Genomic DNA, 72,089 nt, shown 5'->3' with positions numbered 1-72,089 from the left:
TTAGCATTATATTAATGATTTTGCACCAAAGGATGTGTCCCAAATTTGGCTGTAGCAAGGCATCCAAACATTCAGCTGGGTCTGATGTTACTGAGAAGGTCACAGAATTTATAATTTTTTAGGCTGCCAGGTTCAGTGCGACAAATTGTGGTTGCTTTAAGGATTAATTGCCAAGCAGCAAGAAGAATTAAAGAATGAGTTCTCAGAAGCTGTGCAGAACTGGGATGTTCTGTGCAGTTTTGGGGGAACTGGCTGAGGTCACACATCCAGCCTGCAGCAGCAGCCAGGGTGTTTTGTTGGGCAGCTCCTTCCAGCATTTCTGCCTCGTGGAGAATGGAGGAGGACACACAAATGGTGAAAGAGAGGGAGGAGTGCTAGGAATGCCCACACACTAAAACAGGAGTATCTCCATTTAAGGTGAAGTTAAATTGCTTCCTTTACTCTGAAGCTGGATTCAGTTTGATGAGAATTTGGAAAGAATGACCAGTAATTCAACAATTAACACGGCCTGCATTTTGCATTAACAGGCTGCCAATAAGGCAAGGCACCTTGGTAGCTTAGAGCTTGCTTGTTCTGATGAACTTTTCTCTTTTTTACAAACATTAACTCACTCCTGGCATGCTCTGCTCTTGCTGCCATGGCACAGATCAGATGAAGGTGGAAGAGATTTAGCATATCAGGTTCCACAGAAGATCAGAGGAGTGCAGGCAGCAGCAAAGTGCTTCCCAAATGCTACAAACCAGGGAAAATATAGAAAAAAAAAACCCTAATCTGTTCAGTTCCCCAGAACCAGGGTCCTACTGGGGACAAGGAGCTTCTATGGCACCAGGCAAGTGAGCAGGAGCTGCAATGGTCACTTGGTCACTCTGTGAGATGGTTCCATGCCATCATCAAGGCTGTTCCAAGCAGCTTCTGCCTCATGGAGCTGGTGACTGCACAATAACCCATCTACAGGCCTGATCTATAAATTATTCTCATTATGTGCTGAAAGCAGCTGTGTTTTTTATGCACATCTCAGTTCTGCTCAACAGGAGCAAAGGTTACTGTGGGTGCTCACAATGAGATCAGTAAATCAGAGAGATCAGTAAATCATAGCCTCACATGCAGCAGGTTGGGGATGCTGAAGCAGAGTTTATTCCCTTTGATTTCTCTTTTTTACCCATGAAAACCTCAATAAAATATCCTTCTGTCATCCCATCTGGGTCCAAGTCCAATTTCACAGCTTCAGCAGTTGCACAGCCTTCATGGAAGAAGCAGGAGTCTCTCCTGAAACTTTAGATAATTTGTGACCTTTTGGAAGCTCTGAAGCAAACCAGAACACCAGGATGGAAATCTATCATTGCAGTTATTAATAACTCTGAAAAAAAAAATTGTGCTGAAGAAAAATGACAACACCTGTTCTTACCTTCCAGGTGCTTGGAACAACGTTGCTGCTGAGCTTCAGGGATGATGGGGAGAAACTTTCTGCCTGATGCAGTTAGATACAGAGTCTCCAGGGATTGCAAAAGCTGCACAGAAACATGAAAGGGAGAGGAAATAAATAATTTTTAAGGAAATAAAATCAGACAGGCCACCTTTATCAAACAAGAGAGGATACATGTAAGCCCAGTTGGTTTTTTACACAGAATATTATAGGTGGAAGTGATTTTTCAGCCAAGTAATAATCTTGTTTAGGAGACAGAAATCAACGTTATGTACAACCTATGGACCTTTTTTTTATGGATTTTGATGTGTAGGAGGGCAGCTGGTACTGGGAAGGGCACTGCAGCACCCAAAGGAATCCATCAGGCCTTCTCAAAAGTTGCAAAGTCAAGCCAATCAGGCTGATTATAAAGAAAGGAATTTTAACATCTATTTTTATTCTGTTCACCTATGACAGCAGACATGAAAACAGTCTCTGACCTGTAAAGTTTCTAGCGAGTGTGAATGAAATCCTTCAGCTGAGAGCCCTTTGTGAAGAGGAAACCTTACAGTCTCATCAGCCTGGTGGGAATTTGGCATCCTACTCCCCTGAACAATATGAAAAATCTCAACCTGAGACCCACTCAGATATAAATCTACCAGCACCCAAATATTTCCCATGATGGAAAGCCCTGGAGATCCCAGCATGGACAACAGCAGAAGACACAGAAGGACCATCACCATAACCAGTCAAAGCCATGAGCACAAAAGTTAATTAATCCAGTGCTTTAATCAAGAGAAGCTTTACACCACAAAGGATGTGCAGAGAAAGGCTGTGAGCTTTCCTTCTGCAGAGGGAAAGCAGCTCTGGAATTAAATAGATAGGCTCAGGCTCCTTGCACAGTAAATCTCTCCTAAATCCTTTCACCCCACTCCAGGGGTGGGAGTGGGAGGTGCAGGACAGGGGAGGGTTAGCCAAGACTTCCCCTGCTCCTGAGGGAACTGGGATTGCTACAGCTGCTAAAACGAGGAGCAGGATTTATGCTGCATGTTTGGAATAGCACTCATGTTAAGCAATGTATACTTCTTAAATTCTATGTTTTTTCTACTCTAGTGCATACGGCACGGCTATACCATTTCTGGAGTAAGGAAAAAAACCAAAACTCACTTTAGCTGTTTTAGATAAATTCACAAAATTTCTGCACCGTGTCCCACTGAATTTACAGTGTTAGTTGTGTCTGAGGTTTCTGGCTGATCTCTTGTTTACCCTTTTGATAACAATGCCAGGCACTTCCTAAAGCTGCACTCCATCCAGCAAGGAGTCGATGGGAATTTGCTGATTTACACCAGCTGTGACTTCATGCAGGCATTTAGTGGAAATATTACGTGTTTCTTGTAGTGGAAAAAATAATCTCAGTGCTCAACATGTTTCATTATTCAGTATACTGTCTGTATATAGAAAAACCTGATGTCCTGTTGCTCTTTACACTTTGAAGAAAGTACAGGTGACTTAAGGGGCAAAAAGTTCCTCAGTCCCTCCAAGAAAAATCGTGGGAGTCAGCTAGTATGTTCTTCCTAGAAATGTTTTTAAAATAATGCATTAAGTGATACAGAATCCATAGGTGAATTTAAGTTATGAAGTTATAGCTGTCTTTATATAATTCAGGTTATTTATACCAAGTTTAATATAGCCACAGTTTCAATCACTGTTATTTTAACGTATTTATTTAAAAATTAAAGAATGTCTTAGGTTGCCTGCCAGCTGTATCACAGCCACATCAGTTATCGTGCAAGAGATCAGTCATTCAAATTCAGTGCATGACAAAGTGTAGGAAAAAGAAATATTCCCACAAATGCAAACACCAGGAGGAAAGTGCTTTATATGTTGTGAGCCACAGAGTCAGTTGGCTGTTTTAGCTGAGACACTCACTGGTCTCCCCAAGTTTATAAATAGCATCATGGAGGGTGTGTTCCATGTTCTAAACCACCCCGAGAACACAATTTAAATATTCCACAATTCACATGTTCATTTACACATCCTGAGAGATTATAACACTAACGTTCAGATTTCGGAAGCCTGTAAAATCCCATACTGTCTCGATGGGAACAATTATGGTGAAAGCTAAGCATGAGCCAAAAAACCTGACTCCCAAAGTCCTGGGTGACAGCAGAAGTGCCAGAGCTCCACCATGCACCAGAGCAGGAGGTGCCACCTCGCTCACCCAACTCCTTCAGGAAGGGCTCCTGGGTAAAAACTCGGTTCCTGTGACAGATCAGCTTGGTTTTAGTGCCATGCTGCTGGGCAGTTGCCTTTCAGGCTGATCAGGGAGACAGGAATAAATAGTGAGGGAGAATAAGGAGCCACAATCCTATTAGCCAGGCGGGAGGTGATGTCAAAGGCAAGTTTCAATTACGGCGGGATTATTAACGGCGATGGTGTCAGCCTGACACAAACACACTCAGCCCGGCCCCAGACATGCAAATGCTCTCAGTCTGCCTCTAGACATGCTAATTTCAGCTGAGGAGTCGCTGTAAGGAGGTGTTGGGCACACCATGCACAGAGCAGATGGTGGCAAAGCCAACGTGGCTTCCCTGGCTCAGCAGCCCCGAGGGCTGAGCCAGGAGCTGACCAGCCCTCTGCAGCCTGGGAATGGTCATAAATGCATAAATGCATAAATCAGGGCAGGAGTCACAAGGTTGTGGTCAGTCTAAAACTGCACAGAATCACAGGCTGGTTTGGGTTGGGTTGGGAGAGACCTTAAAGTCCATCCCATCCCACCCCTGCCATGGCAGGGACACCTTCCACCGTCCCAGGTGCTCCCAGCCCTGTCCAGCCTGGCCTTGGGCACTGCAGGGATCCAGGGGCAGCCACAGCTGCTCTGGGCACCCTGTGCCTGCCCACCCTCCCAGGGAGGAAATTTCAGTCACCAAACACAAGTTTGGACTGAAGGAATACAGAAAGCTGAGAACATTGCCTGCTATACACTGATATAAGCCATGGGTATCTGTTTCTCTCATTGCTCCTGGGAGGTTATTTATCCTCCATTTGACAAAATTTAATCAAAACACTGACTAAATCACCATCAACCAAACACCTAAATACTCTAAGAAGACTTCATGATTCTCCTTTTTGGCCAATCTCTAAGAATTGCATTTCTCCTGTACAGGACTTGAACACAGAAGTCTGTAATTCTTGGTGTTTTCCATAAATAATGATCACAAAAAACCAACCAACCAACCAACCAACCAACCAAACAAACAAATCCCAACAACAAAACCAACAAAAAAAATAACAACCAAAAAACCCAACCAACCAAACAAAAACAACAAAAAAACCCAACCAAAATAACCTCAAAATCCAGAGCATTAGGGGCTCTTTGAGAAATACTGTGTATTTGAAAGATGCAAATTTATGCAGAGTAATAAGGTGCCATTTATTTGTAATGTGTAATTATATAGGAAACCAGTCCAAGGCCTAACAAACTTACATAACCAGCTTTGGTAAATTGGTGTTGAAAAGGAGACTTGTGAGATTGAGACAACATAAAAATAAAAGAAAAAGGTTGAGATCATTCAACTGAAAAATGTCATTTAGATCCTGTGTAAAATGTAGGAACTGTATGAGTCAGGAAGACAGAAAAGAAATCTACACCTAACTAGCAAAGCTCAGTGGAACAACAATCTAAACTCAGTGTAAATATTGCAATGATAAAAATAAAAGCCACACTTCTGACAGTTTAATTTCTATCCTTTGTGGATCCTGCGTAGGGGGATGTTATTCTGCCATTTTCAGTTCCATCTCTCCCAACAACACTGTGCATTCAGCTGCCGGTCCTAAGATTGCAGGAAAACCTAGAGAATTCTCTTTTTAAGTAATGTCTTTAATTCAGTCAATGTTATGGGTTGGAGAGATAGAATTGATAGCTGATTCTTTCTTGTTTTGTCAATAAATGATGCAGCTTTTGTTTCTGAAGGCATATTCTTTTTAATAAAAAAATCTAATAACACAGAGGTGTTCTAGATGATGTCATCTATTTGTAGGGAGTTTTAATCTTTGTATTCTTATGCAATACTAATAAAAAAGACACCAAAAAACTGTTCCCAGGTTCCATTTTCTCTTTAAGAAACAACCTAAGACAAAGTGAATCCTTTTTTTCTTACACAATTCCTCATGAATGTCAACTCCTCAGAGCAGACAAAGAGGATTCTTTCCAGTTCTTTCTAAACAGAGTTCTCTTTGTTTCAGGGATGGCTCCATTTTACTATTTATATCTTTTTTAGAGTTCTAAACAAATATCAGCACGCCACATAAATTAAGAAGATTAAATGGGGGCAGCACTAAAAAAAGCAAGCCAGGCTTAACCCCAGTGTAAAGGAAGAATTAAGCACAATGACATCAAACAGGAGCAGGAAACTTGGAGAAGCAGTAGGTGATTACTGCCTCTTAATTTATGAGGGGGATTAGAGTGTAAAGGCTTGAGGAGGCACACAGAGTGGCAAAGGTGCTTTTCTCTGCAGGCTGGTTATGCAATGTGGGACAAGGGCATCCTCTGCCTGCCCATCCCACTGCAAACACCCAGCCCAGACCATGGCAAGCCTAAAAACTTCTGCTTCTCTAAAACTCTAAACTATATATATTATATTAAAAACTAAAAGAATAGAAGAAAGGCAGCTAAGAATAGAAAAGGAATGAATAACAAAGGTTTGTCTCTGACTGAGACAGTCTGGACAGCTGGACTGAGATTGGCCATGAATTAGAAACAACCACATGAGACCAATCCCAGACCCACCTGCTGCATCCCACAGCAGCAAACAATCACTGTTTGCATTTTGTTCCTGAGGCCTCTCAGCTTCTCAGGAGGAAAAATCCTAAGGAAAGGACTTTTCAGAAAACATGTGGGTGACAGGCTGATGCTGGCCAGGCTGATGCTGGTGTTAGGAAAATTATTCCACAAACACCAGAGGTTTATGTCCAAAAAGGAGACAGTGGAGTCCTCTCTGGCTTTATTTGAATAAAGGGAGAGGCCATGGGGCATTCCCCTGGGATCTCTCGAATTTTTGGAGGACACAGCCTCCTTTTTATCCCAGTTTCCCAGCTGCATTTCCCTTCTCTCTTTCCCCATTTCTGAGGTACTTGAGAAGTTCAGACTCCCCAATACGCCTGATACCAGAGATTCCCCTCTAATGCATAACCCTCCCTTTTAATTTTTAATTCTTGCTGAATTTAAGGGTCTTTCTTCCCCATTCTTTCTTTCATCTTTCACACCAGAGCACCAGGAATTTGGGATTATCATACAGAGCTTTCTAGAGCCAAGGGTTTTGAAAGAGCCCACCATGAAGCCCCAGCTCTATCACTAAGACATATGCACATCTTTTATTAAATCTGTTTTTTTTAATTATAAAATACTCACTTTTGAGGCAAAAGTTGTCTCTTGAAACTTTCAGATCTAGTAGGTCCTGAACTAAACCTTCTGCTAGCACAAGGTTCTAAAGGTAGAAGGTGCAACATTCTGGCATCTCTGTGGCTGAAGTTGTCTCCAAACTAAACTTTCTCCCATGAGAAAATGAAAAGTGTCTCACAAATCCTTTGCCTTGATCAAAAAATGATGGTAGCTGCTTTACTTCTCTTCTGGCAGTGTGTTATATTGTATTAAAACCACATTTTTACCTATTAATTATTTTATTTTGTTTTCCTTTCTTTTGGATTGTCCTTATTGAAGCTTCTGGGAGCGCTTCAAGAAACAAAGGAAAATTGATTTTTCCATTTATTCATGTAATCCTCCAGTTTTCAACAACACATTCAGACCAGTAACTGAAATGTTTTGTTTGACCACACCAAATTCATGCATTCTGATAAACTCCTGCACATATCTTACTCTTGTCTCAGCATGCCTGGAACAGTAGATGTAAAAATATCCTTGAAAGAGGGGAAAGTCACAGCAAGAGGCAAAAAAAGGGGGAAGACAGAAGTGACATATTAGAAATGAAAAACGCTACTAAAAAGAAATATATCTTCTTTTGGCACAAATAAGAGGCTTCATTTTCATCGCCATAGTCAAGTCAGATTACTTTTCAGAGTTATGCAAACCTCAAAGTTTTGCCTGGAGGAGATCCTGGGAGAGAATTTGAGGAAGGCTCATTTCAATTCCTGCTATTTGATCCACAAAGGAGAAACACTGCTGGCATTAGCTCAGCACACCCTGGGATGCTCTTGGGCTGGGAAAGATGAGAATTGCTGCTGGGGAAGAGGCAAGGGGTGCCCACACAGGGCTCCCAGTGAGCCCAGACAGCACCAGCCTCCACCAGCAGGGTTCAGAAGCCACTGTGAAGTTAGCTGGCTATTTACATCACTGTTGCTGTCATTTTCTGTGGTTTTTTGGGTTTTTTTTATTGTTCCATCTCTTGTTACTAATCAGGATGCTATAACGCATTTGATAATGAACATTATCAGTTTAACACAGCAAACCCCCCCAGTTTCTGTGCAAAAAGGTAGAAGTGACCTTTCCTTTCCTAAGCCCCCATTCCAGTGCCAGCAGGACAGGAGTGTGGCTGCAGTGTTCTGTTTGTTTGACCTCCCAGCAGCTGACTGTGGGACAGGGGAGGATGGAACAGACGCTTTTGGCGCTTGCATACCTGGATCGTGCTGCAGCTTGCCAGGAAAGGAACAAAACCTGAGCCTGCAGGGACATCCTGTAGTAATGGCCCATGAATCCAAACAGAGCAATCCCTCACCTGTCAGACTGAAAGAATTTAGACAACATTTTGAAGAGTTTCTCTGCTTGTCTGTCACATCATGAGCACAAATCTGCCACTCTGCAGTCTCCTAAACCAAGAGAGCTGAGAGCAGCCCCTGCACCCTGAGGATTTGGGTTTGCTCCTGTTTGTACAACAACTTTTTGTATTGCTCCTTAAGCAAAGCAGATTTCCCCAGAGCACAGTCCCCTGAAACATTTTCTCCTCCCTGACAGGGCAGATCTTTATCTTGTCACTCCTTGAGAACAGTTTGCAGAGCCTAAAGAGGCAAAGGAATTGTTTAATCTGCAGGGTTCTAAGAGGAGGGACACATGTTGGAATGCAAGCCTCGTTGAGTTCCTCAGAGAGAGAGAGATGAATGCAGGGATTGAATTAGAGCCTTTAGAGAAATTAAGATGTATTGAGCCATGTAGATGTGAAGTAGAAGTGTAGGTTTAAGTTTTAAGTATGTAGAAATATATTTAAGTGCCTTAAGAAATGGTGTTAACTAGTAAAGGCCCTAAGCCTAGTTTAAAGTTCAGTAACTTAGCTCCAGACACCCTAAATTAATTTTTATTGTGCTTTTACAATTATTATTCTTTTCTGATTTGCCTTTGCTGTGGTGCACAGCACCAGCTGGAGCATTGCCCATGGTCACATCATCCCAGGAGCAGCAGGACAAGAATAACGTCCCATTTCTGCTGGGACATTTAATTTGCCTTGGCCAGCTGAAAGATCAGCCCTGGGACTGAGAATTCCAAGGATTCCATGTTTTGCAGGATGTAGACACACAGCTCTGCACACCTTTCTGCCCATGTCCCAGAATGGGACACAGACATTAACTCTGCCTTTTCTTTCTTACACTGAAATATCAATATAGACCTAAAAAAGCCATTTTCTCAAGTCAAAGGAAAACTTCAAATGATTAAACATTTGATCTGTTTTTTAAACCTATCAAAATCCCAGGGTTTGTGAATGCCTCCTCAGCCTCAGATCATCTCTTTAGGCTTTTTTAATTTTGGATTTTTTGACATTATTCAAATAAAGGGAGGTTTGTTTTTGATTTTTTTTTTCCTGAGAAAACAGAGGAAAACCAGTAGAAGCCCAATGGTGTGTGTTCAGCGTTCTGTGAAAAGCAAAACTGTAACAATTACATCCTGGGATAACTTATTAATTACCCTGCAATTATTATTCAATTATTATTCAATCCATCTTACCCAGTTCAGCACTGAAAGGATGGGTTTGCTCCTGATTGTCACTGAGAGCTCAATAAAGGTAAAGCCTGATATTTTCTGGGTCATGCTTTCTGAAAAGATCTTCTAAAGAGAATGTTGAAAAGTCTCAGCATGAGAGCCAGAACCCCATTTGCCTTCCTTTTCTACAGGGCTGAAAAAAAACCCTAAAGAGCACCAGTGGGTTATTTAAAGACCAAAGGAAACAGATCTAAGTAGATAGAGGAAACAGGCTGAAATGTTTAAAACAGGGGAGATTGAGATTGGATATTAGAAAAAATCTCTTCATGGGAAGGGCTGTCCAGCCCTGGCACAGCTGGAATCAGCATCTGTGGAGGGATTTAAAAGCCACGGAGATGTGGCCCTTGGGGACATGGATTTGGGGTGGCCTTGGCAGTGCTGGGGGACTGGGTGCACTCAGAGATCCTACAGATATTTCCTGCTCTTTCCACCAGGTGTTTGTTTGTCTGGAAAGATCCAGGTCAGCTTGAGCCAGCTCGGGGCAGGGATCTATCTTTGTACATCCCAGGAAATTTGCTGTTGGGGACCATGACTGCACGGTGTGTTTGTGGGCAGATATGACCCAGCACCACGCCTACCCCAGCTGTTTTTTCCCTCAGAATTTCTCCCACCCCTGCCATGGTTACACAGCCTCCAGTTTGCTCAGATCAGGGGAAGGAGAGGCCGGGTAAAATACGGCTCAGCTACGCGCTGGATCCTGCAGGCAGCGTCCAGGGAAAGCCTTCTGACAAAACCAACACTCTCTGTGGTCTGAGACCTCCACAGCTCCTAGCTGGCCTCCAGAGCCCTGCTGGGATGGGTTTTATAGGGATGCAGTGACATTAACAGCCAGCACTGTACGTAACCATGGCATTTTCCTGAGCTGTTACAGATGGAGATGAATAAAATCAAACCTTCTCCCAGCACTGAACCCCCTTGGTGGGCACAGCGCTCCCTCAGTGTGGGGCTGTTTATTCTAATTTACTGTGCTCTTGGCCGTGTTCAGGAGGCTCAGGACACCCAGGGAGAAGGGGCTGTTTTCCTTTAATTTCTCCCAAAGCCTTGGGCTGCAGCAGAAGCTCCCCTGCCTGGCCAAGTGTGCTGCTCCTCATGGCAGCTCATCAGCTGGGAAGGTGTCAACCATGCTACAGCCCAGCAGCGAGTTTATAAAGAAATGCAGAGGGAATAAGAAATTAAAAGACCTAATCTGGAAGAAATGTGTGTATTACTCCTGTTACTGAAACGCTGGAGGCAGGCCAAAACAGGATAATGTGATCCCTAGAAAATGTTGAATAACTGTAGAAGCTGGATCTATTTAAACTTCCAAAGGTGACCTGCCACTATTTTGACCCTAATATAGAGTGAAATGTGAAAAAAAAAATGATACTAGAAGATTTTTTAAAGTAAAGCATATTAAACAAAGACAGACTGAAAGACTGGAAGCTGAAGCCACATAAATTCAAAGTGGAAAATGGGTGATGACTTTTCCTCGGTAGCAGTCAGTCACTGCAAGAACTTCTCATGCATGGTTTCCCCATCACTTAAAATTTTTAAACAAAAGTGGATGTCTTTCTAAAACATATCCTTTTGTGGAATAATGCAGTCTGCCCTGGATTACATAGGAAGTCAAATATTCCCTTCTGGCCTTAATCTAGGACTGGTTATGTTCTTGTTCTATAAAGTTACTCGTTCCTATGGAACAAGTTTGTTTCCTCCCCACTCGAGGTGATATTTTCAAGACATCAAATGAAACCAGACAAGGTGTGTTTGACAAAAATATGCTGTCAGCTTGCCATCTGTGAATGCAGCTGGACCTGCAGGGTTCTTAGCAAGTCAATCCTGAGACAGAGATCCCAGAGCATCCCAGGTACACAGCCAGGGCTGTGCCACACCCATGGGTGCAGGTGTGCCATCCTGGGCTGCTCTGGAGAGGACAGCCACCACCTTTGGCCCTTTTCCTAGTCCTTGTGCTGCCCAGTGATGATGGGGAGGTGATTTTCCCTCCCACTACAGTGACTGGTGTGTGCCCATCTCATTTGCACCAACAAAACACCCCCAATAAATAAATAGGTGCATTTCTTTCCTGCCTTACAGATGTTGTTGCAACAGAGAATTTGCAGGTGGGCTTTGGACTGCTGTTGGGTCCCATGCAACAAAGCCTTGCAGGTGTTTCCCACATCTTTGTGGTCACTCCTTTGGAAGCACATCTTACCCACTGCTTCAAAAAACACAACCTGGCACTGCTGGGTGTTTGCCTTTGCTTTAACTGCCCACCCACACCGGGTGTTTTATGGTGTTTTATGGTGCTTTATGGTGTTTGGGAAGGCTGTGGGTACAATCTGAGGCTTTGAACAGCAAGGCTCCCCTCCAGAGCAGGAGGCACAGCAAGGAAAGGTGAGCCAGGGATGTGGTCACGTTTTTCACCTGGACCTCCCTCTCCAGGAGCTCTGCTGTGATGGTTGGCACTGGCTGCTCTCCCACCTGCATCCCCTCAGCCTCCCAGCAGACAACTGCACAAACCCCAGCCTGTCTCAGCTAACTGCACTTGGAAAGCAGAGGCAGGTCACCCCGGCATTACACATCCTAATGAGCACCCCATGGTATCTAAAATTAAGAGAAATGAAAGCAAATTTCCTAAAACACTTCTGTGGCCACAGGCTGTGTGGTTGACATGAGTTTGGTGAGGTTTCCTAGGCTATGAGTCTATACTTCCTACAAAGGAAGTTTTGGAAAAGCTTTTGGAAAAGCTTTGATTTATTTTCATTTTGCTTCCGTAATAATTACCAATACCCCACAAAGCAGGCCAAAAAAAAGAAGCAATGGAAGCAGGGCACAGGAAAACAGACCCAAATAATTCCAGGCTAATGTAGATGGAGGCTGTACACAATTTTCTTCTGAATTCTTATTGTGATCTAATAGCTAAGCTGGACTTTCAAAGTATCTGGGAGTCAGAGGATTATATCAGTCAGTGCTAATCTACTTTAATGAAAACAAATTTTAATTTAATATTGATTAATTTTATTATAGGAGCAGCATAAGGTTGATTTTATTTTCCTTCAAGATATGGTTTAGACACCCCTGGGAGTTATTTGGATGCTGCTTTCCAAACTCTGGGCTTTCACTTTTAAATGCTGTCATGCACTGGCTTGGCCAGCACTTGCCAAATCCAAGCCCATGCCTTTAGAAGCAGAGCCCAAACCAGACAGGGCCTCACTCACACCTAATTGCTTTTGGAAAATAAACATTTTACTTCATATTTCCAACGCTCTGCCTGACAACATGGTAGGTCCTGTGCTTCTCCTGCGGGGAGAGAGATTGAGGAGGACTTGAGAGCCCACCAGCCACACATGGGAGGGGAGAGCTGCTGCCTGGTGCTACCTCTGTGCCTAAACCAGGCAATCAGTCTGGCAGAGGATCCCAACTTTTAAACACTTGGTGGCTCATGCAATAAACCCAACCTCTGCTGAGAAGCTTAAAAAGTTCTTTTTCAGGGAAAAGTTTTGCCTGGAGGCAGCACCAGTAACTGTGGAGATACCAGGGTGCTCCTGACCTCCAGCAGCTCTCTGCAGTTTCCATAGGACAGCAATCTGCACATTTTCTTTCCTGCTTGCCTGCTAGAAAAAAAAAAAAAATCTTGATATTTTTGGTACAATAGATGCCTTGAAGTGAACATCTTTGTAGCCAAACACACTGTAGAGCACATTCCTGCTATTCTGTGTGGGAATTCTGTGTAATTCCCTTCCAGTTGGGTTAATTCTAAGCAGCATTGGGACCTCAGAATGAGGATTTTTAATGCACTGATGTGTTCTGCACAGGAGCCCCAAGTTCCCTGGTTTTTATTATTCCCAGTATTGCACTGGTGACAATAGAAGTTTCAGAAGAGCAGCTCTAAGCAGACAAAATCCTTCCAGTCAGAATGGACTGGTCCAGGCAGCTACCACAGACTAATGAGTCTAGTCCATAGTCCTGCCATTAAGCTGCTGATAAAATATATTTCCTTAATTACATTATTTATCTAAAGACAAAGTTCTTATGTATTTTAGTATTTTGTGTCTCCTCAGATGATATCCTGCTTAATTTTTCTTAATAAATTCCACCCCCCTCCCAAAAAAAAAAAAAAAAAGAATGCATGTTGATAGGTTAATGAATAACTTTTTTCCATTCTCTCTTGTTCATCTTTTCTCCCTGAATTCCTTGGTCTTCATACCACAGGTACTCAGACAGCTTTCATCTTTCTTACATTTTCATTTCTTTTTACCTCAGGCATAGTAAGTGTTGTAATGATAGGATACATTGTCCTAGCCCCTTGTTTAGAAGGCTGAAAAATGTATTTTCACCCACAGAGCACAGGTCAGCTGCATTTGAAATAATTGCCCTTAAACAAAGCCAGCACAATCTGCTTTGTTTTGCATCCCTGCTAATGAAATTCTGGATGGGAAGGGAGAAGTGTTAAGCTAGGAACAGGAGATCTGTGCTAAAGAAAGTGGGAGATGGAAAAGGAATGAAGCAAAAATGTAGGATCATTAGAGGTTTGCTGTAAAAATATAATAGGTAAAAGGGGGTGGAAATACAAGAAACTTCTTCAATATGTTAAAATATATCAAAATATTTCTATAAAAAACATACAGAGCCATTGGATGGATTGTAGTCAGCACCTATGTTCAAATTTTGGTAAAACCCACATTACTTAAATAATAAAGAAATTCAATTATCTAATATTAATGTAGGTATCCCAGAAGAAACTTCATGCTCGGGCCTGAGAAACTCTGACTGTGTTTATATAGATAAAAAGAACAACAAAACTGAAATGTGGGTTTGTGTTTATCACTACTAGAGAGTAACATCATTTGGAAGTTGTTAACTTTAAATAAATTTATTCCATGTAATGTCACCCCAGACAACTTTGTTCTTTTTTAATTTGCCTTGAATTTCACTGAAGCCTTTGGTATAGACACCAGATTTGGCTCTCAGATGCTAAACTCCTTAGTGAAATACTTTCAAAATAAGTTTTTGAAGGAGGTGGGACAGAAGAAGATGACCTGTACTCAGATAGCACAAAACCAAATAGAATTGTTTTCAGAGGTAGAATCCTTTCCCTTTTCCCAGAGTGGTTTTAATTTGTTCTCTCTATAGCATTACAGCCTGACCACTCAAATTCTGTCATCATTGAAAACCAAATCATTAATAACCCCAAGCCCACTGGGCTTTCCAACCCTTTAACTTCCTGAATACATTTCCCACCAAGCCCTCTGCAGAATGATGTTGTGCTTGTGTTTCACTGGAATTAGAGCAACACTCTGCATGTTCCCCATTTCCCAGCTTCAAGAAAACACTGGCAGGATCTGCAGCCTCTCACCCTCCCACCAGCTCTGGCCTCCCCTGCAAATTCTTCAGGGAAAGCCTTAGATGAGCAGGCTTATCTCAGTGATTTAAACTCAGCTACCTGAGGATGGGATGGGTTTCCTCTGCTGCAGCCCCCAGTCAGGAGCTGATGGATATCTCAGGGACCTGTTACAGCTCAGACACACAGAGGAGCCTGATGCTGAAACCACAGGGTCAGAGCCCCAGACCTGCCTCGTGTGGGAGGTCAGGCAAGGTGAGCTGGCACTTCCAACCAGGGCATCTGCTCTGTAAATCTCAGAGATGTCTGCAGAAGTACGACAGGCACAAGGAATTAAATGGAAGGCACGCACTTTTTCTTTTTTGTCTGTGACCCAAGGCTTTGCCTTTCCACCACATCATTTTGAAAGGAAATTGATTTCCCTGCTCACTAGTTTGACTGAAATTATTTAAAGCAATTTTTCAGCTACCACTTAGTTGAGCATAAAAACTTTCTTAAGGCCAAAGCTCTCTCATTTCAACACTTCCCTCCAAAAGGATTTCCACCTGAAACAAAATTAATTTCTCCACCTTTCAACTCTCTATTTAGCTTTGATTGCAACTCTAGGGAAGAGGATTTCCCTCTCCTTTTTCTTCATATTTCCTGTGCCCTGCTTCTTATGTCCCAGCATCTTCTGAGCACCAGGCAAGAGCAGCCTGTGCCACATTTAACTTCTGTAAAAGATTCTGTGGAGGAAGAGTAGGCACAGAGGAGGCTGGACCTTGCTGTGGGGTAGGACCCTGTGGGGTCATGTCTGGGCTTGGGGAAGCTCAGAAAGAGAAGGAAACAACTCTAGCAAAACAAGTCTCCAGCTTTGTAACAAAACAAGCCAAGGAAGTTCCAGGTTATCATGACATGGAAACAGCTGAGGAACAGCAAAAGAACTGACACTTGCAGAATGGAGGAAAGAGGCCATTCCAAACAGTGCTGGGGGAAAACTGGAGTCCTGTAACTCAAAACAGGAATGGGAGCAGGCTGGTTACCTGCAAAAACACAGCTTGGAGAGCTGAGACAGCCTCGGTGGGGTGGCAGCAGCTGCCCAGATTTCTGAGCACTGGGTCTTTATGAGCTGAGCTCTTTAATGAGCATGTTTTCTTTAGTGTTTATTTTCACAGAGTCAGACTGATCTCATGTTCCAAGAACGAAACCCTGGCATGGATGTGGCATATCTGCCAGTTAATGTCAACAGTTGATGTGCAGAGAGCAAACAGGCTTTCATGTTGGGGTAAAAGCTGAGTTATTATTTGCTTTATTTCAGTTTTCTTTGCGTCAGATATATTAAGAGTAAAAAGTAAAATAATTTCAGTTTTGCTTAAAAAAATAAAAAACACCAAAAATACCCTAATAACCCTAATTCTACAAGCTGAAGAGAAATGTTATGATATCTACCACAGATATCTTATGATATCAACCTGGGCTCCCACTGCTCTGAGGTGGTGCTGGTGCTCAGAACCAGCATGGTTCAGTCCTAGCTCAGAAAAGCAGTGATTAATGACACCCACCCCTGGCACAGAGCTCCTGGCACACCTGTGGCACGTCCCACCCTGCCAGGGAAATGGAACTGCTGACCTCAGAGCCCCTTCCACCCCCAGCTTTGGGGGTTTATGAATTGTCAGTCACACCTAGGGCTGATCTGGCTGTAAAAGCCCAGCCATGCAGGAAAGCTGGCAGGGCAGCTCTGTGGGTTTAGGCTCAGCTGTGGCTGAAAGGCTGAAAGGAGGTAGAAAACTTCAGGATTGGTGTTGACAGTTGCTTTCAAATACGTGCAAAGACAAAATCCAGTTACACAGACAACAAACTCACCTGGAGTTTGGAGGCTGTAGGACAGATGCAGCTGGGAAAAAAAAAAAACAATAAAGGAAAATAAACCAAATTCCCTCTAAACACCACCTGTATGGAAAAGAGACTGACACAAAGGTGTTCAAAAGGTTGGCAAAGATTTCCCTGTGTTGCAGGAGGTCCCCAAAACAAGGGAGGGAGCTCAGGCAGGCTCTGTAGCCACTGCTGGCTCTCAGTTCAGTGGGAGCAATTGAACATGGGTTATCCAACCACCTGCCTGGCCACTGTGACCCTGACACTGGGGCAGAGCTCCCTCTTTAGTGCTTCTTTCTGCAGGAGAAACCCTCTTTGTTTCAAGCACAACAAGTCTGATAAAGCAACAAAAATCTGTATGAAACAGAGAGACAGAGCTGGTTTAATTTTCCCCTCCAAAAAGGGAAATGCTGGAAAGCAGGTTTTCAAACCACACACCAGTGCCCTAAACCTGCCACTGCCCTTCATCCCCCTGCACAGCCATCCAGCAGGGCTGTGATGTTGTGTTTATGTGGCATGGCATCTGTGTTTGGTTTAAATCCTGCTATGGACAAGGGCCATTCAAAGTGCAGAGCTGCTGAGGTGCTTTAAATGAGATTTCAGAGCAGGTCCCTCTCCACCACTGTTGGGAAGGGGCTTTCAGAGCTGCCTTGGCTTTCCCAGGTGTTTCCTACAGGGACAGAGTGTGGAGTGAGCAGTTAATCATGAGTGCATTGCAGTGTCCTTGGGTGAAAGCTGCTACAGACATTGAAAAAGTGTTTAATAATCAGAGCCCCATGTCCTGAGTGCAGCCTGGGTTCACAGGAGTTCACACACCTCTGAAGAGCTCCAGGCCAAAATGTAAGGAGAAGCTGCAGCTTCAGGGGCTGCACCTTGCTGGGACTGCAGCCCAGGAAAGGCCATGAAAGGTGAGCCCCAATGACCTTGGAGTGCCCCAGGCAATGCTCCTGAGATCCAGGGAAACTCCCAGGGGTCTCTGTCCAGGGACACTCAGCTCCAGATTTCCATTCTGCATGTACAAAGGTACAGAAAAAAAAAAAAAAAAAAGACTTTTTATCACAACCAACTCACTTATCAATAATTATTTTTGAGAATACATGTTACAACCACCCTCATGAGGAATCAGATTAGGGGTCCAGCCCTCTGGAAATGCACTGGCAAGCCAAAATGCCTTTTTCTGCCTCATTTTGGTCTCATTAAAGGAAACTGGAGACTTGAAAGCATTTTTCCACTGGAGAAGGAGGATGAAGAATTTTGTTTTCCCTTTCTCTCTCTTAATCTGAGGGGGGAACAAATTCAGCAGGTCCTTCTCACAAACACAGATTGGATTTGGGATGGAAGGGACCTTATAGCCCAGCCAGTCCCACTTCATGGGCAGGGACACCTCCCACTGTCCCAGGTGCTCCCAGCCCTGTCCAGCCTGGCCTTGGGCACTGCAGGGATCCAGGGGCAGCCACAGCTGCTCTGGGCACCCTGTGCCAGGGCCTTACACCTCAATATCTCATCTAAACTTACTTTCTTTCAGCCTCCACCTTCTTTCCAGTCCTGGTCTGCAGCCACTGCTCTCTCCAGCCTCCCTAACCCCAACCCCAACCCTCCTCCTCCTGTTTCAAAGGCTGTTTAGCATCACTTGCATGCATTTTTGAAGTGTATGACATACTCCTGCCCACCTGCTGCACACAGGTTTCCCTCTAGACAGTGCAGAAAACTCCTCCACACCACTGTGAACCAGCCCATGGCACTGGGCTTGCTGGGGGGATTTTTTTTCTACATGAACCTATTAAGTATTAAGAGAAGTTAATCATTAGCTGGCTGGTTGTGCATGCAGACAGAATCCCTCCTTTGTCTCTCAGTGTTATTAAATGCCTTCTGCTTTGAAATGCCACATAAAAGTGATAGATGCCCTTTCTCTAAAAGCCAGGCTCTGCTTGATGCTAGCTCAGCCACAAAGAGCCCTCCTTGTTTAAACATATCTGCCTGAGGCAGATAAGGTGAATTCAGCCTGGCTGCTGTGCCAGGGCTGCCCTGGAAAGGAGCTGTAGGGACAGGGGAGAGTTCCCTGTGCTCCATCCCCACGGCTGAGCTGTGGCTGGACACCAGTGAGCAGCACAAAAATGACTGAGCTCAGGCCAGAGAGGCAAATGGTCAAGTGCCTTCGTGATGATGAGGTGGAGGAAGGCTCTTGGCATTTTGAAAGGTGGTTTAGAGTGGAAGCTGCTGCTTGAAACAGCTTCAGAAACAGCAAATTCCACCTGTGTACACTGAAAAAGGGTGTGTGTGTACCCACTGTGGAGTTTATCTTTCTAGCTGGGTTCAACCTTCCAGTTGGGTTCAACCTTCCAGCTGGGTTTAACCTTCTAGCTAGGATTAATCTTCCAGTTGGGTTCAACCTTCCAGCTGGGTTTAATCTTCCAGTTGGGTTCAACCTTCCAGTTGGGTTCAACCTTTCAGCTGGGTTTATCCTTCTAGTTGAGTTTAATCTTCCAGTTGGGTTTGTCCTTCTAGCTAGGATAACCTTCCAGTTGGGTTTATCCTTCTAGTTGAGTTTAACCTTCCAGTTGGGTTTATCCTTCTAGTTGAGTTTAACCTTCCAGTTGGGTTTATCCTTCTAGCTAGGATTAATCTTCCAGTTGGGTTTAAGCTTCTAGCTAGGATTAATCTTCCAGTTGGGTTTATCCTTCTAGCTGGGTTTATCCTTCTAGTCGAGTTTAACCTTCCAGCTGGGACTAATCTTCCAGTTGGGTTTATCCTTCCAGTTGGGTTTATCTTTCTAGCTAGGATTAATCTTCCAGTTGAGTTTAACCTTCCAGCTGGGTTTAACCTTCCAGCTGGGACTAATCTTCCAGTTGGGTTTATCCTTCCAGTTGGGTTTATCCTTCCAGTTGGGTTTATCTTTCTAGCTAGGATTAATCTTCCAGTTGGGTTTAACCTTCCAGTTGGGTTTAACCTTCCAGCTGGGTTTATCCTTCTAGTTGGGTTTAACCTTCCAGTTGGGTTTATCCTTCCCTGCAGTCTCTGTGTTCAGGAGTGCTTTCAGAAGCACTGCCACCTCCTCAAAAACACACACACACAGAGCCCTAAACAAGAAATGAGTGAGCAGGGAGGCAGAAAATCAGGGCTGAGTGAAAGACCAAGCAAATCCCCTTCCCAAATTGCTAGGAAAAAAAAAAAATGTTTCTCCCCAGAGGAATGATAAACTATATTTTTGCCTAGCAGCTTTTACAAGGTGAAAGTGTTGCTCAGGAGAATAAATGCCTGCTTTGTGTGGCCCCCCTGGAAGCAGGAGGCAGTCAAGTCTGGGCTCAGCTAATGTATAATCTATATTTACATGTCAAAATCCCCCCTTATTTAGGTTCTTGATTTACAGCCCCTAGTTTTCATAAAAGTCAGTCATTCCTAGTGAAAGAATGCAGAGCAGATTTATAGGATCTGCATTATGCCTTAAATCTTAATAGCATTTTTAAAGCATTTTTATGACTCGTCCTAAGTAATGTTTTCCCTCTTTTTTTTTTTTTCAAGGCATTACTGTCTAAAACCAAACACAAATCCTTACCTTAAAAACAAGATCATTCTAACCAACCCTGCTGCAATGCCAAACCTTGTCAGCAATGTCCTTATAAGCCTCTGTTTTCAAGCATTCATAGCTTGAATGTAAAATGTGCTTTTCACTAAGGTTTGCCTGATAAGATCTCAACCTGCATGAGCAGTGAATTTGTTTTCACCATCACAGTCCAAAGAAAATAAACCTCTGGAGGCTGCTGTGAGGTAGATGAAGGTAAAGGGCCTGATTCTTTGTCTTCTCCCCCACACCAGGCTGCTCCCTGCTTTGCAAAGTCTGCTGGAAATATCTGTCAGCTCAGGTTTAGTCCAGGCTGGAGCAGAAATATCCCAAGTCCATCAATCACAGGCAGGGACACAAAAATGCTGGCTGGGCTCATGTCTTTGCACCCATGGATGGGCCCAGCCCTGCAATGCTGTTGGTTCTTAACCAGCAGGACTCTCAATCTTTAGATAAAAATTCAAATATTTTCAAAGAATAATCTCAGTGGTGTGTCCCAAAGTGGCTTTGTAAGGAATGAGCTTCTCAAGCAATTTTTTAGGAAACCAAGCACCAAGAGTTAATGTGTTTTGGGGGAGACCTTGGAGCCCCTGACAGAACCAACAGTGATGGGGACAAAACAAGTGTCCCCAAAGTCACAGGCTGAGGATTTCTGTAGAGAATATATTCTAACCTGAAAGTGTTCAAAAGAAATGGAAAATATCTGTTATACACTGGGTTATTGCGAGCTAGAGTAAGTACACATCAAATACTATCAATAGAGAAAGAAAAATAAGCTGGGAACAGCAAATATTTCCAGTAAATTATAAATATACTTTAGGATATCTTGAATAACATTTCAAAGAACTCAGAATATTCTCTCACTAAATCAAGTATTTACTCTGGATCCAGACTTGCAACCTCCAGTCATAAGAGGGTCTCATTCATGGTAACTGGGTTTTGAAGGTAAAGACCACTCAGTAGAGTATACAGCCTTAAAGCCTTCTGTTATTCCCTAAAATGCTTTAAAATTAAACATTTCCATTTACAATAGCATTGGATATGAGAAACAGGTTTTGAAACACCAGTCTCCATTCCAAGCTGGTCAAAATTTACAGATAAAAATCAACCATAAATGCAGCTATATACCCTGGTGAATATTTAGATATTTCAACAGATTTTGTTAAAGCGTATGAAATTTTGTGTAAGCCACAATTAAAATGCATAGAAAAAAACCACATTAAAATAATCCATCACATGGTGACAATTTATATTAAAAATACCTTCTCCTCAGGGAATTTATTAAATAGCCATAAAGTTTAACCTGATGACTAGTAGATACTGAAAAGCTAATCATATTTTGGATACCTACATACTACTTTTAAATCCCCCAAAGAGGTCAGCATCAACAAGTAAATAAACCCAAAATTCCTGCCTCCTACATTCCCACAGAGAAATACACATTGATATTTGTATACAATCAGTTAAGCATATTCTAAGAGAAGCATAAATAAAGGAAAAAAAAAAAAAAAGGAAGAAAGCCCTGAGGACTTATCAACAGAGCTGAAATTGCTTCCAGAAATCCAGCCTTAATAACACACACCTGCTTTAACAGGTATCAGCTTGAGATGTGATTATACAATATTCAGAGTTCTTGGCTTTGGCCAGACATGGTTAAACTGAAACTGGAATATGTGAAGAGTGGAGCTGGAGCATCCTGGCACCGTGTGCCAAACACTTGGGCTCTTCAGGCTGCTCCTCCACACCACCATTCTGCTGCTCTTCAGCAATTTTCATTATTTCACGATTAAAGTTGCAACCTGAGTGCAGTTTCTGTCCTTTGCTGCACCTTTGCAATGAGTAGGAAACAAACAGGAAACCTGTCCTGTGCTTCCCCATGCAGGGCAGGCAGGGGGGACCACACCAGCCAGAATTCCTGGCTGCTGTCCTCCTAAAAGTGTCCAGCCAGCAGACTCCTCCTAGAGATATCCTACATCAGCTGGGACAGCTCCATCAGGACAGGCTGGATAAATTCTCCCCCAAAACAGAGCAGGCAATGACAAAGCTCTACCCCCAAAATCCAAAGCTGTGCATTCCTGCCTCTTCACAGAAAGAGAATTGTCTCAAAGGCCACCCCTGGTCCCATTTTCTCGAGATTTCCAGGCTCTAGCCTCCAGTGCCTGGCAGAAATCTCTCCCTGGTAAGGTCAGGGATGTGATCCTCCATCCCTGGAGGCTCCCCAGAGCAGAGCACAGGGAGCCTGCACATCCCAGAGCTCACCCTCTCAGAGCACAAGGTTGGACAAGAGCTCTCCTGGGGTCCCTTCCAACCTGGAGTGCTGAGAAATCATTCTGCCTCTCTGCCCTGTACTCCTCCTGCCCCCAAAATCAAGCCTCCTCTAGGAATATTTTCATTTGGGCCTCGATATTTTGTTCAGGAGGTCTGCTGACACTGAACTGAAAGTTGTGTTTGAGAGGGAATCACACTGCCAGCTGTCTCACACTTTCACTGTTATTTCATTACTGTCACAATCCCTCTTCCCCCCAAAGTGGGAGCTGCCATTGTAATGAAACACTTGATTTCCAAATGTTCATCGAAGCAGGAAATATTTTACACCCCCTGAACTTTCCAATAGCTCAGGAGCACACAATTCCCTCTCAGCAAAACTTTCTAGTAGCTCAGATGTGTGATCAGTGTGGAGGAGTTTAGGGCTGAGCACGTTGGGATACCTGGATGCCAACTGAAAGGCAATGTCTCTTTAGATAAACTAGAGAATGGCATTTATACAGGCTGTGAAAATAGATTTTTCAGACATAAAACTGGAGTGTAAGAGACCATGAGATGCCACTCACTCAACCCTTGAACAGTCAATCTGTGCTGCTGCCAGTAAATGTGCACCCTGCTTTCCTTCAAAATAAAACTTCTGTGCTTTGGATTTCAAAATCCCCCTTAGAATTTTTTAATTCAAGAGGCAAGGACATTAGAACATGCTCTGCTGCTCTTGCCTGTTGCTGTTATTTGAAACGTGTCTTTTTTTTGCTCTATTTCCATTTTTTGCCGGCGCGTTACGCAAGGGGAGCTCGGACACCAGCTGACCTCGTTGTAAATAAATGTGATTACAATCCACCTCGCTGCCTGCACACCTGGGGAAAGCTATTCCCTGCCAGCCTGGCAGTGCTGAGCCTCTTGACCACTCAGGGCTGAGCATTCCCTTGGCAGGAGGCAATCAGCAGGGACAAGCAGGGGCAGGTAATCAGCCTCAGACACAGAACCTGTCAGAGCACGAGTTACTGCTGCCCTGGGACGGCATGAGCTCACACATTCCTCTCTTGAAAGCTTCTTTTTATGAAGTGCACACCGTGGATTCCTCCAAGCTAGCACTCCCTTTCTGGCTCCAGCCCATCTGGAGTGGGAATAAACCACTTCAGAGGGAGCTTTTCTGGGATGAGGATGGGAGAGGCATTGGCTGCAGCCTTGTGCTGCCAGCCTCACCTGCTGGCCCAGGGGCTGGATCTGGTTGCCCTCTTGCAGGAGCTCAGCCTGGCCCTGCAAAGGTCTCCTGTGAGGCAGCAGGGCTCCAAGCTGAGTCACCAACCCAGCTGGAGAGAGGCTCTGGGAGTCAGGAGGGATTCAGATCCACAGAATTCACAGAATCACTGGGTTGGAAGAGACCTTCAAGATCATCAAGTCCAACCCAGCCCCAACAGCTCAGCCCTGGTACCCAGTGCCACATCCAGGCTTTGTTAAACACGCCCAGGGATGGGCACTCCAGCACCACACTCCAGAACTTTATCACCCTTGCTGTGAAAATCTTTTCCCTGCTATCCAGCCTGTATTTCCCTTGGGGCTGTGTGCTCTGGTTGTGTCAGTGCTGCTGCAGACAGAGCCCAGCCCAGCTGAGCACAGGCACCTTCCAGGAGCTGTGAGAGTGATGAGGGCAGCCCTGAGTCTCCTTTTCTCCAGGCTGAGCACCCTCAGCTCCCTCAGGGCTCCTCTCAGGGTTTGTGTTCCCAGCCCCTCTGGATGTGCTCAGTGTCCCAGCTCCTTCCCAAGCTGAGGGGCCAGAGCTGGGCACAGCCCTCCAGGTGTGACCCCAGCAGTGCCAGGCAGGGCACAGTGCCCTCCCTGCTCTGCTGCCTCTCCATCCTGCCCAGGCCACCCCACTGCCCTCCTTGGCCCCAGGGCTCCCTGCTGGCTCCTGCTGTCACCAGGTCCCTCTGTGCCTGGCACTGCCCATCGCAGCCCAGAGCAGGGCAGGGTTATTGTGGCCAAAATGCAGCACTGGGCACTTGGGCTTATCCAACTTCATCCTGCCAGACTCTGCCCAGCCATCCATCCATCCAACCCTTCCAGCTCTCCCTGCAGAGCCCTCCTGCCTCCCAGCAGATGGACACAGCTCCCAGCTCAGTGTCACCTGCAGATTCACTGATGAAAGGCTCAACACCCTCATCCATGTCATCAATAAAGATATTGACCAGAGCTGGCCCCAGCAGGGCTGGGAGCGATGAGATGATGATGGGAATTCATCCTGCAAGAGCTTGGGGGAAACAAAGGTGGTGGAGCAATGGCAGAGCAAACCCTGCTCAGAGATTTAACAGCTTGCTGGGCAGTCACTGTGGCCAGGGGCTCACAGGAGCTCCAGGCTGCTGCCCTGGCTCTGACATCCTCATCAGAGGCACAACAGCTTCAGCTGCAAAGTCTCTGCAGTCAGAGGCTAAAGGAAACCTACAGGAAAGATGGAGAGGGATTTCCTACAAGAGTGTGCAGGGTCAGAGTAAGGGGAAATAGCTTCAAACTGAAAGGTTTAGATTGGAGATTAGGAAAAACAAATTCCTCCCTGTGAGGGTGGGGAGGCCCTGGCACAGGGTGCCCAGAGCAGCTGGGGCTGCCCCTGGATCCCTGGAAGTGTCCAAGGCCAGGCTGGACAGGGCTTGGAACAACCTAGATTTTAAACTTGGGCTCAAAACACTGCCAGAGGAAAATTACAAGGAGCAGCAATCCCCAACAGACTCAGATCTATAAAGATCATCCAGCTGTAGCATGTTCTACTCTATTTTTTTTTTTTGTATGAATACAATTCCACAAACAGAGAAAAATGGAACTTAATAGAGAGAACCAGGTCCAGTATGGAGCAAGGTGTTCTATTAAATGCATTTAATCAATATTAAAATAACTGTCACTGACCTGTTGTGCATTTGTGCGTGCCTGAATTAATGAAGATGAATAGAATTTATCTGTCTGCATTTAAACAGAAGCCTCAAAGGCTTGAGAGGGATTTATAATCCCTGAACTGTAAATCTGACTCTGATTTAAAACCATATGCACCAAAAAACTCCCCAGGCCCCACTGACCCTTATACCTGAAAGTTCTTAACAGAAAATCAATTCTGCTGCTCATATGCCACAAAATTCTGGTGAATTTTGTGCATTTTTTAGCCAAAGTTGAGCCAGACAACGCTGGAAGGGTTTAGACCAGCACAGTGGGCAGTGATCAAATGTGTGGCAGAGAAAGGGGCAGACACATCCACTGTGCTCTCACCAGGTGGGAGCAGAATTTGGGAGCTGGGCGCCCCAGGAGTGGGAGATGCTGTTGGGATCACCCTGCCCAGGGGCCAGAGCTGCTCCCAGCATCAGAAAAATCCTCAGCTCCAGCTCAGGATGGATGGCCACAGGCTGAAGCCAGGCCAGTTCCATCTGGAGAGGCAGCATGTGGTTTTTAGCAGAAATTGTGATTTTAAATGAGACTCCAAATCTGAGAGCTGACCTCCTGCCTGGCCAGAGCCAGAGGGGCAGACGTGGGATCATGTGGCACCTTGGGAGACAGGCTGGCTCTTCCACCTCAGGAATTCATGTGTGTCAAATATGAACTTCATTTTATCCTCTCCCACTGTCCTGAGATGTCAGAAATCAGTATAATTGCACAGACTGGCAAGACTCCCTGGGAATTATGTGTATTTTCTCTCTTTCTCTCTCCTACAGAATCCATCTTTCCTCTGAATAATTACTGCCAGAGCTGAATCAGAGCCTGCCAACGTTGCAGAAAAGAATCCAACCCTTTTCTACAAACTTTCAAAACAAATATGACTTCACTTTGCTGATTTTCTTTTTTTTTTTCTTAATTTTTTTTAGCTCCACTGTCATTTGATTCTCTTTGAATAACTTGAATGACTTTAGGGAAGGCGTGGTACACCAGGGATCTTTGGGCAGACCCTCAGCTGGTGCACAACTGGCTTCAGAAAAGAGCTGTTCAGTTACTTCATCCTGAAGATGCCTCACAGTGAATTTGAAAAGCTCTCTTGGAGATTATTCACCTCCTGTGAATGCCACTGCTCCCACCAGCTATGTCATTTTAAGGATTTTAGCTGTTAAGTCAGAGGGCAGACAATAGGATGGGACAGAGCCCAGGCAATTAACTCTTCACTTGGTTTTATTACTGAATCCTGAACTGGACTCCCACAGGGAACCTGTAACGTGTTAGTCAAAGGAACAAGGGCAAAACTTTGAATAATTAAAAGTTTGGAAGTTGAAATTAAACAGCAGCCTACGATTTACAGACAGAAACTTTAAGTAAAACCCAACGAAACAAAATAAAACCCAAAAGGACATTAATTGAAACCTTTAATCCCAGCAAAGTATTCATCCTGAGATAATTACTGCCATAAAACCCTCTGACACTGACAGGAGAGCTGTCTTCAAAAGCTGTGTACGTAAGCAGCCTGGAACTCGAGAGAGGAGCTGGCAAGGATGAAATCCTGCAGAGCTGTGAAAAGGAGGGAAGGTTCTGGAGGGAACTGAGCCTTGCAGTGTTGAGCCATCCCTCTGTGAAAACATGTTTTCATCTACCAGAGACTGAGAGAGGAAAAGGATGGGGAAGGTTTGCCAGCAGAAAGGCAGTTCCTCCTGTAAGCAAGAATCCAGTGGGTTAAAAAGAAAATTCGTGGCAACAAACTGGACCTTGAAATGATGTGGGACAAATGTCAGCAACACAAGGTGGTTAAAACTGGAATAGCACAATTCCTAACTCATGGTGCATGAAGTGCTGCAATCTAAAAATCTCCTGCTGATGTTCCTCTGCTCTTCCCAATTACAAACTTCTCTGAGATGAACAAAATTAAGGTTTTCTCTGTCCTTTGCTGCAGTCCTGCTCATTTTGGCACCTCCCCAAAGGTGACAGTGACTCTTGGAGCCCAGCACGGGGTCTCTCCCTGGGATCAATTCTGCTCCATTTGCATATTGGAGTTAATTTGTCCCATCCCAGCTTCAGTCCCTGCTGTCCCATCCTTGTTTTTCTCTCTCCAGCCCACGGGGTTTGTGCTCCTGGCCTGAGATTTGGCTCATTTGTCCTTGGTGCCCAGCTGGAGCAGGAATTGTTTTGTCTCCCTGCTCTGTGCACAGAGCTCAGCATCCACTGATATGAAGCCCAGACCCTCACACTAAAGCAGCACAGAATCTGAAAAATATACAATCTAAAACCTGAGGAGGCATTAGCAGCACAAAAATAAACTGAACCAAACTTGACCACAACCCAGTTCTGAAGCAAACCCGATCTTTCCAGCATTAGATGCAAAATAAAGCTTTAAATCACAGTTGCTAATGCATTGTCAAGCATTTCCTTTTTGCCAAATCAGAACAGATTTCAAGCGAGGTGTGACTTTGTGTTTAATGACAACCTCAGCTCCTACTTTTGTAGGAAAACTGGACACTCTCAATGCCCTTCTTTCCTTTCCTGTAGCTGTTTACAGCTGATGCTAAAATCTACATCTGAGATCATTCCTGCTTGGTGGTGCCTGGGAGCTGCCACTCCTCCAGGACAGAAAATAGGGAAAGCAAACCCCAGTCCCTTTGGCTGAGGTGAGGCTGTTCCAGCCCTCTCCATTCCCTGATCTCTGCTGCCCTCTCCTGCAGCAGCTGCGAACTCCCAGGATTTCAGTGAAATTATTCTGAATTAAAGCTGATATGGTGAGGTGTTTAAACTCCACGGGGATGGGGCAGGAGTTTTAGGAGTAGGGAAAATTTGGGTTGAAAAGGAAAAGTGCTCGTGGCAGCGTATTGAGCACAACCAGGGGCAAAATAATGATAATTACAATAATGCTAAAATGATAATAATGACAATGGTAATAGTGATAACAATAATTGTAATATAAATAATAGGAACAATGCTAACAAATTAAATAATATAATCATTAAAGTTGGAAAAGACATCCAAGATTAATAAATCCAGCTTTTGACTTAATATCACCATGCCCACTAATCCAGATTGTCCCCAAGAGCCACATCCACTTGGCTTTGGAGCACTTTCAGGGATGGTGACACAGAGTAGAAATTTTCTAGGGTAGAAATCCATTTTGATTGAGGTGAAATGTAGATCTTTAAGTTAAGTCTGTAGTTTGAAAACACAGCTATTTATTCTGACTGCTTGTTCTTACAAAAGCCTAGGCTCAGAGGAACTGCTTCAATGAAGGACAGAGATAAGAGGGGGGAGACAGAGGGAGATGGAGAGAGACAGAAGCTGTTGGGGGGGGGCAGCTTGACCCAGGAATTCTTTCTGATAAAGAAGAACTAACGCCAAATGTCACGCAAAATTTATAAAATGAATACATATAAAAATTTCTACTCTGTCTCAATGGTGACTCCATCACTTGACTGAGGAGCCTGTTCCAGGGCTCAACCTCTCTTTCAGAAAAGAAATCTTTCCTTATATCTGACCTGAATGTCCCCTGGTGTAACTTGAGGTTGTTCCCTCTGCTCCTGTCCCTGTTCCCTGGAGCACAGCCCGACCCCCCGGCTGTCCCCTCCTGCCAGGAGCTGTGCAGAGCCACAAGAGCCCCCTGAGCCTCCTCTGCTCCAGGCTGAGCCCTTTTCCAGCTCCCTCAGCCCCTCCTGGTGTTCCAGACCCTTCCCAGCTCCCTCACTCTTCCTGGGACTTATGTCCTTGAATTATTTCAGATGTTATCTCAAAGCACTGGAGTTTCACAGAAACACAAACATTTCAAAAGTTCATCAAACATGAAAATGTGGAGGAATGGGAAAGAGAAAAATGTGCTTTGCAAATAATCTTGTGGCCAAGGAATTTGCCTGCAAAGCAGTCAGAGAGGATAAACAGATGATTTCAGTTCAGTTCAAAGAATGTGCCTTGGCTTTTTGATGAGATGGTTGTGGCATAAAATAAGAATGAACTCCCTTAGTCCTACTGGGAGAAAAAGCTGCTACCAGCAAACATCACATCCAGGTGATGTCTGACAAATTCCCTCCCTGCTCTCTTTCCATATTAGCCAGGCTGCTTTTCCTTGCATTAATCTGCCTTTCAGCTGCCTTTTAATCAAAGCCAGCCTTAACTCTCCAGTGGAAAAAGAAAACAGATGCTGAGGTAAACCACAGAGTGGAACTGGAAGAAAGAGTCAGAAAGAAAAGGCTTCTTGGCTTGATAAGGATTTAAGAACTATTTTTCTAGAGGGAGGGGAGAAAGAAAATGCTCCATTTTATTCCAGCTTGGAGAAATGGCTATGCCTGACTTCTTTTCCCAAATGTAGGAAGCATGGGTGCTTTGTAGAGTATTTTGCATGTGCCAGCTCCTATTTAGTTGTGCAACATAGAAGAAGCAAAAAAATCAATGCTGACAATTTGAAATCCAAGCTTCAGATTGTGGAAATGAAATTTTTGTGCTGTCAGCAATTAAGAAATGAGGAAACAAGCACTCCAAACAAGCCAACAAGCACTCCAAGTCATTCAGCTGCTCTAGGGAGGGATTGTATGCCAACAACCAGAGACTGAGATCCACTATTGCATTTACTGTAGGTACCAGTTAAAATTCCAGATTTCCAGATTCAAGAAATTACTGAAGTAGAACATGGCAGGAAAGAAAAGAGTCAGATAGTTGAGGGGAGGGAGGGAAGTTTCTGTTGGTTTTTTTTTGGTTGGGTTTTTTTTTTTTTTTTTTTGTTGGTTGGTTTTTGGTGTTTTGGGTTTATCTGGGGGGAGGGATTGTGTTTTGGGGTTTTTTTGTGGGGTTTCTTTTGTTGGCATTTTTAAAATTTTGTTTGGGTTTTGTTGTAGAGATCCCCAGCTGCCTTTCAAACATCAGCTCCATTGCTTTAATAAATGCCCTCATGTTCCCGAGGCAATTTTCTCCTCAAAAGAAAAGTGGTGACCAAACCAATGAGGAAAAAGTTCATTTAGGAGCCTGGAATGTAAGGCCAAAAGCTGGTGTTGAAAAAAATGACATCTGCAGCAGCAACCTGGCTGGGTTTTCCTAGCACAAGCAAATGCTGGAGCTGAAGAAACAAAAGAATTACACAGTAAATCCAGACAAGAGATACAGAGCTCTGGAGATGCTTAAAACTTTCTGAAATAGCTGGTGCTGCACACTGCATAAAACACTAGATGAACTTGCCTTTTATATAAAGAATTACTAGAGACAAAAACCAAAAAGGTAAAAAGAGGTGTGTGTGTGTGTGTGTGTGTGTAAAAGTTCACAGACAATGCTGGAAAAAAGCATTTCCAAAGGGTCACCTAATTATCCCATTATTCATGAGCCTGTGGTTGGATTCCAAAAGCAGGGAAAAAAATATCACTCAGTAGGGCCATAAATATGAAACCAGTTTGAAAAAATGACCACACACACACACAAAAAAAAAAGGCAGAAAGATGACCTTCTTTTGCAACTGAAATTTGTTGCCTGTATCTTTTTATTAGTTGCAGCAAGTGAAATAAAAGCCAGACAAGTCTAATATAACTCCATTATCTCCTGCTACACCAGGGTGAAAAGTAATAACAGTGCATGCCTTAAAAAGCACCTGTTGGCATCTGTTCTGCCCAGTGGATAACACACTCACTCGAGAAAGCTCTGGAAAGCAGCCACGGGAGCAGAGCCTGCCAGGGGAACCCTCCTGACCTGCAGCCATGACAATGACACAGACAAAAAAAGCATTTTCAACTTGGGGATCTGATTTCCAGAAAGAAAACCTTAAATCTGGGCCAAGAAAGTCACACTGGAGCAGGATTGCACAGCCTTGCCTTCAGCACCTGCAGGGTTTGGTCTGACGGGAGCTTTGGCTTTCCCTGCAGCACCTGCCCACGAGCTGCTCCCTCCCCACCACCCAAATTCCTCCTTTTGCTGCTGCACTTGCAGGGAAGGAGGAGAAAACAGGAAGGTGGAGGGGGAAGTTTAACCTATGAAAGGGGACCAACAGTTTCAATGGATAGCATAGAAATAAACTTGGTAGCACCTCATTGTAATTGCTGCCCTAAGATTTTCAAGACTGAAATAAACTTGCCACTTACTTTCTGTGGCTGCATTTTAAACCTGCTGCTTCCTTCCTTGGGGGATCCACACTTTTGTTACAACCAAGTCAGAAAACCATTTAAAATCTCAAGACTAAAAAAAAAAAACCAAACAAAAAAACCCCACCAAACAACAACAACCCAACAAAAACAAACAAACAAAAACCCCAAAAACAAACAAACAAACCCAAAAAACCAACCAAAACCCACACTAATAGCAAGTTAAACACAAAGAAATTCTAGAATTTATTTTAAAAAAAACCCAACTTCAACAACTAAAACCTAGATGCTCTATTTTCAGCTTCATTTGAATGTTTTCTGGTTTTGTTCTGCCAGAGCAGATGGATGAGGTGCCAGCTCTAATCCCTCAAAGTGTGCCTATGGTTTCCACCTGGATGTTAAATTTTACCCTTTCCAGTATTTCCCCTTTTAATTGGTTGTTCCACACCCAACTCATTACAACTTAATTTGTTCAGCTGGGCTATGGAGACAAGAGAACAAGAGAGAACAGGGCAGAGGTTTCTGTTACAGGAGGTTGGGAGCTTTCTAATATTTAATTCTTTAGAACAGGCTGTGTTTATGTAGTCATGTTCCTGTTAAAAACTGCAGGGAATCACTTAAATTATCAGTTAAGTTGTGAGGATGCACTTTGGTAGGAGGGCTTGATTCACCACACATAATAAATACTGGTTAGAAACCAGGCATGTTTCAAGAGCTGGCTGTTTTCTTCTGATGAAAAGAGCAAAATGTGAGAGGAAGGAAAGCATTTTTCACGTGGAAAGTAAATTTTGACTGTGCATTCTGCCAAGCTCTGCCCATCCTTAGGGAAGGCTGGATTCAGATCTGCAAATAAAGTTTGGACTGTTCTTCCACAGAAAAGGACTTCAACGAGTTCAATTCCCCCAGTCTGCTTCTAAAAAAAATTGATTTCAGGTTTTTAAGGTGCTTCTTTTCCCCTGCAATCACCAGGAGTGGACGAGATGCACTTTGTGTGTGAGGTAACTGTGAGCCCCCAGCTCCACAAAGCAATGACAGCACAGCCCTAACTCGGGCAAGGGGGTGTGGAGTTGGAAAAGAATTTGAATCAGCTTGGGAAATGAACAGATATTGACTTTGCAATTCAATCTTTCAGTACTATAGCCTTAGGAGAGGTGAGAACAGAGCTCTGCCGAACCCCTCTGTGAATACTCCTGTATTAAAGCTGTCACTTTTAAGCAAAATGCTTTTGCCTTGAGTATCTGCAAACACATCAGCAGCAGCCGCCTCCTGGTTTTGTTTTGCAATTCTCTCATTCCTACAGAAGCCTTTGAAACACTTTCTCCATCCTTTCCTCATTCTTATCTTCCTCCCTCCTTATCTTCAGTGTTTAAGTAGAAACTGAGCAATTTACTATCAGAATTGCAACTCAATATCAGAGGCTCAGTATTAACCTCAGTAAGGAATTTTATGTCACTGCTTGGATCCGTATCAGTTTTTTGCCCTAAACTCATTAATGAATGGTTCACATAAACATCAAAGTTGTGATGAATTATTCTCAGAAAGAAATAAAGAATTATAAAAACCCTCAAACCCTACTCTTGTAAGCTATTATTACTCTCCTTCTCCCCAGCAATTAAATTGTTAGTTGAACTTCCAGAATACAATTTTGGGCAGTAAGTGATCATCCAAACCAAATCCATTCCCCATTGAAGAGTCTGTGATTGTCCTCATTTTCTGTCTCCAGAGTCAGCTGCACCAAAAATGATCTCTCAGATTATTTGCTCAGACACTCAACATCAACACTCTGGGCCAGGTTTCTTGATGTATAATAAAAGCTTCTCTCTGGCTGCAGTGTCTCTAAACTGGCAGACTGCATTTTAATGAAAGCAAATGATAAATAATTTGCAATATAGTACTAATAATTTTTACACTGCAATCAAGTATTTTGTGCGGTCGTTTTCCCTAATTATTCCCTCTGAATCAATTCTATGTAAATGTGTGTATATAAACACATCCACACACAATTAAACTGAATTTTTTGAGAAGTACTTCAGAAATTGACACAAGTTTAGCAATTTTAGACTGTTGGTCAATATGTTTAATTTACAGGCTGCCTTTATTGTGAAGCACATCGTGATCCAATTAAAACTCTAATTAGGCCCTGCCTTTACTGAAGCCAAGCTGAAAGAACATTTTCTAGACTCTTCACTAACAGAATAAGTAAATCCATTATCACAGAACTGAAATAATTTGGACTTTTTTGAAGGATCACATCAGGAACTAGAAAGAAATAAGCCCATTTTTAAAATTCAGCTCTGCCAAGAGAATCCCATGACAATTTTCACCATGAGCTTCCCTCAGGTTGTACAGCCACCAGTGGAATGTGAGCACACAGATGGGGAGAGAAACTGCCTGTGGGACTGACTGAGCTCCAGAGATGTACAAATTTCAGATGCTTCACTGAACTGAAGACAATTTATGCATCCCTGCAGACTCAATTTTAAGCCTGTTTTTGGTTGTTGATGATGGAAGGCCAAAATTCTTCATATAAAAATCTGAGAGGGGTAAGCAGCACTAGCTGTGCTGCAAGATTTTCTCCAGCTAGAAGTTCCTCATCTAGGCACCCTATATGCTCCAAAAGCTCCTTATTTCCAAAGGTCCTGGCCTTTTGCAAAAGAATCTTTCAACAGTTACTGAATACTCTGCTAATCCAACGTTCCATTTAATTAATACAAGGCTGTGTTAAAGACAAATGCATGAAGAATCTCTGTCTATTAGACAGAATCTCTGTCTATTGACCTGCAAACACAATCTCACCATTTCCTCATTGCCAGGGATGGTCAAACACAGGTTCCAGAGTTATGGCTTCACTGCTGACAGAAGCTTCAAAATGCAAAACTGAGAAAATACAGATTATAAACCTCTGGGGCCACTTGCAGTATTCATGAGGCTTTGAGGAATGAATTCTCAAAGGGGTTTAAAGGAGTTAAAAACATATTTATTTTAAAAATTCATTCAGTTCACTTTCTAGGTTGTGAGAACAGAAAGGGAGGGGGTTTCTTTCATCACTTATTTCTGTGCTTTGCAAAGCTCAGGATGTGCAGACCGTGTCCTGCTCTAATTTAACCCATCCAAATGTGATGTTTGCTGCTAAAGCCTGGGAATGAATACTGCTCAAACACAATGTTTCATTAGAACTAATATGGAAAATGTGACTCAGATGTACAAAGGAAAATCACTTCCTCTATTAAAGCAGCCCTGAGCATTGTTCCTGTCCAGAAGGCAAAATTACAACAGTTGCACAAGCAGCACTCAATTCCAGTGATGGGTTTGTATTAAATCAAGACACACAGAGATTTTAAAAATATTTTTATTATTGTAATGAGACTGCAATATTATCTAAATAAACTTTTCAATCACTATTACACTCTATTTTCCTCATGAAGGTTCCAGTTGGGAATGCCACAAAGTATCCTGCAACCTGTACACTTAGAAGTTTATAGAAACATTCAGCATTAAAAGGCCTTTGCAATATGTTGTTGTTTTTTGTTTGGTTTCTTTTAAACCATCAGAGTTATAAATCCAAGTGTATACTGAAGTAGATTTATCTCAGAGACCCACTGACAAACAGCTCCAAGGGCTCTCAAAGAAGAAGTTTGGGTGTGCTCACAACTCTGTGGGAGTCTTGTCCAGCAGGGCTGCTACAAAAGCAAGAGATTGAGCAGAGCTGTAGCAGTCAGTGTGAGCCAGAATTTAGGCCACTGCTAATTACAGTTAATTTTGATTAATTCTGTTGCTCACATAATACTTAAGGCAAATTTCCTTGTATACTCATTTTCCCAAGCTAAAGCAACAACATAAGCACAGTTCACAATACACTGAACAAAAGGTATTTTAAGGTAATTTATGTAAGATGTGACAAGAACAAATGTAACACATGGCAGTTTAACTCCTACTTTTCTGCTCAGAATGATGAAACTCCCTTTATCAGTTTGTATTCAAAAAGACTTGAACAGTCTACCCTTTCCAGTTTTATCAGAACTGTTACTTAAATTTGAACTAAAAGTTTTCTGGAGCTGGAGATGTCCCAAAGCTGATGGGATTTCTGAACACATATTCACAAATCTTTGAACAAAAGGAGAATCCAATGCACTGTTACTGCAAGCAGACAACACAAAAATTACATTCAAATGAGAAACATTTTATAGGATTCTTTTCATGACAACAAACTCAACTTCAGTAGCTCAAACAAGCTGGGAAAAAGAAGAATTTAGGCTTTTAGCCTAAATGCCACAGTCTTCAGTTTGCAAGGGCAGTGTACCATCAGCACCCACTCCTCAGCTGTAAAATTACTCATCAGTAATACACAGAAAAGACACATCTGACATTAGAAACAAAAACACAAACAAGTACTGAAATACTGGCAAAAAATCAGAAAAGAGGTTTTTGGTGGCATCCTTGTGTATGTGGACCATCAGGTATGTTAGCAGGAGCAGAATCTCATGAAAAAGCCATTGTTTGGGCTTTGCACAATGCTTTTTTCACCTTTTGTTAATCAGACATTCAATAACTCAACAGTGACTGGGGACAGCACCAGCAGTGTCCTGACCCTGCTGCTCTGGAGGTAAAACCTTCTCCCACCCTTTGACAGGCAGAATTCAGTCCCCAGGGTGTGCAGGGAGTGCACACTTGAAAATAAAATGGAATATAACAATCCCTTACTGGAAAAAGTGATGGTTTATGGATTTCTGGAATGTTAGGAGAGCAACATTTGTGAGTGAACCTGTTAAAGATTCCATCCCAGGCAGTTATGGAAATGACAATACAGTGAATTGATTTAAAATAACAGTAATTTTAAACAAGAAATTGGAGTGAAAAAGCCATGATGTTCCAGGAAAGAACTGTGTGCTTTGTGATCTCTATTTATTTTTAAATATATTTATATTTTTACAGTACAGACTGAATAATTTTTACATATAAATACAACAGTATTGAAGTTTTATTAAGATTTGATTTTTAGAAGTAAATGGACCAGACTTTGACACAGGTATGGAAGCCTTTCAGCACATCTTTAAATTTGATTCCTGCTACAACTGAAAAAAAGTGGAAATATTATTGTATAACTTTATCATAAGCTTCTTTCCCCTCTTGTGAAAGTGCAGACAAATTTAACAAAAAGCAACACCACAGCTCTTAATCCTGACTTCCAACATATTTAACAGTATTTGCTCCAATCCCACAGATCAGTTATTACAGTGATTCAAGAGAAAAGTGAATTTTCACCCAGTGGAATCCCAGTCTGCCAGACAACCTCACAACCACAGAATTCTCACTCCTGTGTCACCTCTTCCTTTGGCTGCTTGAGTTCACTCAGAAGCTCCTTCCCACTTTCTCCTGCTTTTGAGGCAAAGAGAGCAGCTCCCTCCTTAAAACCCAGGAGCTTCAAGCTTCTGGCATAATCTGCATACACAGCATGGATCAATTTATGTAAATGAGGCATTAAGGAAAACACAAATTAATAGCAAAACAACAAAAAAAAATTCAGAATCCTTTCTTCCCCCCCTTCTTACTCCTTACCTCTCCCAAGGTGAAAATGCTGAACATTGCTACCAATTGTGCTAATCCATTATTTTTCAGCACAAGTAAGAAAAAACCAGTTGCTTAAATCCTCCTTTTAAACTCCTATTAGTATTTATAAAGCAACATGAAGAGTGCTGTAAATTAAACCAGACAGATTTCAGATATGCTTAAGTACTTACCATGATACAATGGCATAAATAGCAAAAGAAATCTTTATGTCACAAAGATTTTTTCATTAATTAGACCTGAGTTTATCTACATGACTAATTAGTGGCATTTTTTATCTACTGGCTGATGACTCCATAGGTATGATTTACATGTGCATTATTATTTATAGTATATAATACAAAAGTTTGTGCAACTGCTTGGCTTCCTAGAACAACAGGTCAAGATGTGAAGATTTAGTGAGCAAAGACAGAATTTCTTTGGAAAAAGGATATTTGTATCATCATTAACTTCAAATGCCCCGTACTTCAGACAAGCTTCTACAAATAAAGCTGCTCTATCAAAGTACCTCATACTGTTAAATGGAAAAAAAAAAAGAGAATAATTTGTTAGGATGGAAACCAGAAAAGTATTCCAGGACATCACACCAAAACATTTGCAGGGAGGCTTTCTAAAACGCTTTTATATCTCCCCTTCCTCCTTGCACTCATGAACTGACACTTGCTATAAATTTTCCTGAAAGATCAGGGCTGAAGTTACTCAGAAGAAATCATAGATACTATAAATCATTACTGCTGGGTCCATGGGAGCTGGCAGTCTTAAAGCCTGTAGTAAAATGAAATGCCAGTCAGAGCCCACAGGTTAAAACTAATTAAAGAAAAACATGCTTGTGGGAAATGGATTTGTAGAGAATTCTCAAAGTTTGACAGAAGGTTTACATAGTATGAATTTGTATTTAAAGTTTAAGAAATACTGACTTAGAAATGCTATGGCATGGGATACACATTGTTGAGAGAGAAATGGAACAAGAAATAAGTTTTAAAGGGTAGTTTTGTAAATAAAATTAGATGCTTTACAAAAATATAACAAGAAATGCTTATAATGTATTGTAATTAGGAAATAGTTTGCTTCTGATTGTGATGATGTGAATTATAACTATTATCTGTATTGTCTCACCCTCCACATGAGACTGAAAATGGAATAAAAGTTTTTAAAATGCCTCTCACTTGCCCCATCTCTGGGTCAGAAACGGCTTAGTCTGACATGTGCGAAAACAGAAAGAGATGGCAGAAATAGGTGTGGACAAGAGAAAACACAGGTTGTGCTGTTTCACCTTTACCTGTGTAACATCTCTGCAACTTTTGTGAAGCAGCCAAGAGACAAGAGGACCAGAATGGCCTTGGATTTCTGGTTGACCTGTGGGGAGCAGAGGTGATCGACCCAACGGCGCAGCACGTCCGCGCACTCCTCCGAGCTCAGCCGCACCTGGGGACACAGCAGAGCCTGAGCCAGCCCCCAGCTGCCACACACACCCTGCACCCTGATGCTGCTGTTCAAAAGTTTTTCTAAATCAACAAGTTACTCTTCATCCTTTACTGAAGACTTGAAAAAAAAAAATCTTAATTTTTCTGAAAAGCAGCATTGCCTCACTTAGAAAACCTAAGTACAACTTTTCTACTCTTTCTTCAGGAAACAAAACAGAAACTTTACTTAAGAGATGCTGAAAAATCCTTACTAATTCCTGTCCATTTATAATGTTGAGAATTAATGCTGTGTCTGGGTAGTTTTGCTGTAATTTGCTGTAACAGAAGGTGATGCCAATTTATGTGGGTGGTGGTAATTGTGAAATCAGCTCACACACTACATAGAGCTCACTGCTCAGTTAATTATCCACAACCAGGAGTGGGGTTTTGAAGTTTATAACCAGCTTTATACTGCTGTAGGTATATGGACCTTCCAAACTGCTGAAAAATTAGGAAATTGAGTATTCCAAGCCTTTTTAGGCCCCATTCCTGTAATGTGGACAACGAGAGCAAACCTGCGTGGTCAAAGGCTGAAGAATCTGATTGAATGGACTGGCTTCTCGTAGCTGAGTGGTATTTCTAATTGATGTTTCAGTGATTTAGGGAACTTCAGCACCCTGCTCAGCCTTCCTAAGCACAGATGCTAAGCAGGTGGTTGGTGCTCTCAGCCCGGGAAGTGAGGAATTGCTCACCTTGGCCAGCCACGCTGCACGATTCCACTCGCCGTAGGTCTGCAGGTAGCGACAGGCGTCCGCAGCCTTGTCAATCAGACACAGCAGCTGCACCCCCTCTGGAACAGAAACAGCACTGCACTCAGGAAATGCAGGGAGGGAGAAAGAGCTGCTGGCTAAGTGTGGAAAAGCATCCTCATATCCCCATATCCTCAGCACACGAAGATGCTGAGACTGCTCTCCACATAACCTGCGTGCCAGTTATTGCATCTTTGTCCTGGGCTACAGAGGCCACACAAAGCTCTCATTTATCTTTGTTCTGAACACAAATTTAGGGGTTCACAGGACTTCTCATCATAAAGACATAATGATCTTTGTAAATTAAATAAAGAGATTTCTCAGTAGTCCTTTATTTTAATTTAATGTTGTCCACAGTTCAATTATTAACAGTCTACAGGGTGGAAAGTAGTTTTTTCCAGGCAAGCACAGACTTTTAACTCTCTCAGCATGTTTATTTCAGTTATATGGTTGTAACTGAAATATTTCAGTTATGTTTCAACTCTTGCATTAAGCAAAATTAACCTGTACTTGTAAGAAAACACATATTATGAAAAAAAGTTCTGAACTGAAAAGGAGACTAAATCCATATTTCATGTTTTGTAACAGGGACACCAAATTTTAGTTAATTCTTTAATTAGAAAAGTGGAAAATACATATTATATGCTCAGCTTCTTTTTGTGCAAACAACTGCTAAAAGATTTACTCCAGAAGTGAGTTTTCCAGTGAAAATAAATCAAGACAAGCTGGATTTTATAACTTGGTTACTGATCATTTTTGTGTTAACTACTCTGTGCAGTGCTTGCCTACACATGTAAGATCCATCACAGCAGGATTCACTCCTACTTCACTGGCATCCTTAAAAATGATGAGAATTATCATTTTACAAGGAAAGACAAAGAGATATTTTACCTGCAAGCTTTCCATTGGCTATCATGTTGGTTGCTACCAGTTTAATGGTGCTTTGAGATGGCCCTGATGAGGTGACAGTTGTGACCAGGCAAGCTTTGAGTGAATCACAGTAATAATGTGCATTCTCTGAACTGGTTTCCAGCAGTAGTTGCACTGCTCTGTCAGTCTGGCAAAGAAAAAAAAATGCAACTTTGACCACAACATATTAATTTTGTTCAAAAGCCTTTCTATTTTTACCCTTTTTAAGACATGGAACAAATAAAAATTGAAGTTATTCTAAAACAGGCTACAAAAATATCTCCCTGTCTAGTAATGACTAAGATCCTACTTTAATAGGACATTTTTCAAAAAGAACAGCATTGAAAACCCATCATGAGTTTAACATAACAATGCAAAAACTCTGCACTGGGTTCACACAAATAGGAAATAACAAATAAAGTTAGAAACAGCTTTCCTTGAATAGGCTAAGTACACAAAACAGACAGGGAAGAAGAATAAAAAATTCAAATATTACCCACAAACCTGGCCCAAGAGAAGAAGTTGATCAGCACATTTCCTGGTATGATCATATGTTGATCTCTTCACTTCCTGGAGATTTACCCTTTCCAGCTGGAATTTCTGGACAAAAAAGGAAAAATATTTTAAATGTCAGCCTACCATAAGAAATAAACCCAGGCTTTTACAAGATATTTACATGTCTTGCCAGTTTTTGGACCAGCCTCTATTTTTAAGTACCAGAAATGTTTTAACCCAGACTGGTATGTAACTAATAAAAGTGAAATATGTACAGGGAACTGAGTGTTTATTGTGCTGATGACATTCCTATTAAATTTGGGTTTGAGCTCTTTGACATACCTGGAAGTAAGAATTTTCACACAGCACATCATAGCATATATCCAGAGGATTACCCAGCTGCTCCTGGAGGACAGCTGGGTCTGGTTTTGCAGGCTTCTCCTGGCATAAGCTGTGCAAATAGTGGGCAGCAATAGTCCAGAAGTGCAGTTCAGATTCATCCCCATACAGTCTGGAAGATATAAAGCAGGATGTGAAACAGGCTTGTATTTTTTAATACACCACATAAAAATATGATATATTTCATTTTCTCAAGGACTGTGCATTCCTGTGGACAGCATAAATACTTTACATTATCAGTGGGATCAACTGTGAGAGAGGATTATGGAATGATATTCATTACAACAGCAATTAAACTCCAGGAATGTTCAGCATGGAAATATGTGGAAATTGATAGTTATTATTATTCTGCACTTAGTCACTGATATCCTCTTTCAACCACAAGTTTCTAAGTTTGAAAACCACCTCTGAATACAGACAGACTAAAATTAGCTCAGTTTAGGCAGAGGAACCACAAAGAACAAATACACTTGAAATAAACCCCAGGCCCTCCCCTGTTTGTACAGAGCTATTGTGAAGTTCTAAATGACATTTTGGGGCATGAACAACTAAATGTAATGTGGCTGCCAGACCTGCAGTTATAAAAGTGCCCCCAAGACTGAGGGAAGTTTCTTGTATCCAGCAAGCAAAAAAAACTGTTTCAATGACGTCACATTTCCATTTTGGTCCTAAAACCACTCCATGCAATGAGTAACAAAGTAATTTAGGGACTGTGCTAGGTTAAAGGACAACTGGGGGAATTCCTGAACTTCAGCTCCTTCCTGTGCATTAATAGCATCAAGAATTCCTAGGAAACATTTCCTGTATTTATCTGACTCTCTACTACCTGGCAACCAGGAGACATCTCTGCAGGAGAGTAAAATCTGGATCAAGCAGAAGTTTCTTAATGTCACTGCAAAAGAGAAAGTGTTAAAGAATCTGTAAAATGCTGGGCAGGATTGTTTGGTTGCTTTTGGACACAAACAGGATCCATCACATACAAACTGAAAAGATCAACCCCCAAAATACAGAATTTCTTTTCTGAAATGAAAAAAAAAATGCATCTGTTAAAACAATTACAACAGGAATTATATATAATTTGAAATATAACTGATCTCCAGGGGGAAATGCAGGGAATCCATCAGGAACTCTTTATCCTTGCAATATAGAGAATCACCACCAGGGTGTATGCAAAGCTGCCAATTAGTCTGCAGTCATTCTACTAATTACAATATTAACTCAGCTACAAATAATCTTGCAGCTATGTAGTGTCACAGCAGAAAGGATGCACATGCATGAATTTAAGTCTTCCACAGGTTTTTCAGACTGGATAAAAATAGGCTATTACCTCTGCCATCCTACTAAATGAAAGGACAGAAGGAAAAGGGACAAAATTGTCTATTTACTACTTTAACTATAATTTTCAAGGTTTAAATTGTTTTCTCTGTAAAATCTGTTTTCTCTGTAAATAGAGCAATGTGAATCAACATTACTCTGGAATTATATCTTTAATGATTTTTGGAATCATCTTTTTTTCTTCAGAGCTCAAATATCCTAAAAAACCAGAGTATTATGTAGCAGTGTCCAATGCAGCCTGGATCAGCATAAAGAACCCCTAAATCCCTGAGAAGTACTGCTAAAAATAATCCAAATGCTCACAGGTCAGTTGCAAATCATGTACTGATACTATCAGCACCTTTAAAGCACCAAGTTTAAAATGAAATAAAATTTAGATTAAATTTTTTTTTATAAGAGAAACTGTCATTACTCAGGCACATCTTTAGAGAAGAGGATTCTTTCTTCATTCACTGTGAATTGCCACAAACTTCAGATATTTGCCTTCTCAGAATTCCATAGCTTACACAAGTAATAATAGAAAAATTCTTACTTGGACAATGAATTCAACTGCTCTTGAAGAAGGCTTTTAACATTTTCATTCTCTGGATAATCACTGGAATAAAAAAAAAATAGAGTTTTTCTGTGTTACAAAAAGGACAGAGTTATCTGGAATGGAAGAGCACTACTTGTAGGAGAAAAACACAGGCTAACAATTGTTACAAGTTAACAATTTTTCACATTCTTTGGGTAAGCCATTGATACAGGATTCTTTATCCAGTTACCAGCAGCAGTGGAAGATTTGGTTTGCTTCCACTGAACCTCAGAGTAAATGCCAATCTTTCTTTTCCCATTTTCTTTTTTTCATTAACCATAAAATGAATAAAAATGGCAATGCCTAGAGCATTGTTAAGTGACCATGAGCACTTAAGGACACAGAAATGTGCTCCTCTGGTGATGTGAATGTGGCTCTCCAAGAGTACAGACAGGTCTATCAGGATATAAGAATATCACTTTCATTTACACTTTAGGAACAACTCTGATGGCTGCATTAACTTCTAGAACAAAGAGAACACAGTTTTTCTCAGAAGTAATATAATGCCATAAAAATATTGCCAGGACTGAAAGCAGACTGCAGTTTTTAACAGCCAAGTGCTACTGAAAGCCAGAAGAAATACCTGACCTTAGAGCCTTACCTATATTACTTTCAGTAATAAATAGTGAACTAATTATAATTTTGACTGTCCCCAAGAGTGAGGAAACTTATACATCCAACAGTTATTTGCACAGAAAGACTAATAAAAGATATAGGCTTTAAAAATAATAATATGTTATATATAGATCTATATTTCTTCTTACATGTCCATAATATCTAGAGAATATTTCTCATCCCATGGTTGATGCAGCAGGAATGCTTTTAAAGCCAATGAAGCCCTTGGAACAAGCAGGTAGGGACACCAGACAGGTTCTGAAACAAAAGGAAAAGATTCATTGTCCAGAGAGTCATGTGCAATAATGCTGTGTTCATTGATCAGAAAATGTACCTTCAGAAAATATATCACAGAAAATGCACCACAGAAAATATCCCACCAGAAAATGTATCATAGAAAATATCCCACCAGAAAATGGTCACCAGAAAATGTACCACAGAAAATGGGCAGCAGAAAATGTATCACAGAAAATGTACCACCAGAAAATGTATTCATCCAAAAATGTATTTCCAGAAAATGTGCACCAGAAAATGTCCCAGAGTTTGTTTGCAAGCACCAGGAAAATCACACATAAAAATCTTTTCACCCAGCACAGACTGCTAGACACAAAAGCTTATCACGACACTCAACAAAAACATTTCATAGAAGGTTCAGGGTTATCAACCATGCTCAAATGAGAATTTCAGGATATTCCATAGTGGGTTTAGCCACAGACTCCTGGAATGCATTTTACTGGCTTTGGCAGAGCTGTGTACAGTGATTATTGCTACATGGTTCAAAATAAGTAAAGCTATACCACATTTATCATAAAACATGTTTAGTTTTGCTTTGTCCCTCTAATTCCTGCAGTACAATACAAGGATTAAATCCCATCATCTGGAAGGGATGGTGGGAAGTTTAATGAGATACAAATGATATCTTAGTGCTGCCACACAAGGGTAGAAGTCAGTAAGTCTGTATCCAGTACAAGGTGTGATGACAGGCAGCAAATGCTACCCAGTGACTGAGGAGTAAAACAAGCACCAAAAGCAGCTCCATCATTAAACATTCACAACTCCCTGGACTTCATGTGCACTGAATGATGTAGGACTCTTGTAAATGTGATTTGGTAATTAAAACATTACCACAGAAAGACAGCTCAATCACAGGCAGCTTACAGCTGGCATTCCTCATTTCAGTGTGCTTGGCTTTACAACATTCATCTTTATAACTTAATATTGCAGAATACTCCTTTGGTAGCAAAAATGGCTGTGATAAATTACATGTTTCCTCAAATAAACCCACACCACAGCTCCCCACATCGTAGTTTACTGCATATGTCTTAGAATCCAAAGGGTTTTAAGGAAGTGACTTAAGGAAATTGTATGAGCAAAGGTAGAATTGACTCAAAAGGCAACAAGAAGAGGAGTTCTTTGGAACACCAGTAATAATAAATACAAAAAAATGTAGTTTAGTTAACTAGTTAAATATTTAACTCCCTTCTTAGACATATGGCTAAAAAGGCAAACAACACTAATATTCTTATTTTAAAGGTCAGTTTGAAGAGCAATGAATCAGCCTTTAGACAACTGAAAAAAAAAACCAGAAAATACATTTTTACCCATCAACAAATGTTTCTAAATAATGTAATGAGTATCAGTGATGCAGGTACTGATACCTAATTATGTGTCAATGCTTTTAAAGTCAATTTGCAAGATATCTGTACAAAAAGCTCTTTTTTTCTTCACTTATATTTAAATTAGGATATTAAAAAGTATGTGCTATTTGGGAGATTAAACTTGTATTAAACAACCCATGCACATTATTGGTTTCTCTGGATCTGGACTGAAGGCACTTGAGAGGGCAGTTCATGTTCAGACTCAGGTGTTTATTATTTCTTGTCAGTGAAACAGTCTCACTGCTGTGAGTTCAGCAGCCTCTCATTAGAAGGCACAAAATGGCCAACAATCTCTTGGTACAAGGGCTTTTAATACTAAACTATCCAATTAAGAACTGACACTTGAATTATTTTTGTTTTTAATCCACTAACTGATCCCAAAGAGCTGCAATGGGGACTTTTCTGCCCAATTACAAAATGCCACCCAAACCCATGAAGAACAAGGAAGAAGAAGCATGAAGAACAAACCCAGGATGACACCCTGTGCCCTCCATCTTGCTTCCATCCACAACACACCAAAAACCCCAAAACCTCAATTTCTCACCCAGTGACACACCTACACTGCTCTCTATAATCTATTCCACACTTTTGTGGATTCCAGTCTATCTTGAAGTCTAGGAAACTTTCTCCATGAATTAGGGTCAAAGTCAGTGCTCCCCTGGGAGTCAGGGCACCCCAGAACAGACAGGGAAATATTCCCTGTGCCCTGGATTTCCACACATATGACCTAAGCACAAAAAAAATTACCTGTATCCATGAAAAGCAGTAAAAGGCACCAACATCTCCACATGTGACAACTCCAGGTTCTAACAGAAGTGCTGAGCTCCACTTTCCAAAGAGGAGTGCAGAAGTGTCAAGCAGTGGACAGCAAGGAAGACCTGACATACCTATTAAATCCTGCTCATCCATCCTGAAACACGAGGGCTTCATGGACAAGTCCAGCACTCGGATGCATCCATCATCTGACGCCAGCACCACTTTGTCTGACGTGCACCAGTCCACGTCCAGGACCCGGAAATTCACGTTCCTCCCACTCCTTAAACTGCTCACCATTTGTACCTGCAAAAGTTCAGGTATTTTTTATTTTTAGCAGCCTCTCCATCACCCAGTGTGAGGCTGTGTCACACACCCAGGAGGCACGGCAAAAAATTCACCATCAAAGGTGAAGTTAGCCATAAATCATTTCAATAATGATCTTTTCTGGAGAGTAGGGAATTTAGAAACCTTGGAGTAGGTCACGTGGTTGCCCTGGAACAATACTATTTCCAAATTTAGGGCTGAGAAAAAATCCTTTTGAGGACAGAGTACAGCTGCCTTTTTGTTATCTTTTTTAACAGGACAGGATTAGATGTATAATAGAACTGAGACTATAAAATATTACTACAGTTATTCTGAAAGATTTTTGACTGAAAATGTGAATTTAATTTTAAATGCTTTCATGTAGGAAACTCCTTTATCCTAAAGAAAAAAAGAGGGAGCAGCTACAGTATCTTGTAGCATCAAAACTATTCAAATGTGCTTCAAGGAGAGACTCATTGGGTAATATCCTACTCAATTTATGTAATTCACAGCAGTTGTTCAAATCATCAGTGGAGTTACATATTGCACTAATTAGGTGTCTGAGTTTGGAGCTGGTGCTCATTACAAAGTGAACAGGAAAAAAATTTAAATTTCTCTTTCACACCCTGATATCCTGACCTTATTCTGGGGGCTAAGTTCAAAGAGTACAATTATATTTCCTTCCCCATGGTACCATAATCCCCTGAGAGACCTAAAAGCAAATCCCAGAAGGTTTGTGAACATAACTACAGAGTTTGTGAGTAAGAAGAGAAGCTAGAGAGTGTTAATAAACAGGTGTCTGGTTTTCTGGTATTCCCTAACAAATCTATTGACCATACACAGAAAACCAGCAGTGAAATCAGTCTCCTGTCCAGAATGAAGTCTCAGACTGGGGACTCCCCCTTAAATTTTCAAGGTCTGCCTCAAAACCATTACAAGAGGATGACAAAGAGAATCTCAGACACTGTCAGCTTTAAGAGTGGAAGACACTTCTCATTGATGGCAGCTCAAAGATGCTTTATAGGGAATAAAAGTCTTCTGAAAAAGCCATGTGACTTTATCATACAACTGCCAGCAAGAAATCCTGACTCAGTAAAACTCAATCACTCACTCATCCTGATTTCCAGAGGTGAGATGTGGGCTTTGAAGAGAAGTGCCTATCAAACCCACAGCCACTTACCTCTTTTGAATCCCAAATTTCTACCCCATCATTGTACATTGCAAGGAGTTTCTGGTTTCCTTTCCCTGGGGCAAACCGTATTTTTTTCACCCAGCTCCGGTGAGTAGGAATCCCCCTAAGGGAAGACAAGATTTGGATCCATCATTCTGTACCCAATATTGTAGGAAATGGAATCCTTTCCAGGAACTTTGCAGATTCTGGTATTGCACAGACTGAGGAGAACAATCTCTCTATAGATGCATACAGAAATGGATGTCCAGATTATGAATTTATTAAACTAAAATGATGAAATGCTTGGAGTAAACACTACAATTCTTAGTGTTTAACCAGAAGCCACTGCAGACTTAATGTAAAAAAAGACATCTAGCTGGTTTTAAAATCTTGATTAAATCTTAATTCTTCTGAAAACACAAGAGATCAAATGTAGGGAACTGTGACACAGTAGACATTTTCTGAATTTTTATTCCAAAATACTTGCATTTTCCCCTACAGTGAAGAACAATAATGAGGAAGGATGAAAACATTCCACATTCTAATACACATCATCTCATGTTTGACAGACTTAATTTGCATTCATACCTGGACACTCTAGCTTTCAAATCCCAGAAGTTTAAGTTTCCATCAACATCTCCAAGAACCAGGATATCCCCTTTCCAGGCAATACAAGTAATGCTACCCATACTTCCCTGAAAATATTTAAGAAGCAGAAAAATATCTTGTGATTAATAACTCAAATTAATAAACTCAAACATATGAATAAATATTTCAACATTGGTATGCATTAAAAAAAATTATGTAACATGATAGACCAAACTGTACTCAGTTAAAACAGGAAAAATTATTTATAATACTATGAAAACAGAACTGCTATCAGTTTTTGTGTTGGAATTCATTTCAGATTTCAAAGTACCACATTACTGACTTGCTGCTACAAAGCTTAACCCTGATTTTTTATAGAAGTCAAAGCTAAGCAAAAAATGCAAGCATAAATGATACAGAAAAATTGGAACTCACATCTGGAGGAATTCTTGCACTGTCTTTTACTGAGTTTCCCTCTACTGTGAGATGATAAACCTGCCCATCAGCACCTGTAAACACAAAGTGCTCCCTGGCAGAGATGTTCTGGCTCAGCTCTGATTTACTTTCAGCTTCCTGCAACAAGCTTTAAAAAGAACATAATGAGACATAATTATTTCTTTCTTGAAATCAGAATTGCAAGACAAATTCTACCTAATGCACAGAAACAACACCAAAAAAAAAAAGTAAATATCTTTTAAAGAATTTATATAACAGTGAACTATTTATTACTTCCACTCTTGTGGAAAGGGCAAGTAACTTGTCCAAGGGCAAGTAAGAGTTTTATTTGAAGAACCAGGTCATCAATGGACTGCCACAGACACACCTGAGAGTAACAAGTACAGCAAAGTCCCACATGGGAGGCCCATAAAGTTGTTTTGCTTGCTATGTACTCAAGAATCAGTTCCAAAATATTAATTAGAAGAATGACACATGGTGGGAAACCAACAATTGCTGTAGCCCAGGACTCCATCAGGAGGGGGATACCTGATCACAGAGGATTCCACACTGCTGACTTCAGTGTCTGATGCCACTGTCTGTCGGGCCATGGCTTCCCTGGCTGCCAGCTGCTTCTTCCTCAGGCTCTTTAAGTTATGGGAAGGTGACCACTCCTGTGGAAAATGGTCCAGGAAAAATGGAAAAGGCAAAGGTTTATTCCCTGAATTTACTGGGGCTTTATAATGATTCCAAGGAGATTGCTTTCTGCAGTACCTTCCTGCCTCACCCAAGGGGCAGAGCAGATTTCTTCACCAGAGCCTCCTTTTTTTCCTGTCTCCATTTGGTGACAGATGAAATGTTAAAGCACTTCTCTGCATATGCTACAGCTACAGTAACACTTGCTGCAAAATTGTTCAAAGATTTTATACTATTCCAATGTATTACACTTATTAAAAGGTAACAGAATTTATTCCTTACCAGAGCGGTGGCTGTAGGGAAGTTTTTAGACATTTCTCTGAGCAGAGTGCAAGTTCTGACATCCCAGATCTCCAGTGGTTTGTCTTTAAATACCACAGCTAGGTACTGCCTGAAACAAAAGAGAATTTACTCCAGCAAGAGCCATTTGAGCATTTTAGTTCACTTGTGTTGTTCACAGCAGCACTCTGGAGACCCTCAAAAACTACAAGTTAGCAGAGCAAATCAAATCCCCCTCTGAAACTTGTGATTCCCTTGAGTTACTGAGGAGCAAAAGAATGTCTGAAAAAGAGTTCTCTTCAAAGCTAACAGAATTACAAATTTCTGCCAGGTGGTTCTGCACAATTACTGCGGAGGAGACAAGGGGAATAATTCAGAGAGAGCAGCAGCACCTCTGATCTCACCATGTTCAGTCTGAGTTGATGGCACAAAATACCAGCAAAACACACAAGACTGCAGGCTGGACAGAGGTTTTTTCCCTCCTGCAGATGCATGCCACTTCCCAATCCTGGGATAAATGAGCATAAAATCCTCTGACACTAACCACTTTTCAGCCATGCCTTCAGACTCCTCATCTGTGGAGCTGGGTGAGTGTAAACACCTTTAATCCACCACTTTTCACATTTAACTTGAAAATACAGAGGCCATGCAGCAACTTGTCCTCTCAGGCACTGCATTCATCTCTCTGCAAGTGAACCTCCTTTCTTGTCTCACTCAACACTCTCCAGCCTCTTCATCTAAGCCCAAGGCTGTTCTTAATTTTTAATGCATTATTAAGAACATTTTATGGTTCTCTTCCAGATTCTCTGGAACTCCTACATACAAAAATACTCCTGTGCAAGCTAGAGACATTTTTTCCTCCACTAAAAAGAAAAAGCTTCTCTTTTCTTTAGAGACAATGCCCTATTAAAACCATACTACTTTAATTTCATTTATAAGTAAGTGATGTAATTTTCCAGAGTACTATAATTTTTTTTTTTGATACCATGAAGATCAGGGCCTCCTGTCACAGGCCTGAGCTTAAAATAATGAGGACTTGAAAGGAAACAATTTGGTCTTTTATCAGTTGACTTTTCATACAACTATAGCTCACATCTGGTTTTCCAGCAGACAATTACTGCAAAGGTGTGAAATACTTACAAAAGCTAAATAAACATGAATAATCTTTAATGCCAAACTTCCTAGTTTTAAGTAAGGCTTAAGTTACAGAAAAGAGAATTAACTCACAACAGAATCAAAGTTGAAAAAAACCAGTTCAGCCCTTTTATTCTCCTTAATTTTATCAAAAAGCCTGTTCAGTAAACACAACTCCTGAAAGAAATAAAATATTAATTACTGATTTTGCAATGTGACTGGATCCTGAAGTGACAAAGTCAGCCACAGAAACATTCACAGCTTTTTCACTGGGAATTAATATTCTGAAGCATTTTCCTCTTGATGCTGTTGAATATTTTCCTATACACCCTGAAGTGCTTTTTGTCTTAGAATGTCTATGATGTTCTGAGGACTTTCACGCAGTACACTGAAATTTATAAACCTCCCAAGGCTGAGGCACTTACTTCAAATGAGACACCTTGATCATTTCGATGGCTGGCTCGTCATTGCCTCGCTCCCCACGGAATGCAACGCTCCTGCCTGGAGCACAGAACAGGGGGAGAACAGCAACAGTCAATAAACTAAACAGAAACAGAGAAATTGAAATAGAAACTGCTCTGTTTGTAAACAGAACCATCTTACTAACCAAACCAGAACATCTCCAAATCACTGTCATCACTAAAGTTACTCTTGTCATTGTCAAAGTTTTACTGTATTTCATTTTACTGCATTTCAGAGGTCAGCATTAAAATCTCCAAGTTTACACTAAATATATTGTAAACTCTGCTGTCAAGTCTGTACATTAAATATATTGTAAACTCTGCTGTCAAGTCTAACTCCTGACTCACTTCCAGAGCACAGCAACTCAAATGGATGCATCAGGATTACATAAATATAGAGAATTCCAAGAGTTATTATTTTCCACTCAAAGTCATTGAGAGATTCTTTCCATTCCCCAAGGAAGAAATTAATTAATAGATTTCAAGTTTGATAAGAGAAATTAACTCTGCCATGAACTGTGATAGAACTTCATGGTGAACTATATTCTACACTTATCAGAACCATTCTCTCTTCCTTTCCAGCTAAAATAGTAAATCTTAAGAATTTATAATTTCATCTCCAAGAAAATGTTCATCCACTTGTAGGAAGTGTTGCAGAATTATAGGTGTTAGAGATATGATATTTATCAAAATAAATAATGACCTACAAACAACATCTTCTATGGAAGTTTCATTCTCCTTAGCTTTAAGGAAAATTCAAGCTATAAACTTTAACTCCTCTTGTAGCTCACAGCTAAATTACTTCAGCCAGCTGCATGAATAAATCTAGTTATCATGTACTCACATTTATTCAAAACTGGTTGCTTGCAGAAATTCTCAACCTTTGAGGACTTCTGCCTATAAATGTTCTACACTGATTTACAAGTTGAGTGAAAAATCAGATTCCTATTTTACATGAGACTAATTTCTCAGCGCAGGTATCTTTTTTGCTTTGATTTTAAACAGATGAAAAAAAAGACATTATATGAAAAAAACTTCACAATAATATTATGCTACAAGAATAACCTCTCTGTGCAGCACCCTGGAAATACAACTGAGGCTTTTCCATAAGTTTAAAAAAAAACCAATTTAAAAGTCACTTTGTATAAACCAATTCAGAATTAGCCATGTGCCACAAGATTCAGGCTCTTCAATAAGAACTGAAGTGGCTCCAGGTTTTCACATTCAAAAATAATGTAAAATTATTGAAGTGCTTCCTGTTCTGGGCTGTGCAATTTCCCCAGTTATACCTCTTCTTCTGCACATACTGAGTTCACTACAAATGTATCTATCATCCACTATGAGCCCAAAATAGTTGTAACCTGTAAATTTTGCTATCAACAGTATCTTTTAACAGTTATTTACTTTTTAACCTTTCCAATTCTTTATAAAAAGTACCAGGTTTTATTGTTTAAAATCCCTTTTACACTCATTCACACTCAAATCCTGACCATGTGCAACACAACACAACAAATGGTTTGACACTATTTCAGGGGCACATGAAACAGTGGGTGCAGACTTTGACAAAACACATTTGAAAATATGAAAATGTGTGCAGTTTGTGAACAAAATCCACCACTAATACCCCATGTGACTGCTCCTAAACCCTGTGCTGACACTTATTATTCTTTTAAGAAGTCCAAGATGTTTTTGCAAAGGTGCTTCCTCAAGTGTGGCTGCAGAGCACCAGACAAAACACATCCTGTGGCTTCACAAAGAAGAACAGGAACAGTTAAAGCTCCTCTATTATTTTATTTTGTCACGACAACAGAAAGAATAATAAAAAAAAAAATAATAGAACTTGTCACTCCCCAGCAAATCTGTCAGCTCCTGGAGCAGATTCCCCAGGAAACACAAACCTGTTGGAAGGTCCACCAGCTGCAGCTCATTCCTGACCAGCCCCAGATTGTTGGGTGTTGATGTGGCAAAGGAAATGAAGCCAGTCAAGCTGATCCACTCAATCCCCCTGTGATCAGAAGGAAATACATGGAACATATCAGCCAAAATATTTGAATTACCAGAAGCCTGAACTGAAGGATTTTTTGTTCACATATATTAAAAACCCAGCACAGATGTAATTTTATACATTTTCTGGAAACATCATATTTAAGCATAAAAGGAAGCTACACATTAACAACTATGGTGTGAATATAAAGTTACTGAATTAAATTTAAGAGCAGCTTTCTTTTCAGACTGCATCAGCTCTACTTTGGTTAAATAAAAAATTCAGGCAGAAAAGCTGTTAACTTCTGCAAAAAAACCCTCACAGATACTCAGCAGTAGAGTGGATTAAAAGCCCTGCTCTGATCAAATAAGGGGTTGCTATCAAACAACTCCAAATTCCCAGCACACAGGAAAATATTCATGTGGGTGGCAGTGTGGGTTGCCTTATTTCTTTCAGTCCAGAGAGAAGAGAAATACAAATGATATAAAAAGAGAGGCCCTGAAGAGATTTCATAAAAGAACCAAAAACCTGCCTTTGGTTTTGGCTTTTTTTCTTTTGGATCACACCAAAGCTGCTCCCAAGAAAATCATGTTGCAGTGCTGCAAGGATGTAAAGTTCCAGTGCTTTACTAAATAAATAAATAATACTAATAAATAAATAAAATTGAACTCAACAGAACATATTGGCAGCACAGATGGTTTCTCAGCCAATTCCTGAAACACACCACAGGGTAAAAGAGACAGAAAGTGGCACTGGGTGGGACTGTCCCTAAACAAGACCCTTCTCCAGCCCCATTTCCTACACACACTTGGTGCCTCCAAAAATTGCTTTGTCTGTGATATAAATCAAGGAGCTCTTCTAAAGAAAATTGAACTTTAATACACACATGTGCCCAACTTCATTTTAACACAGATAAAAGGATTTAAAGTTTCCTCAAAGCCTTCAAACACAGATTACTTAAGAATTGTTCCCAGGACAAGTATTTTGGTTTATCAACTGCCTGTTTTGGAAGAATATACGTGCAGTGTGAGAAAAATAAATAACAGTATTTATAATTTACTGTCAGTAAATCCAGCTCACACTGCATTAAGTAGAAGTTTCCTAAATACAATGTACATGGGTGAAACCAAAAACCACTCCCATAATATTCTGCACTTACAATTTACAGCCATATTTATCTTATTTTAGTTCAAACTTTAAAAACATGGGAAGCTTTATTCCTAAGTCCTCAAGAAATGGCAAAAATTCAGGACCCAGTCTTTTTTCCAGCAGGACCTATGGAAGTTCAACCATTAATTTCAATCAAAATGAGAAGTATTCAATTATTAATTGAAACATTTCAGGCATGATTGAATAGATATCTACAAGTGCAGTAATGGGTGACTTTGCAAGTCTCCAAAGGGTCACAAATCCAGGGAGCTTTTTGAAATGGAAGAAATGTGAATTCTGACACCTTTCCATTTATCCCATCTATGTTTTTTGGAAAAAGCCCACTCCTAATAAACTGTTATTACTGGTAGTTATTCACCATTCTCCTGCAAAGACCTGAAGCATTTTCTACACTTCTTTCATCAGCTCACATTTAACAGGGCAAGTCCTTTTTCTCTGCTGCTGCCTGGCCATCAGTCAATACCAATAAAAATCCACAGAAACCCAAGACACTCGAAATCAAAAGGAAACCTTAGCTCAGCTAACTGCTTGCACCTGAAACAACATAATTTTTGTCACTGTCATACACAGAAATTGAGAATCTGAAGACAGTGGTTCAAATTTTAATGATGGAAACAAGTAATGCCTTCCCTATTGAAATAGAAATATTTCTTAATAAAATCATATTTGCCTATCTGAATGAAGAGTTACATTCAGCTGTCATTCAGCCACTTCTCAGACTGAATCCACTCTTTTAAAATGTAACATTTAGGGTTTCTATACATTCAACTTGTCTAAGTTACTTCAGGAGTGACACTCTGTTGTTTTGATTAATGTTTCCAATCATCAATCAGCAAACAAATCACAAAGTGCAGTGAAGTGGAGAAAAACACAAATTACATTTCTAGTTGGGAATAGATTGTTGTGACTTTATGACATGGCAGCTGCTACTTAAATTTAGGGATTCTAAGAAAAAGAGAAAGGCAAAATGGGAAATTAAACCATATGTGCTCCCAAAGTGGTGGTAGACATTTTTCATTCTAATTTCTCCATTCAGGGAAAGTTTTTTTAAAGAGGTGATGAATGTTTGCAAAGCAGTTTCCCAAAGAGCAGTCAGCTGAAATTCAAATGCTAAAACAGCTTCAATTCAACTGCTAAAATTTGGATGTAATGTAGTAATTTTCAAGTTGTGCCTGCAGGCCATAGACATTCTTATTACAGACAGTGAGATTTTAATTTTAAAAATAAAAGCTGTTGCAGCCTTGAACTTGCTGAGCTTCAGTGACAAAGAATGAGCAGCACTGCTCCAGTCTCAGCTATTTCAGTACCAGAATAAGCAAAACAGCACTGAGAGCTGCAAATGTGCCACTGAACTGAAAGCTGCACTGCACATTTTATTTGCATGTCTCAAATATATTGTTCCCTGCACTGAAGGTGTTTTATTATCTCCTGTTTTGCCTACTGTCCACAGGTATCAGACTGGGTTATTTCATGGTTCCTCCAGTTTCTCTTAGTGATCAGAATGATTTGTATTTCTCTCTGTTCTGAAGGAATCCTGACCTCCTGCTCCCAGTTCCTGCCAGGCCAAAATCCCCTTCTTGATTTTCCCCCTCACTTACACTCCTGGCAGTGGCCTGGTTGATTTCCCCTCTTTGTGTGCTTTAAGCATTTCTGCTGCTTCTTACGTCCATCTCCTTATAAAAATAAAATTAAACTCGACAGAAAAGTATTTACTTCTATAATACTAAACTAATAGTGAAAGCTAAGTAATAATCATAAATCAAATTAATATTCAAGGTTACTCACAAGTATGAAATATCTTAAAAGGAAGGACAGAAAGGTAATTCTTCCCCCTTCTAGTCACAACACAAAGTTTAAATAAAAACAAACAAAAAAACAACAAACCAAAAAAACCTAGCAAAAATAGTTATAAAATAAATAAATCAGCTTGTGACTACATATGTAGAACACTTTAATCTCAAAAAAAAACCCAAAAAACAAAAAGAAATCATAATAGCTAACATCCAAACAGCTCAGTGGCCATTATTTCAGAACACTTTGTGTGTAAAGGGAAATTGCCTTATTTTTATTACATTCTCTTCCTAAATAAAGAGCACTGAGAACTCTGCTGGCCTTGAGTTACAATTTCAGGGTGTTCTCAATTACATACCAAAATAATGATGGTCCCTGAGGTGTTCTTTCAGATAAAATGGAAACAGAGCCATTATTCAATCCACCCACATTTTAGAGGTAAAGTAACAATTCCCAGTGAAAGTAGAACTTTTGCACTCCATGAAAATTAATTAAAAAAAAGAAAAGAATCTCCATGCCTTCATCTAAATTGCTTGAAGCATTCCCTTGAACTTGTAAAAATTATGTAGAAAATCATTCAGATAATTGAGGGAACTAACAAATATTTAAAAGATGTACCCTGATACCGGCTTAAGGCTAAATAGAATTCCCAAACATTTTATAGGAATTCTAAAAAGACCTGTTGAGGGCCTTTGCTAGAAAGGCAATATATTATTAAAGTTTTTCAAAAGCTGCAAACCCTTTACCAAATTGAAAAACCCAAACTAACAACATTTCTAGCAATGCACAAAGCTTTTTTTGCAAAATTGTGTTTATTTTCTCCTCCCTCTCCACCTTCCTTTTTTTTTGACATGTCAAATGCAAGTAGGGTTTTTCATCTTGAGTTCTATAATTGCTGTCATAAAAAAGGTCTCTCCTCTTGTGCTGCATAACAGAGAGTAAAATTAGAATAATTTCATGTGCAGTTAATGGTATGAAACCAAGAGATTTAAATGGTTTAGAAGAGAAAGGGCCAAGTGATCACACCACAAACATAAAGGAAGTAATTTTGGTGGTAGATTCCAAGCAGATTTCCACAATGAACTCTCAGAGCTGCCTATTCTCAGCACTCTGCACTTTCCTTAACTTTTTGCAGAATGCACAGTAAAATGCAGACCTTAACCAGATGAAGGCTGCACAACACAATTCTGATACAATTTTTTACTAATATTTGTACTAGAAATTAGTATTTGATTTTCATGCTTAAATCTGCCTGGAAATATGTAACCAGCAAGCAGCACCTTGAACATCTTTGCCATCAGTTATCCAAAAAGTTCTGCTATTGTGTGCACACAAACACACAGCACAAAGGCTTTAAAACTTACCCTGTTCCTTCTCAGGATGGATAAATATTGATTCCTATATTCAGTCTTTAAAAAATTATCTTTACTTCCCTTAGGATTAAAACTCTAAACAGCAATTTCAACCCCAAGGGCATAAAGTAAATAAAGCCTGACATACCAACCAGCATTATTTCAAAGGACTCAATCTCAATAGTTACAGAATAAATGAAGTTTCTTGTCCTAAAAAGACTTCTTTGTCCTGCAGTGCACTGAAGAGACTGGAAGTAGTTGATATGCATCCCAGATCAGCAGGCACAGATGCAATTCCAATATTTCTTTCAGTGTAATTTTCATTACAGTTTTGTCAGGGTGTTACAGCTCTCACACAGCAAAGGCAGGGTACAGCACTCTACCCTGATTTCATTAACAATTTTCCTGATCTCATTAACAGCAAGGCAAGACACCCACACTGCTGGGTAACATCCCTCAGGTGTTTCAGCATTTGTTTTCTAGAAGGATTAGAGTAATGAGGAATTAAAATGAAACTCACTTGACTTCACAGGAATGGATGCTTAACTCTTTGTGGAGGAGTCCACTTGTGAGGTGAAACACCAGGACAGAGCCATTGCTTGTACCTATAAAAATTGATAAAAAAAATATAGGCACACATATTATTATTTTCTTCCATTCTTTAGTGAAAATGCAGGATTAACAGCTATTTCTATCTCTCTCTCTTATTTTTAGATACCTGTAACTATTAATATCTTACCATTTTATAAAAACTATGTGTATTTCTAGCACTTAAATCCCAAATATTAAACCCTCTGCAGCCACTGATAACTATTTGGATCAAGACATTTTCCCAAACATTTTTGTAGAGCCTGTAGAAAATCTGATTATTCTTCTTGCATTTCCACAACACACCCACCCAACTGAAGAAGAAATTAATGTTTCTTTTTGCTTTGATTACTGGAGCTGAGTAAATGCCTCAAAGAAATGTTTTAACTGTTATCCCCCAATAATGCCAGGGGAGAATCCTGGGTAGATTTTACAAAATCATTACAGCAATTCTGCTTTCTCATCCTGAAAGAATGAGTTCTTTCAAATTAGAAATCAGTAACCTAGTAGCTCTGAGCTTCAATTACATCAAAAACCTTCTGAAATACTGAAACCTACAATTTTCAATTAGACACTTCATTATATTCATATCAACACTATGAAACACAACAATGGATACCTAAAGAGCCATTCAGGTATGTTAAGAAAAAAGACCTTGCTGTAAATGCACTTTACACCTATTTGTTTTCTAATATTTATATTTCACTTTTTTTAACAGTTGCAGCTCATGGGAAACCACAAGTTACATTTTAGCAGCATCACATCATGTCATGATGGATTGCCTATGATTTGGAGCACAACTCTGAAAGAAGATGCCAGAAAATAAGGTTTAAATAGGGAAAATTCTGAGTTAATACATCAGGTGCTCACTGGCAACTATTGTAATAGCTAGATGAGTTTAACTACATTTGTGGTAAGACAGAATAGATTCAGACAGAAAAAATAATGTGCTGCAAGTGTAATTTTAGAAACTCATATCAGAGCAAAAATAAAGTCTCTGTGAAGTTCATTTGCTTGTTCTAGGAATGCAGAGCTACAGAAGTCCCTATTTCCTGACATTCAGAATGAAGTGGGAGCAACACATAAAATGCTGAGTATATCAGCAGACCAATATCACAGTAAATACCAGGATAAATACAAACTTGCTACTATATTGCATTTTGCAGGTAGCATTGCTTAAACCCAAGGCAAAACAAAACCCCAAGGACTCACAGAACCAAACCAAGGTCACTATCTGCAATAAATTACACAGCATCAACATATATTTTTTTTTTCTGTACCAACAACTATATTTGAATTGAACACAGGATTTATTTTCAGAGCAATGAATAACTTGCTGAAGGCACTCACCAACAGCAAGGATGGGCTCATACTGTTTGATGTTTTTGGTTGTGAGGGGTGGGCACATGCGGATGGCGAAGGGAGGCAGAGGCAGCCCGGACAGAAGTCCTGTCAGCAGGAATTTGAGGTGCACTTCCTGCAGGAATGAATTCCTTAGCTCTTCTCCAGGGCTTGCACCCTGCCCTGCTTAAAAGTGAAAGCTCTTGTTAGCATGAAATTTTAATTGGAGATGTTACAGAAAGTTTTCCGACAGAAATTTGTAAAATAAAAATTTACAAACAATGTGTAAGACATTCCTCTTGAGCTTGGCATGATAAAACTTTTCTGAAGACTGGTTACTGTTTAGAGTTCACAAAGAGGGGATGTATCAGATAAATTGGCTTCTAAGCTTAGTAACAAAAAATCAAAGTGTTTTGTCCAAATTCCATTTTAAAATACTTTTTTTCCTCCAAAAAAATAAACTTGGAACAATGATCCTCAACACAAAATCCTCAAGAGGATTCATTTAATGATTTCTTTAGAAACAGGAATTCTTCCTTTTCAGAGTTACTGTTGGAATATAATTCTAAAAGGTACAAGTTTTAAGTAAGGTAAGATGTACAAAATGATTTAAAACCATAAGAAATTAGTAGCAGTGGGATCAATGGAAGAAATTCTTACCAATCATGTTGTCTAACGAGAGGTCTGGAAGTTTATTTTGGAATGCTCCTACAGGGATTCCACAGAAAGAGACTGGGGAATACAGAGGTGAAGCACTGGAACTGCTGCAAAAGAAATGGGAACAAGTTCCTCATGCAGGCACCATTTCCTTCCCCAAGGGACTCAAACTGCCCCTTTATTTTGGGCTGCCTTGGCAGCTGTGTCCTGCTGGGCTGGGGCAGCTCTGTGTCACCAGCTAAGAGCACAGACCTACTCAGCTCTTGCAATATTACATTTTTCCTGACAAAGATCAGTGTTTTAGAAATAACCCTTAAGAACAGAAGAAGTAAAAACCAATTTAGATTCTAAACAGCTTTCCTGGATGTGCAGCACAAGGAATCCATCTAGCACTGTTTTTGGGAACACTAAGAATAAAAATACTAAATCTCTGATGAGCCACAAGAGGATCTATGCTGAAAACCTGGTAGTACTGACATTTAAAAGAATTATATTTTTTTATGGCAGCAAGTTATTTATTTTATTCCATAGTACTTTAAAGGGTTATTGCAGCAGAACAACCTTAATACATTGACTGTTCCAAGCACTGTATCACTTCACACAGTATTTTGAGAGACTGCTCCAAATCTCAAATTCTAAAGGCTCTGTGTATTAAAACATTTTTTACATCACCATGTTCCAGTCACCTACTGTGCAGCTTCATATTGCTCAGTGTCAAATTCACACAAATCCAGCAGAAAGCCATTCCCCTACTAAAAGTGTAGCTCTTTACAGACTTGTTTTGGTCTTTATATGTGACTGAAAGTGAGGGATTCATTCCTAAGGGAAATTATATGGTCTGAAGAAAGCCAAATTAGAGGAAAATACTCCCCCAAAATAAAATAAATAGTCATTCTAACTTTTATTTTCTTAGTCCAGATACTCAGCATGGAACTGCCTTTAGAAAAAAAAAAAAAAAAAAAAAAAAGTAAATACAGTTCCTGCACTTCCTCAAAGAAAGGGAACTGATCTATCTGGAAGACATAATTTGTTCCTCTTCCTTCACTCACACACATGTAGAGACATGAAACATTTCCAGGCACAGAAGGATCACTTTAAAAGACAACAAAATCCTGAACACCACTTGGAAAAAAAAGGAACTTTGGAAAGAAAAGCAAATCCCGTTACCTGTTGCGCACATTTCTGCCAGAAATGCTGGATTTTAATTCCCAGATCATCACCCTGCCATCACTGACTATGAGGGCTGCAGCATTCTCATTCACTGGGCAGCACACCATGCTGAAGGGTCGAACTGTTTTGGTCACCCTGATGGCATCACACTGACTTCTTAAATCATAAACCAGCTCCTGAGCTGGCTCTGGATCTGCAACACCAACAGCCCAGAGAGAACACACAGAGTGAAAAACATGGGATGGGAGCAATCAACAGAGGGAAATGTGGGGCATGACTGAGCACTTCAATGGAAATACATGTGCAACAATCAGGAAAAGCAACTAAAAACACCTTCTTGATCTTGCTGTACACAACAAGGCTCTGGAAAGTTCTCCAAAATGTAACTATACACATATATTTATATGTGTATACTTTATTTATTTATTTATTTATTCATATAATTAAAATTTATAAAATATACATAAATATAGAATATTTAATATATTATTCCATATCAATATTGAAAAACCTAAAACAATAACTGTTTCATAGCCGGGCAGAACCTGCTCTCCACAATCAAAAATTCCAGGTTTATTGGTGAACTTGCAAGCCAGTAATGTAGTTTACTAGAAATTAGCAAACTGCCCAAACCAAAAGGAACAAACAGAATTCACTATGCTTTCTCTTTTTTTTCCAGTCTCCACCATTAGATTTAAAAGACCATTCTTAGTAACATTTCATGAAACAAAAGCTTAACAATTCAGATTTTAATCTAAATTTAAGCCCACATTTTAGGTCTAAAATCAATCTTTCCAATTGACTTCCAAAATCTTGTGTTTGCCAAAAAATTTTTCTTACAGATAAAAAGAACACTTTAATATTTTAGTTAAAACATTATTGTATATGTGACTGTTAAGCCACTTACTAATGTAAGCATTATTCATCAATAAAAGGATATTCAGGATATTAATATAATTAATATAAACTATCTCAGACTTAGCACCAGGGAATTCAAAAGCTTTTTGAATTTATTTTTGGAATTTGTTCTGGGAAAATATAGCATATATTTAAATTTAAATTCAACATATAAGAGACAAAACTCTAGAAGGACACTAGATTCACCATCCTGTATGAGACATGATGGTCATTATTGGTGTTAAATTATTAATTAAAATGCATCCAAGTTCATTTCTGGACATTTTTGACACAAAACTCACCTGGCTCCTCATTTGGAGTTGCAGTGATGCTGCAGTTGGATCTGCGAACCCTCAACGTGATACAACCATTTTCATGGAGGCAAAATAACCCATCCCTCTGAAAACAAGGGATTACCTGGGCAAAGAGATGGCTGTTAGGTTGCATATTCAAAATCTCCCTTACTTGCAAGGGAGCCCACAATTCCTGATGTTTGAGCAAATCATTAAAAATGTTACCATTAAGGCAACACTTCCATGAATTTCTGCACCTACAGGATTTGTCACTAAGGAAGTCAATTAATTGGAAAAAATAATTGAACAAAATTGAAATCTACCTCACCTGTATGAAAGGCACCCCTGTCCTTTCAATGGCAATCACACCCACTGTCTGATTCACTTCCAAGTCAAGAATCAGAATTTCCCTGGGATACAGTAAGAGCATGTAGTTTCTTTTGGAAGGCAAATATGACAACTGAAGACAGTCATTGAGTGTTACAGATTCAGCACTGTAAAATCAGACATGAACTTACATCAGTGTGTGTAATGAACAGATCAAATTCAAAATAAAATTAAAAGTTTCATTTCTCCTGCAACTGCATTTTTTCAAGTAACCTCTATTTTGATCACAAGCAACTGCAGATTTCCATTTCTCTGTCAGAGCAGTGCAAAGCACCACTGACTTCCAAAAACACATTCTGTTGACTTTTGTCTAAATAAGATTACAGAGTAATTTTAACAATTGCACTTCATTCAAATGGAACAAGTGTAATTCCTGCACATCTCAAATCCAAAGCAATTCACTTAGGAACAGCACTGGTTGCCCTGACATTTACTGGCATTCATGGGAAATTACCCTCAGACACACTGCTTACCTCAATTTTATATCTTGTGTATATTTCCTTACAGCCTTTAACCTCAGTACATTGACAACATCAAGTACACAAGGAATTATCTGAGAAGAAATATTTGCAACCTACCTTGGTTTTTCATTACTGATTAGGATTTTGACTTTATCAAGGGCCTTTTTGGCCCCTGTAGCAGCAGCCAGCTTGTTGTGAGAAGGACTGGAATGAGGACTGGAGATGTAAACTTTCTTCCCTGAGCTGGCAGGAGCTTTGGAAGGGGAGAAGTCAGAGATGAACACTATTCCTTCACTGGTGAGCACTGGACCAAGAAGGAGAAAAAAACCCAATTCAGCCTGCAATTTGATTGTGGCATTCCATTTTAATGACATTTTGGCGAGGAGAGATGTTAATAACTTTGCTAATACTGTATCAGATAGAAAACTTAGAATTCTAGACAACCAGCACTTTCTAACTGAAAGAGCAGCAGATGATCCATTAAAATCAATTAATATCAAAAACCCCTCAATTTTTATATTAAAAACTACTGTATTTCTGGCAGAAGCTCAGTTATTCTCTCTCACCAACTGTTTTTCTTTAATATTCACAATTCAAATAGGAGACAAACACTGACTGTATCACCATTTTTTGTTCTCATGCAGAGCATTACTCAAATAATCATTAATTCACACTATTTATGTTGCAGCACAAAGCTCAGCTGTGCAGCTGAAGTGTTTATAGAAGGTTGAATGATATGGCAGATTAAAAAAATCCCCAAACTACAAAGGCTGGAAACTGCACTGTCTCATTACAGGTCAGGAGTGATGAAAATAAATTCAAGAATAAAATGGCAACCCTCCTATTTCTCTCAGTTTCTTTCTGCTAAAATTAATAAATCTGCACTGCATCCCCCTTGATATCTGAATCACTTCTGGTATTGATCTCACACTGAGTCCTCTAAAATCCTTTCTGTTGAAAATAAAATTTATTCTTAGTCTACTTATCTCACTGGTTTCTCCCTCAGCACCCATCCCTTTATAGCCTTTTACATTTCACAGGGCTCTCTATCCTTGGCTTCCTCCAGCTCCCTCTACACACTTCACATTTCCTTTTGTAAAGTCTCCAGCTTTTCAGATCTCTATCTTCCCCACTTGTGCCTGCTTTCCCACACAGCAGCACCTTCTAAACTAAGACTGCACACTGGCCACAGGCTCCCTGTCTTTGTTTTGATTTCTTATTGGCATTTCTGACATTATTCTCTCCAATCCACTACTTTTAATTTCAACATTTACATTCCAGTTTAACAATTTTCCTGCTCACACATATCCAGGCCCCAATGTTTCACACATATAAACTTACAAGCTAAATGTGAGGGATCAAAGGGGTCAAATGAAAAAGACAGGATATTTTCAGCATAACTTTTCTTCCAAAGTTTGGTGCCTGTGTCTGCATTCCACAGTACAATATAATTTGGTGGGTGAACTGCAAGCAGTAAATCTCTGGAAGCATCTTGATTCCACAGCCACTGCATGTCTGTCAAAAGAAATAAGGAACAAAATTAATATTTGGGATGGTATCAGCTTGGATCTGGACAAAAATATCTTCTTCACTCTAAAACCTTTTAATCAGTCTTAAGCTCAAAAGTAAAATGAAACTGAGAGTAACACTCAGCCCTTTCAGAGGTGGAAAGAGATTTCCCTGGTTTCACAGAAAATAAAAGGCTCCATTTGGTCCAAAAAGCTGTAGAAATCCTCAGATGGAATGGTTAGGACTCCTTTAAACCTTCAGTGAATAGGCGTCAGGAGTAAATAAAACCCAATTTATAATGCACACAAACAAAAAGTAATAAAACTAGAATGAACTGTAGTCAATAAACAAATTTTCAGTGGCTCAGTATCAGATTTAAAATGTTGCATTTTATTTCATAGGATTTAAAAAACAGAATAATAACAAAACCCAAACAATCTAATTTTATAAGAGGACTTTAATTTAATAGATTTTAAAAGCCCACCAGGTATAACATAAGCATCATCACAAATTTTTTAAACGCCCCAAAAAACCCCAACTCCAGCTGAAGAGCAGGAAGATGTACTTGACATAGTAAATGTTATAATTTCAATCAATATTGTTCATAAAAATAGAATCAAATTTCATTTTTGTCACAAGAACTTGGAAAACATCACCATAATGAATTAAACCTCACAGCATTCCTCTGGGGGACAGTAAATCTTCCATTTACTCATAAAATGAACAAGCAAACATACAGAGGGCTAGTAATCCCAACAGGAAAATTCCCTGTCAGAACTGAGCAGAGTTGATAAAAGGCAGGTGATGGATTTGTACACAATGCTCCATAAAACAACTCCCATTTCACCACCAGGCACTATCCTCACCTTGGATGGGCTTTGAGTGCTCCTGGATTTCACAGCGAGCTGTTCCTGTGGCCACATCCCACACAATGATTTTCCCTGTGGCATCAGCAGAAGCCAAACGTAAGGAATATGGAGAGCCAACATTGTGGTGGTAATTTTCCTTAGCCCACTTAACCTGAAAATGCAGATGGGAATTGGTTAAAGGAGATAAATGGATGGCACAGACACCATAGTTCATGTTTTTCAGACAATGAACTATATAAAAAAGCACAGTAATAGCTAATGCCAACAGCACCTGTAACATACCTTTAAGCCACCATCACTTGTGTAAATTTAAGGTAGGTCAGCACTGTGCTGCATGATTGCATGCTGATATTCTCCAATTACATAATTGGAGAATATGTTCCTGAAGAGAACACAGCAATCCAAACATACATACCATGTATATAAAGAATTTCCTCAAACATTTAGAGGAAATCAAATGGCAATGTTTAAGGTTCTGTGGGCACCCACAAGCCTAAACCCACTGATTTCCAATCAAATGAAAGCTGAAAAATTATCATTCAATTTTTATAGACATCCTAAAACATGCAATTTTCCTAATCTGACAAATATATTGTAGTATTGGTGAGGAAGGAAAGTTAGTCTTTAGTTTATGTGTTGTCTTATAAGAAACCAAAAACAAGCTATTGCTGACATTTGCTACCTTTTTGGTTATTTTCAGCACATTGCCACCACTGATTTCCAGGTACCACTTTCCAGTTTGGGATTTCAAGCTGCACAGACTTGTAAACTGACAATACCTATGAGAAATCTGTGTCTGAAATCTGAAACACTCTGTCTACAACTCCCCTCAGATTAGAAGAGGTGGAATAACACTGACTTCTTCCTTATCTATCCCACATGTTTTTTGCTATCTGCTTTTAAGGTGAACTTCTGCCCCAGGAGAGACTGCACACACTGGCAGAATAAAGAAACATTATTGTTAAGCTAATGGGAATTCACCTGCTACAAAAATTCCAGCATGTGCACTGTCACTGCCTGTCACAGAAAGGGTGAGGGAAACACAGGATTTTCTACAGATCCTAAAACATGACATTTAAAAACTGATCCAGCAATGCCATTGGGCACCACTAACTCTGTACCATGAAGCAGATTTACAGCAGCATTCAGAGCCCTGCTGGCACCTTTGTGCTGCCCCTCTCAGAGGTGTGAGAAGGATGTCTCACAAACCAGCAGAATAAATTAAACAAATGTGACACATGCACAGCACATAATCTCTAACTCTATAAACTCAAAGTATGTTTCTACCAGAATCACAAAGAATTCTTGAGAGACTCTCCTCTACCTACAAATTTCATTTTTGCAATTCTTGCTTCCCTGCTGTTCAAGAAAGAACTACCCCTGAGGATATCTGCAGGTGGCTGTGTAACTGTAATTTTAAAAACCCACAAAGCTATTTATTTCTCAGTTAAATGCATATTACTTCAAAGAAAATCTCAAGTCTGGAAAACATCCTTTCTCAAGGGAGGAGCTGTCACCAAGCTCAAAACTACAAAAAAGGAGATCTTTATATGACCAGCCCTAAGCAGAGCCCATGTGGTGCTCCCACACCATGAACCTCATTCCTCTCTGCAGTGACACTGATCCAAGTCCCCACACAGGACCTCACCACCTACTAAAAGAAATTATTTTCTAGCAGTATTAGTCACTATCTACTTGGGCAGAATCAGGAACCAGAGGTGACTTTTCTTTAATTTTTACAATTCATACCACCTCATTTATAAAGCCTTATTATCACTATTTATTAATGCATCAAAAAGGATGCATTAATAAACATAATTTCAATCCTCTCATTCTTGTGGTGAATTAAAAAACTTCTCTTGTAATTAGATTTTCTTCCATAAAAGCATGCTTTCAATACTCTTTGTGAAGGTAAAATCAGATATAATCCACTCCATACAAAGTCTTCAGTTCTGTGAATTCTGTGAATACAAACAGCATTTGGACAGATGGACAACTAACATGGATCCATTTTCAGGGAAACTTTTACCTGTTCCAGGCAAAGTTACAACAGCCAAAGGAGAAGATGCATTTAAAGGAAAACAGCAAAATGTACTGTAAAGGGATGATGAAACAATTGGTTTTTCTTTGTTTTCTTCATAACAGATGTGGTGTGATTTAGAATTTTTCAAAACTGAGGCACAGGTTTTTAGGGGGAAGATCCCCACTGGACTGAGTTTCCTGGTGTGAAGCTCTACTCCAAGGAGTTTAAGCCAGACTTACACAGCAGATTTCTTACAGATCCATTCCAGCTCATTTGTGCTCTTAGCATTTAGAAACTCTTAAAAAAAAATTAAGGATTGAAGAAAATTTCTTAGCAATGTAAAGGTATCTGAAATGATTATGGCCCCATAACTATTTCCTATATAATGCCTATTTCTTTACATAGAAGGGATTTTTTTTTCATTATCCCACCTCATAAATGAGCCATTTTCTTACAGTCTATTTCTACTCATAAAGCTTTAGGTAGTGGCTTTGCAAAATTATCTTATCAATTATTGGACTTCAGCACTTCTGTTCCTGTTGAAATAATGTAACTTCTCAAAGCTAGTGAATGTAACAAAACTTATTAAACTCTATGTCTGCATAGATCAAAAACCAATTTTGCTACAATTTGTTGCTTAAGCAAAAATGTTAAAGCAGAAGACACATTCAATCTTCTCCTTCTACTACAAAAAGACCTCACTAAAAACCCCCCTACCTAAGACTCTATTTTTCATAAATTATTGACAGCCTTCTAATAAATACAACACTTGTGCCAAGGACCACCAAACACATTTGCCAGCCAAACAATCCTCTAAACTCTAAGTGAAATCTGTCATTGTCCACAATCAAAGAAAAGATGAATCAAAGAAATACAACCTATTCCACACTCATCCAAAGTGAAACTCTTCAATTCCAAGAACCTTCAAAGTACAGGTACTCTACACTTAAACTAAAATTTTAGGCATTTTATATCACTAAAATAAATGCTCAGTTTTGCCTGCTATTGCTCCTTTTCTACAGGTAAGAAAAGAAGGAAAAGCTTAAAAGTAACTTCCAAGACAAATGGTGCACTTGTCCCAACAGGGAGGATCAGAAAGGGCAGTAGCAGAGAGCTTCATTTGATATTTTGTAATGTTCCTTTGAAACCCTCTTATGTTAACAGCTTTCCTAGAAACATGTTCTGTAACACTAACAAACGTTTCCAGATATTCTATCTTTTACATTCTATATTTTCTAGAAAGATATACCATCAACCTCAACTCAAATTTCAGCATGCATGATGTGACTTAGCTGCAGAACAGATTATGTAAAATACATGTATTTTACATCAGATTTCATGTCAAAATCACGTGGAACATCATGTCAAGTATTTACAATGATTTAGAAGGATAACATAAACACCAGAACCAAGAAATATACCATAAGCCAGGAACATCTCACCTTGACAACACTGGCTTTGTGTCTTTCCAAAACCTGCAAGGTCTGAGCAGAGTTGGCATCCACTACGAGCACGAGGGAATGGCATCCATATGCAATCAAACCTTGCCAGCCCCTGGGAGAGCACAGAGCATCATCAACACGGAAAACACAACAAAACCTCCTCCCATCAGGAACAAGGGTTTTTTCTGGTAAGCTGAATGCATGCTACTAGACACCCTTTTTGATGTTTATCAGATGGTAAATACTATTTAGTAACATAAAAGCTTTATAAAATAATATTGCACTGTCTGCTGGAACTCTGAACCCCCACAAAGCATCTCTTTGTATCCATCTCAGAATCTTCTTCTAAGTTTAAACATCACATAGGAATTCATGAAGAGTGTTCCCAAATTTGAGATGTAAGAACACACATAAGAAATACATTTGCAATGACATAATTAATTGTATATCTTTTTTATTTATTACATATTTATAGACAAAAAGGAGCATGTCAAGGGTTATTACAGGAACAGTGAAAATCTGCTGAGGCTTGTCTGACTTCAGGAGAAGTTAACCACAGAATCATAGGATGGTTTGGGTTGGAAGGGATCTTAAATCCCATCCAGTGCCACCCCTGCCATGGCAGGGACACCTTCCACTGTCCCAGGTGCTCCCAGCCCCAATGTCCAGCCTGGCCTTGGGCACTGCAGGGATCCAGGGGCAGCCCCAGCTGCTCTGGGCACCCTGTGCCAGGGCTCAGCACCCACACAAGGAACAATTCCTTCCTGGTATCTGATCTCTGCTTCACTGGGCACCCGCATGTCCCTGCCGGGAGGGGCTGGGCCGCGCTCGTCGCCGGGCACGGCTCTGTCCCTGCCCCGGGCCGGGCAGCGGCACTCCCGGCCCCTCCCGGGCCGGATCCACCGCTACCCCGGCCGCGATTCCCGCCGCTGCTCGGGGCTCTGCCGGCGGAGGCAGCGCCGGGGCAGAGCCGAGCCCGACCCGCGGCTGCGGCCAAGGGAGCGCGGGGGAACCCGGGACCCCCCGCCCGTCCGGCCCGGCCCGGCCCGGCCCTCACCAGTCCGCCGCGCCCCGGTTGGGCGCGCTCAGAGCGCCCGTCAGGGTCCGCGCCGGCAGCTTGATGTTGACGGTGAAGCGCTGCATGGCGAGGCCGGCGGGGAGCGGAGCCCGCAGCGGAGCCCGGCGGGGCCGCCCCAGCCGCGGCCGCCGGTGCCGAGCCCGCGGCCCTGCCGGCACCGCCCCGCAGGAAGCGCCGCCTCGGCGCCGCCGCCGCTGCCCGCTCCGCCGGGGCCCCGCGGCCCGGGAACGGCAGTTCCGCCGCCCTGCCCTGCCCTGCCCTGCTCTGCCCCGGCCGGGCTGGCGGTGCCCGGGGCCAGGCGCGGATCTCAGAGCGGTTCGGGTTGGCAGAGACCTCTGGAGATCATCCACGGCAGCGCCACCCGGGCAGGCGGCGCAGGGACGCGTCCAGGTGGGCTCGGAGTGTCCTCAGGGAGGGAGATCCCCGCCCTCCCCGGGCAGCTGTCCCAGGGCTCTGCCGCCTTCGGTGTGAAGAATTCTTCCTCATGCTGAGCTGGAACTTCTTGTGTTTTAGTTTTTGGCCGTCGCTCCTCATCCTGTCGCTACCACGGAAGACTCTGGCACCATCCTCTGGCACCCCTTAGAGATATTTAAATGCATTGCTGAGATCCACTCTCATCCTGTAGCCCAAACACACCCTCAGTCTCTCCTCATCAGAGAGATGCTCCAGACCCTCACCATCTTTGTGGCTGGACCATCTCAGCAGCTTCGTGGCTCGCACTGAGGAACCCAGGAACTGACACAGAGGGGTTCCCCGGATCTGCCACCCACGGCCGGGGACACGGTGCTGCTGTGTCGGTTGTGCACCCATGGCTGGGAGGGGAAGGAGCCGAGGGATGCCAGAGCCTCCAGCTCCAGGGATGCTCGTGCTCCTTGTGTATAAATGAGAAGCTTGACTAGGCCAATATTCAAGCAGCAATCAGTTTATGAATTAATATGGTAAAGTATGAGCAAAACAGTGGAGGCAGTTTTCCCTCTAACTGCACGCTGATGTTTGGAGCTTACAGGTATTTATAGGGGTACTCATAACTTTCTCAGCAGTTTCTATTCCAATTTTTTTACTCATCAGCAGTTCCTATTTCCAATTTTTACATCACAATTCTATACACTATTGTGATTTAGTTTTTCTTCAGGATGCGTCCCAAAAAGGAGGATCCCCAGATGGTGTTGGTAGTTTCAGAGGTGTTGGTCCAGTTTCCGCAAGAATAAAGACGAATCCCATCTGGTGAAGTCCAGCTCCCCAGATGTGGGTACACCTTTTCAATTACAGTCACTATAAATCTCATAACAGTGATGTCCAGCTTCCCTTGGTCGAAATTATAAATCCTTGAGATGATGTTCATCTTCCTTTCTCAAGCTGTTTGTCTCGGTTTTGTTAAGGAGCGAGATAAGCATATTTCCTTTCTATATATTCCAAAGCTATAGTTTCAAGGATACAAGCAATATTCTAAAATTATACTTCAAAAGGTTATTATTGCAGCACTCTTTAAGGCCTGACTACAAGCAAAAAGCAACATCCTTAATGCTTTAATTCAAATGCTCCTAAATCAACCAAGGTTAATGGCAAACAAAAGACAGGTTCAAAGGCCTTCTTCCATGCTTTACTTTCCTCAGTTATTATTAGAATTCACAGCTGTCCCATGGTCGGTGTGCACACATATCACAATCCCAAACACACACATTGCCTGTCTGTACCTGACACTAAACACAGCTTTGTGTTTCACACTTGTCAGGCTGCAGCCTGGGCCACCTCACCAGGAAAAGTGCTCCCTGTCCTGTCTCCTGCTGCTTGGATGCTGCAGGACAGCTGGAACATTTTTTTTTTCACTGTGGTGATTTCTGCTCCAAAGTACCTCCTCAGTGACAAGGCACGGTGACAGACCTCTTTGGTGCCCTCAGGAGCAGCAGCAGCACACGTTGCACCCCAGGGCACCAACCCATTCTCCAACTGTCCCCAAGGTGTGTCACTCAGGCCAGGTAAAGCCACCTGGGATGACACATCCCTGTGCAGGAGTGCTGGACAATTGCACTGGAGCACACCAAGCTGCAGAGCATTGAAGTTGGACTCAATAATCCCAAAAGTCTATTCCAGCCTGATTGTGGGATTCTGTGAAACTTC

The 72,089-nt window shown here is 40.9% G+C and overlaps 1 protein-coding gene across 4 annotated transcripts; it reads right to left on the bottom strand.

The window, feature by feature from the left end:
• Window positions 1-34,730: 34,730 nt before the first annotated feature.
• On the bottom strand, window positions 34,731-70,118 carry WDR11 (WD repeat domain 11). Of its 4 annotated transcripts, none has more exons than XM_084210409.1 (29): window positions 69,951-70,118; window positions 68,894-69,005; window positions 65,426-65,579; window positions 64,392-64,565; window positions 63,168-63,354; window positions 62,531-62,696; window positions 62,212-62,326; window positions 61,010-61,205; window positions 59,846-59,949; window positions 59,195-59,371; window positions 57,777-57,861; window positions 52,858-52,964; window positions 50,924-50,999; window positions 49,368-49,476; window positions 48,939-49,063; window positions 48,390-48,537; window positions 47,955-48,061; window positions 47,376-47,490; window positions 46,024-46,195; window positions 43,628-43,736; window positions 42,822-42,884; window positions 41,781-41,846; window positions 40,898-41,066; window positions 40,565-40,660; window positions 40,043-40,208; window positions 39,095-39,192; window positions 38,219-38,364; window positions 37,374-37,453; window positions 34,731-36,840 (listed from the first exon to the last, which is right to left on the bottom strand). In XM_084210409.1, the coding sequence occupies exons 1-29, from the start codon at window positions 70,034-70,036 to the stop codon at window positions 36,683-36,685; spliced, it is 3,666 nt and encodes a 1,221-aa protein (XP_084066535.1). In that variant the 5' UTR covers window positions 70,037-70,118; the 3' UTR covers window positions 34,731-36,682. The 4 variants fall into 4 exon arrangements, 3 of the variants coding, with proteins under 3 accessions (XP_084066535.1, XP_084066536.1, XP_084066537.1); XM_084210410.1 differs by having other exon boundaries at window positions 59,195-59,368; XM_084210411.1 differs by having other exon boundaries at window positions 59,846-59,946.
• Window positions 70,119-72,089: the final 1,971 nt, after the last annotated feature.

The sequence above is a fragment of the Fringilla coelebs genome (genome assembly GCF_963513975.1).
Source record: "Fringilla coelebs genome assembly, chromosome: 8".
NCBI classification, from domain to species: domain Eukaryota; kingdom Metazoa; phylum Chordata; class Aves; order Passeriformes; family Fringillidae; genus Fringilla; species Fringilla coelebs.
Note: the sequence above shows the minus strand (reverse complement) of the source record. Positions and strands in the feature narration are given on the sequence as shown.

Excerpts from the sequence above, each read along its gene's own strand:
- WDR11 (XM_084210409.1), bottom strand. The coding sequence starts at position 70,036 with ATGCAGCGCTTCACCGTCAACATCAAGCTGCCGGCGCGGACCCTGACG. Across the intron at positions 47,491-47,954 it reads TTGAAAGCTAGAGTGTCCAG|GGGGATTCCTACTCACCGGA; the intron begins GTATGAATGCAA and ends GTCTTCCCTTAG. Across the intron at positions 37,454-38,218 it reads GTTGCAGAGATGTTACACAG|TATGAGGTACTTTGATAGAG; the intron begins GTAAAGGTGAAA and ends TCCATTTAACAG.